Source organism: Lepeophtheirus salmonis, chromosome 14 (assembly GCF_016086655.4).
Source record: "Lepeophtheirus salmonis chromosome 14, UVic_Lsal_1.4, whole genome shotgun sequence".
Taxonomy (NCBI): Eukaryota; Metazoa; Arthropoda; class Copepoda; order Siphonostomatoida; family Caligidae; genus Lepeophtheirus; species Lepeophtheirus salmonis.
Window position 1 is genome coordinate 6,367,723 of NC_052144.2, and position 72,089 is coordinate 6,439,811.

Sequence of the window (72,089 nt, forward strand, 5' to 3'; positions counted from 1 at the left end):
TTATCAATTTTAAAATTCATAAGGATGTATTTATCAAATATTTAAAAAGGATCATTATAACTTTGTATATATTAAATTTTTATTATATTTAGAACTTTGTTTTTATTTCATCCAGATATATATATATATTTGTTTAGACCGGGGCTGGGGAGTGAGGGTAGCTTTTATCAATGGGAAGGAGGGGGTAAAATGATCAACATTACAATGTATATAATTTTATAAATAGGTTTATTTTTAGAATGAATATTTATATATATATGTGTCCCACCTAATCGTGAATGAAACTTTGGAATGATTTAATTTGCTTAATAAATAATTTATTAACTTTTTTACGTAATATCAACTGGTAAAACAATACAAAAAAACATTTCTTGTGAAACAAATTTCTTCATCAGACCAGTGACAACTGAGATTAAGGCAAAAAAAAAAATAGTTAGCGCTTCTTGACGATGGAATGAGTTATAAAGAGATCTTCCTGCTCCAAGGGTCTCAATTACCAAGATTTAAAAGCTAAAGGACGACAGCAAGTGCCTTGAGAGAAAGACTGGAAGCCACAATACAAAAAACAACAATTTCAAAGTGGTGTAAAACAACATTTCCGAATTTGCCCAATGTGCCGTCCTTCTTCACCAGACTGCAACCCTCTTCACTTTACTATCTGGGGCGTCATCTAGAAATAAATATTATAAGTAAATTTATTATATATTTTTTTCATTTTAAAGCTTTGAAAACAACGCTTAAATACACGATTTAAATCCGAATAATGATAATACGTAGTTTTTGTTGAACTAATACTAAAACGATTTGGTATGATTAAAAAACTAACGATAAAGAATACGCGCAATATAAGGTACAAATATTATATTGTGTACTTAAAATACCAATGGTTTTATCGGTTCTAATATATTATTCCTGTGTCATAAATTGAAATATTTGAACGACTTTCAGAGGTGGTGGCCCCGATTGGCTCTTAAACATGTGCTGATGTTTGTATTTTACAACACATTTGAAACGCAGAATACAGGGTGTTCAGGCTATATATGCCGCAAAAAGGATTCTTTTCAACACAATTTTCTCTCCAACCAGTTATCACATTAAAAAAATAGAATCTAAACCTTTATAGATTTTGAGTTTTTTTATTTAAAAAATCCATCCATCCTCAATTACAGTCTCTATACTAGACCAAAAGTGCAAGCAAGCCTTCGCTACTTGGTTCCTTCGCAAATCCTGAAATTCCTTCTTGATCCGACGGATAAGTTTGTCTATGGTGTTGCAGAGGTTTCAGTTGGTTTGTTGCTCGATCGCATCCTACAGAATAAAAAATTGTTTCAGATCCGGTGAGTTTGGAGGCCAAAAGTCCGTGAGATGAAATCGTCAAAACTGTTTTGGAGGCATGTGATCGAAACCTGCATTATTATTGTCTCAAAATCACCTTTAGAGGACCAGCAATACCTCCTAACCTTACGAACGAACGTCTCACAGAGTCTCAGAGTTTAAGCAATTGTTATATTGTTGCTCCCAGTGCAGATTCCAAGGAAGGCTTCTTGCCTTTTCCAAATATATTTTTTTTTAAATTCGTCAATTGATTCTACCTTTTTTTTTCAAATGGTATTGTTTGAAAAATCAGCTGTCTAAGTGCCCGTGTTTGCCCGAGAGAGTGATAAACTGAACCAAAAAGTGCATTTTAAATTTAGGACATTCATAAACCAGATGAAGAGGTTCTTCATCTTTTAAACCACTTTTACGACATAGTGGGCTAACTTCATGATGCATGAGGTGATAGTGTCGGCGTAGAGACAATGCCTTTTGATAAATGTAATCAAAAAGTTCAGTTCTCCTTTCAAAAAATCCAAGAGATGCTTCCACCTCCCAAGTCTAACTCTTGGGAGCATTGCACGGCTTTGACGGCAATAGTCAAGGTTCGACCAAAGTGTCTGCCATTTGTCAATGTAATGGGAAGAGACCTTCTCCCTATTGTAAGTAGTTATTTCTTTATCTATGAGCATGTATAGGCTATAAAAACATGATTTTTTGTCGAAATTGTTCTCAAGGCTATAAAAAAAAAATCTTAATATAATTACATTTAGATTATTTTCGAATAAAGTTCCTTTGGATGTCCTTGTTTTTAATGTTTGTCATAAAATTTTATAAATCAGAAGAGTAATTAATTAAATCATCCACACCTACAAGGAGGGAGTATAATTATCATGTTTGTATTATTATGCGAAGACTAACCCTGTCCAACCTTATTCGAATATAATTCAAATGCAATGGTATAAAGCCTTCAAAAGCCTTGAGAACGATTGGGGCAAAAATCATGATATAAAATGTAGGTAAGTTGTATAATGTTGGACCATCATATTTTCAAAAAAAGGGTTTCTTGACCATCCTCCTTGGGCATAAGCAATGAAGAACTTAATTAAAAATAAACAGGTGCCGCTATCCCCGTTCAAAAATATAAATATAATTTACTTCCCTATCACCAAAATGAATTTTGAAACGTAAAGGAAAAAGGACTGTCGAGGAATTAATGGTATCAAACCTTTTAACTTAGCCAGACATGGCTATACTAAAGTTGCAAATAAACTCGAGATATAAAAATAAAGCCACAAATGGTTCTATTCAATCAATGAGGGGTAACATTTTGGAGGGAAAAGGAAGTAAACGAATTTTTTGCCTCTTTAAAAAAGGACTGGAATTAAAACTGGCAAGCTGATAAAAAGAATAAAAAAAGATCTTAAAAAAAAACGGTATATCTTACCAGCAGAATTTTTAAAGATAATAATATGTTAGGACATATTTTTTTTTTTTGCTATATTCGAATAGATAAAATGCATCCATCATATAGGAACTGTTGTGAATAAAAAACATGTTTTACGGTAAAACTTTGAGCAAAAATAAATCAAGAAGTCCTACAAAATCCAGCGATTTTTCATTTTGAACAAATTTCAATTTCAAATTTCACAGATATTTTACTTTGATATTGTTTGGATTTATAAAAATAAGACTTTTATTTATTTGAAACTCTTTAAATATACAAAGTGGGACCCCGAAACTTGCTGTAGCATTTAATTACGATTTAATCTCTATTTTTTTATTGATTATGAGGTTGCATTATTCAGCCAAACGATAAGTGAAAAAGAAAAAATCAGTTATATATTTTTTTGACATGTCTCCAAGTGTGAAAATGTAAGAGCTTTAAAAAAAGGTAACGCGGAGGATATCTCCCCAGCGTCGTTGTCAGTCCTGAAGGTTGCAAATATAATTGACGGCTACATCTCAGCTACGTACAATATCAAGAAGTGCATTACATCCCCAGAAATCTAAGAAGAACCAAAACTTCTACAGAAACAAAATGGGTCACTTCTGGTCTTTCTGCAAGTAGCCCTTCTCACGCCCTAATTTATTTCCCTTCATTCCATAAACATAACATTTGTTAGTGATACTGCTGCAAGTTTGGTGTACCCATTCAGTAGACATCAAATAATATTGAACAGCTTTAAAAGTATTGGGACTGATTTCGAGAAAAAAAAAATATATTTTTACATGTCTCTACGGACAGGACTTTTTTTCAACTATTTTCGAATTTCGATTATGGCTAATAAAGTGAGGAAAATTGGATGCTGCGCATGTTTTTTTATTTTTTTACATATTCAGAAAGGAAAGATCAGAATTTTCTTATGTTATTTTCTCTTTTTATGCCATTGAGTAGCTTTAGAAAAAAAAAACTTTATATGTGTTTTTTATTGGTTAGAATAATCTCCTACCTATAGATGACATTGTAGGCGAACAAAATTTTGCATACATAATTTTCTTAACATATCATTTTTCAAGGAAGTCGTAATCGAAATTTTAAAAAAGTTGAAAAAAAAACAACCATCCTAGTTTACACACTCGTGATACACTTTATACTTAGATGTTTTCTCTTCAAAAATGATGGAATAATGTCAATAGTTTTACAAAATAAAAATAAAACACTGTTCAGATGTCCAACTAATTATAATATCGCACGCAAAAAAGTATTAGGATTTACAACCTCACTGATTATATAAAAACATTAAAAGGTAGCAAAATATTTGCAAGAAAATTATCAAAAGTGATAAATGAAGTAACATGTACATTAGGGCGGTTTGTTTTTCAACTTCTTCCAAATTTTGATTCTGAAGTTTTCGGAAATGTTGGCATGTGAAGATAACTTATGCAAAATTTCATTTTTCCTACGATGTCATCTTTAGGTATCCTATCCAGTTCAAAGTTTGAAAAACGACAAAACTTATTTATTTTGACAATCAGGGTTACTATAAAATACAGTATTAATCATTATTTTGCATTTAAAAATTATGATAGACATTATTCTAACCTATAAAAGATATTACCAAAGTTTCTTTATCTATAGCTGTCTTATGGAGCAAAAAAAAGAGAATATCATAAATATATTTTGATCCTTCCTTTCAAAAAATGTTTTTTAAAAAAAGTGCGCTCTATATGCGGATCATCAAATATTTCTAACTTTTTAATCTTTTTTTGTTTCAAAGACAATTTTAAGATAAACCCTGTGGAAAAATTTTCATAAGTTAAAATAATGTAAATCAAAATTATTTGAAGCAAAGTAACTAAAAATTTATTTTTAGAATCTATTAAGTTTTTTCATAATTCGAGCAAGATGTGCTACCTAAAGATGACCTTTAAGGACAACGCAATTTTGCATACGTAATTTTTATACCATATTCTAACTTTTGCACACTAGCCATAATCAAAATTCGAAAAAAGTTGAAAAACAAACCGCTCTAATATTGTACATTCACTATGTAAGTATATCATCATAAAGTACTTAAGTATAAGTACAAACGCATAATTTTATATTCATTAATAAGGGTATGTGTGATGCATACCCCTACAAAATACTTGATAAGTTATTCATATCAACTCTGACGTAAATAATGTTTTTAAAAAAATCTTTTTATGGAGTTTTGAAATAAACATATAAAATAACACTTTTTAACGACTGGGTAAACATTGAAGATACTTTCATGTTAATAATAAAGGGTTTTTAATGAAGAACATCAAAACGAATCGAGATGAATTTCCTCTTTTATTGGGAATGATGAACCACTTAAAAAACACAGCTCAACAAGGTCACATCCTGAGTGTAAAGAAGGGAAAATGCACGCCTCAAAACACATATCCAACGACACCCTCCCTCATACTATAAAATTATCCGTAATTAAAATCGTGTTATTTTTTCTTTATATCTTACTAGCAGCAACGGCATGAGTAGAATTGTAAATTTTAAGCATTTAGGGCATGCAAAAAAAAACAAGCATAATAATATTAATTATTTATCTTATTATATATTGGATATTGATAAAGTCTTTGACCATTTAGATTGTGCTACAAATCAGGGGCATCTGGAGTAAATAAGCTGGAAGGCTGCAGTACCCCCCACAAATCAATGAATTTTTGCTTTTTGATTTAACAAATTTTTATCACTTGTGCAAATTATTGAGCAAATTGAAAAAGTTTACAAAATAAGTTTATTTCCAAAACTTGATTTTTTGTGAATAGCTATGGATTTTTGAAATCTTTTAAAAAAATTTAAACTTTAGTGAATAGGTGTAAATTTTTTGATTTTTTTTTCTCCAGAAACTTAACATTAAATTTTTTTTATTTTAAAACATTATTTTTTGGGAATAGCTATGGATATTGGATTTTTTTAATTTAATATTTAGACTTTTTCCTTCAAAATTTAATTTTTTGGGAAAGATTATTGATTATTTTTTTCCAAAAATTTGATATTAAAATTTTGTTTTCAAAAAATTTAATTTTTGAAATTTTTGTCTTGTTTTTTTTTCTGAATGGCCATAGATTTTTGAAAAAATTTCCCAAAAAACAATTAAAACAAGCCCCTCCCTCCAAAAAAATATAATCCTGTAGACACCCCCTGCAAATAACACTGCACTAACTATGAGAGGCAGAAGTAAAAAAGATTTGAAGAGAAGCCATTTGGAACTCAAAAACATCAGCAATTCTTTATGAAGAGGTAATTTTCTTCTTTTTTGATATCCTAGGGCCGACTCTCTTCATCCTAGCAATAAACAGTCTGTATGAAACAAACGATACCAATAAAGGGTTGCAATTTTCTCTGGTCTCATCCCATCCCCTGCAAACTGGTTTTTATAAACACACATTAATGGAGAGTAAGTCCGGTACGAATGTTACTCTACCACGTCAGTTGCTCAATACGCTTCCATATAACAATTTACCCCCATCTACAAAAACGTTATGTACTTTTGTGTATTTTGTGCAATTTAAAAGCTAAAATGGTCAGCAAGTTTTTGGGAAAAACGGTCGGATGCACTACTCGATTCGTTTAAAAAAACTTGTTGAGCAGGAGAGTGATGGCTTACTGATGATGATTTCCTGGACCCTGTGTTATTTGGAAGTGCCCAAAATCGTTCTAAATCTGCTTAGTTAAGGAAAATAAACACAAAAAAAAAAGTGAAGAATCCTGGCCCATCGAGGAATGCGCTCGCTGACAGTATCGACGTAGCGCCCCAATCAACTATCCATCGTGTCATCAATGAAGACCTATGGTACCACAGCTTGTTAGCCCGTTAAACAGGGAGAAAATGGTCACCTAAACCAAGGCTTCGATCAAGTTAAAACGGAAGGCTCTTGTGGAATATTTTTTCTAGTTCTTCTCAGATCAGAAAAATTTATATCAAACCCAGAAGCATAACTCCAGGAGCAAAAGATGTTTGCCAAATAGCCACATTAAGCTATAGTTGTCGGCGTTTTTAGCAGCAGAAGTCATGTTATGCAGCCCTTCACCTTGGAGCAGAGCAAAAATATCATGGATTGTTGAACAAACATGATATAATAATAATTAATCGATGAGTATATTCCAATATGAATCTTGTCGAATGATACTTAAATGAGAAGGGAAAAGGGATTATAACTCGAGTTGCTGTTGTATTTCTTTGTTAGTTAATGTATTTAAAGTACTAAAATGGTAAAGATTCAAAAAACCAACCACTGTTTTGGGTTTATATAATAATCATTAATGAGTATAATTAATAAAAAATATACTTTTCTGCAAAAGAACATGTATTCATTCTCCTTACATGACATCTATAGCATATGAACAAAACCTATTGGTTTAAACTGAATTAAAATATATCATGGTCCTCTTTTATTTCGTAATTGGTATATTGAATTATAGCAACAAAAAGACTTTAAACTTATTTATAATTGAAAACCTAATTTAACTTCTCAGCTAATTGAGAATCAGTACTCTATTATCATATGATTTTTCTATTAGTATTTTGTAAAAATATTGATAAATCCGTCAATATATTTTGTATAACTTGTGGAATGAAAATATCTCAGTCACAATAGTATTATATACGTATGTATATATACTAAATATCTTTTTTCCACTTTTAAAAGTATGAGAAAAAAAGATGAGCAACAATAAAATGGTCGGAAGGAGGGCATCTAAAACAAAAACTACAAAAAAACCAGAAATGTAAAGTGTAAGGAGTATATAAGCAATGAAAAATTATTACTGACCATCACTTGAATTAGAGAAGTCTAATCAATCAATTCAAATAAGGATGAAGTCTTTCGAAGGAATTATATATTTAACATTTATTGGAGCTTGTTTTGGGGATAAGCTCTCGGCATATGGAGGATTTCCCTCTGAACCATTGAATCAATATTCATCTGGTGGCCTTGTGGGAGCTGGCTCTTCTTTCCTTCCTTTAGCTACTAGTCCCGTCATTGTTGATCCTATTGCTGCCCTTGAAGCGGCACTTCCTGGAATCCCCGGAGAAGACTACCCCATCTTAGCTGAAGTACCCGAGACTTCTTTCTCTTGTGAAGGACAAGTTGAAGGAGGTAAAGTAGAGCAAATATTAAACAATAGAAATACAGGACATAAAAATAATACTATTTTCAGGATACTATGCCGACCCCGACACTGAATGTCAAGCATTCCATGTCTGTGCTGCTGACGGAGAAGGTGGATTAGCCAAATACTCTTTCCTTTGCGGAAATGGTACCATTTTCAACCAAGAAGCTTTTATCTGTGATTGGTGGTTCAACTTTGACTGCTCTCAAGCTACTGCCTTGTACTCCAAAAATGAGGAAATTGCTGCTGAAAGATCTGCTGCTTCTGGTGGTGCCGCTGGTGGATTAATTGGATCAGGCTCAGCTCCTAACAGTTATGGTGCTCCAGCTCCATCAGGCACTGGATACCCTGCTCCAGGACCTGGACCTGCTCCATCTGATTATGGTTCCCCTGCTCCTTCTCCAAGACCTGCCCCTAGACCAGGTCCCGCTCCATCCGGTTATGGGTCCCCTGCCCCTGCTCCAAGACCTGCACCTGGACTCGCTCCATCATCTTATGGTTCTCCTGCTCCCAGACCAACACTCAAGCCAGCTCCTAGACCAGTTCCCGCTCCATCTGCTTATGGATCCCCTGCCCCAGGACCAGCATCCAGGCCCGCCCCTAGACCAGCTCCTGCCCCAAGACCAGCACTTGTTCCATCTGCATACAGATCTCCTGCTCCTGCACCAAGACCAGCACCTGCACCATCTGCTTATGGTTCCCCTGCTCCCTCTCCAGTACCATCTGCATATGGATCTCCATCTGGAATTCCTTCTCCCATTCCTGTTCCTCCACAACCGTTTTACCTTTCTTAAAAAGTCGATCCTTTGAAGGAATGTTTTTCATTCTATATATAAATGCGTATATTTATAAATTTACAATATTTTGAAAAATAATAAAAAAGTTATAAAGGAAAATTTTTACTCACATGTATGCCATCAATATTTCATTTGATTCAAGAAAGAAAATAAATGTAAGGGATTGTACATTTTAATTTCTTTTTAATAAGTCCTAACAGTTATACCAAGAGACATTAACAAATCTGACTTTGTAAAACCATTTGAGAAATGCTGTATGATTCCAATTTTTCGATTTCGCTTGGTTTTTTCAACATCTTGAACCCTAGGAACTCTTATTGACCTTATCGAAAGATGAGCTGTATTGGAAGGGGTTGTTTTCCTTTTGGAGCTTATTGCTGTCTGGAGGTCTTCCACTTTTAAGTAATGATTAACATGTTAATTTTAATACCCACTTCAAGAGCAGATATGAATTGATGAAACACTCTGGAGTTACCTCAGAAGGAGAGGATTAGGACCTTTCTAAACATTCATCTGGAAAGTTTAGTAACAGCCAATAAGAGGAGATAGACCATTAGGAAGTAACAAAAAAAGGTTGTTCCCACACAACCACTTTTATATCTCGTTAAAGACCCTTGACACTCAGACTATTGGAATGATTCTTGGCTAGAACCATAAAAAAAAGATGATTGGCTTGTTTCTATGACTCGATCCCACTTAAAAGTAAACTCCATCCATACAAGTATTATATGCAAAATTACTATATATGATTTGTCTAACCTATTAATGATTAAGAGTCCGATTAATAGTCCTTCCCTCGTCTGCGTGTGTTTCTTTTTTTCTTTCTTTTTCTTAATTCCATTTTTCGTCATTGTGGGCGTACCTTCTATTTTATATTAGATTAAGCTTTAAATATTGGAATTTTACCTTGTGTCTATAACATAATTTTATATATGGTGTGAGTAATTTTTCATCTCTGATATAATAAAATTAATTGAGGGAAAAATAAATTTATAAATATCGGAAAATAAAGTTTAACTGAGTTGGGGATCATCCAAAATATGCTCAAAAGTCCTGAAATTTGCAATGGAATAGTTTTTCATAGTGCAATCAAACTTTTACTAAGTGGTGAGACAAAAGTAATCGTAAAAGTGACCAATAAATCTGAGTGAGCTCTTAAACTTGGGTTTTTTATTTTCGAACAATTCAAAAGTTGTAAATAGTACATTAAAACATACAATATAAGATTAAATTTATGTTTTAGCTGTAATATGATAACATTCATTCTTAGATGCAGAAGCCACTGAGGATATATATATATATGAAACCCCTAAAAAGGTTGGTTTATCTTGGAATGGTCTTAAAATTTTGTCTTTCGTGCATTATTTATGATTCAAAATCCTCACAGACAGATGAATAATTGCCACAAAGAGACGAGTTGGTTCCAACATATCATTATAGATGTCCAGAGACCTGGAATAATCCCGTAGTATTTGTATTTCCGCATGAGAGGAATATTATAAGGAGTGATTGCTTGAAAAAAACAGAAAAAAGGAGTCAACCTTATTTTTTCCTCCATTTCATTCAAGATGGCAAATAAAGAAAAACAAGCTAAGCCACATTTGTGATCAGTCAATGTGTCTAGAACTCCATGATATATGAACTAAAAAGATTGCAAGATAGTTAACTCCCTTGGCACACTACCTTGGTACAAATCTAATTAGAACAGCATATTTTTCGTAATTTTGGGGTTATATCCCTATTTTATAGTTATTCATTTTCAATTTTCAGCCAATATTGGAATATTTTAATTTTACTTAGAAAGTTCATACGAAAACCTTAATTAAATTTGTATTTCAAAATATTTTTAAATGAAACTTTAAGATCGTTTAGTAACAATGCAGTACTACATTTTTAATTTTTAAAGACTCATTTAATTTTAAATTGTTGTTGACTTATTATAGGTCAAACTTTTTTTAAGCCAATAAAATAATGGAAAATGGGACATACAATATATATTTCCTCCAAAACGCCCAGCTTATTTTTTATATTGCCAAAAATTATTAATTATATACAAAAATAAATTTTTAACAGCTTTCAATAGTTTTTAAAACTATTTAAAAAAGAAAAATCATGTTGTTTACTCTGAACTATTAAAGTATCCAGTTCTAACCGTGTAAGAAGTAAAAATCCCTTGTCTACCCCATCCCTAATACATACATACGAAGTGGGTCCCATATGTACTCGGTCAGACGAAGCTAGTGGTAGCTGTTTAAAAAAATAATTGTATTAGAAGGTACGTAATCTATAAAGCATATGTCCCAAATTTGAAAGTAGCTTAGTATATGTTTGACAGCCATCAATAGTTAACGTTCATTTTATTTAAAGACCTTAGCCAAATCAATATAAAAGCTTACCTCAATTCTACTCTAGATGAGTTTGCTCCTTCCTTTACAAAAATAAAAATCTTAATAGCTGAGATGAAACGAGGCCGTACGATCTGCCAAAATGAGCATCACAATGGTCAACCAAACGAAATGATGACTCCAGAAATGGTGAAGAAAATCCACAAAGTAATTAATAATGGTGGATCGTCGACTGATAGTATGTTTGCTATAAGGCTCCCAGTAAAGTTCCCTACATTTCCCTACGCTCATAGTTAACATAAAATACGTCATAAATTTGTATGTTTATAAATGACATACATAAAGAAATGCATGAAATATTTTTAAAACAATTAGCTGCACATATAATTTCAGTTTGAATTTTCATTGAGAGAATCGAGTGAAGAGATGGAAAGTTTTGGTATTTTTTCTTCAATATGATCTTTGTCAAGATCTTTGCTCGTCATGACAAAAAAAATGTTTTATTCTAAAACTAAATCAACGAATATCTCAATATCAACCCATTCTTCCTCTCAGGCCTAATAATACAATTTCTGAGCTATTAGTTATTCTTAGACAAGGCCCTTTTCAAACAGAGGTATAAAATAATAAATGAACAATTAGAAGCTGCAAGGTGAAGAAATTTTACAATTAGCAGCGGCAAAATGATTGTATATTGCTGTAGTTTACAAAAGATCATTTATTTTTCAAACTGAATATCTTTATTTTCTTTTTTGTAATTGTTGTCGAAGTCATTCAGTCAATTTCCTATTTTTAAAATTATCAATAGCCGTTCTCTCATTTTAAAATGGTACAATAATTAGTTTTTTGTGGATTTTTTATATTTTAGCGCCTTATCGAAGTGTACTTTATATTGAGTTCAAAAGAATAATTTATACAGAGCATGCTGTTTACTGAGCTACGTTGCTCCATTTGGCCCCCTTAGAATTGATATTAAACTTAAAGTATAATTAAGTATGAAATCAATACCCATAGTTGGACATTGTTTTGAACATTGCAGAACAAAAACACATGCTTCAATACACCTTCTACAAGCTGAGAAAATATCCGCTCTCCTTAACGTTGAACAAAGAGAAAAACAGACAGCAAAAACGAAATTACTCATTAGTTTAAATAAAAAAAAGATCTTCAAGGGGCAAAAGGAATTAAGGAAGTGGCTCCCATTGGTTAAGGAAATAATAAAAGTAGTAGAAAATTGATGATCCAATTAAACTTTTTATTATATTTACTCATCATTTGGGATTAACTAGGCAAAAAAATATTTAAAGTCCTAAATAGATTTATTGAAAAAAAGGCGTTGACTTAGCTATTAAAAAATGTAAGTGATTAAAGAAGAATTTTATAGCAGTGTTTGTATTGAACATACATTAGGGTGAATCAGTTTGATAGCGTTGGATCATTTTTTTCGAATTTTGAACAATAGGTATCGGAAAAAATTGTGTTTTAGCATAGATTTTTTTTTTTTTTTTTTTTTTTTTGAAAATATGAACCCGAGGGAATTGGTTTCGAAGTTCCTTAATACTTATACGAGCTGGACAGTTCCGTATTAAAAGTGTACCTCAGTATTGATACAGAATCTAAATAAAATAGGAATGCGGAACCAGAGAAAAAAAATGACACAGATATTAGTACGGACTAAAGTGAACTTAACACATTTAAAATATTGCATTTCTCCATCAATTTGTATTATTATATTATATAGTTATTAGTTTAATCTCTCAAAACCTCTGATAATAAAAAGCTGTTATGGGTCATTAATTTCTTTACAGCTTCATAATATGGTTTTTACTCCACTTACTCCCACTCGCCGAGTTAACTGGCGACATATCACTGATATAAAGAAGGTGAATATAAATGACGTCACTAAAGACCAATAGCTTGTAACAAGCTTACATGCTCTAACAGAGGAGTTGTGAAAACAGGTAAGCCGCTTAAGGTATGCTGTCGTTAATTTTGGGTAAAAACATTCACAGCTTATGAAGTTCATTGAAATAAAACCTTACTAATCCTAACACTTTGGAATAAGAATTGAATTAATATGCATTCATTTTGCATTGGGAACTCTATCAAGGCATGAACTAAATGCACTTTTTTACACTCCTTAAAGAGAAAAATATTTTTTTTTAAATCACAAACTAGGAAGAAAAGTAACCAATACTAAGTTCAAACTATCACTTCAAATAGTTGTACAACAGATCAGATTAAAATGATACAGAAGTACAGATATACACGATAAGGAACCACTGTCCAAAAAATGATACAGAATTGGAACCACACAAACTCTAGGTACAAAAAACGGATATGGAATTTTAAAAAATGTTACGATGTCCGACTCTAAGGCTTATACACTGACAATAACGCAATATTTGACAGAAAATAAAAAGTTTGATATGCTATAAATTTTTTAAGTAAGAACAAAAATTGAAGCATTTGATGATTACAAATGAGATATGGCGCTCAAACTTATTCAAGAATCAAACTTTCCTCCATAGTTGATAATAATAAAAAAAAAAAATTAAAAAGTAGACAAAATATGTATAAATAAACATTCGACTGAATTTGTGAGCCTCCAAAATATGTTCAATCATCCTGAAATTTGCCATGGAGTAGTCTTTCATTGTATAACAAATTTATCAACACCCCAAATATCATCGATTTCTCAAATTCTGATTTTTGATCCACTCTAATATACATACTGAAAGAATTAAAAGAACTTTATTGACAAATTGTTATTCTGAAAACATTCAATAAATTGATCAACCCAAAAGTATATTTTAATTCTTAAATATATTTATTACAAGATTGTTTTAATTCAATCTTTTCTTTCATATCGTAACTATTTTACTCTAAAAAAAAAAAGACCTTATTTTATAAAAAAATAAAAAATAGTGTGTATCCTATCTATAGATTATTTCTTGATCTAGTCCATGCTACTATTCATATATAAATACTATATAGGGGTAACTGGGATAATATGAGACGGGTTAATTTTTCCAAATAACCCATATATTCTAATCTATTATAGTCGTGTAGTTAGAACTTTCACAGTAGAAGTGCCGTCTTTTGCACTTATCTCTAGAGCACATACAAATTGGAAGTTAAAGTCCATTTTTTGTAAGCCTGCAATTGACCCATATTACCCCATGCTCTGGGTAATATGGGCCAACAAAGTTGTATGAAAATATATGCAAATAAATTGTTTTATTTACCTACTAATTAGCTAATATTACATAAACAGAATAATATGACGGATAAAATAACAGTTCGAATAAGGTGCACAAAAGATATTTGTTAGTCTTAATATTCTGAATGTACCAATACCAAATTTTCAATCGATTGAAGTTCCAATTCCGATTCTTTTTTATGTATAAAGGAATTTCATGAACAAATAATAAAAAATTTCTACGTTTTTAAAGTTTAAGCCTTTATTATTTACGGATATTATAAAAATACATAAATCTATCAATCATAATTTGTTATTAATAAAATTTCTTTTTAATTTTAAACGTTTTTTACTCTCTGTGCTCAAGGGGTCTATTAATTTCTGGTACTGTCATGTGACCTCTAATCTAGTTTTAACTGCCTCACTGCTAAAAAAATATATACTTGCGACACTAAGAAAAGGTTATTTTCTATTATTTTACTGGTTACGGCCCACATGAGATCAAATGGTCTTGAACTGTCTCTGGTTCCAAACAAAGTTTTATAAGCTTACCCTAGGAATTGAAATATGTATAAACCATTGTTCCAGATTGGACTTTTGTCCATTTAATGGATCTGTGACAAATACTGATGACTCGAACTTGACTCAGAAAATATGGACTCGACTTCAGTTCTACTATAAACAATATTATTCAAGAAACATACAAAAGAGAAATATTTATTGAAAAAATTACTTAATTGTTTCAAAGTAATCCACTTTGCCCAACTCCTACCGCTACAGACTTTTTGAACGACGCATGATACAGTTCAAATTTATAGTGCAGTAAAAATGTGGCTATTTCTAAATCGTTACTTTTCAATTAAATTTCCTGTACAAACTTACAAATTTGTATAATTTTTGTATGTACTTTCCCAATTTTTTTTACAAATTTGTCGGAACGACTTCGTCTAGTATAGCTATTTTACTGATTTGTAACCGTAATTGTGTCTCCAAAAGTGAGATCAAATAATTAATAATTATTGAGCATAATGAGCTCCAGAGGGTAGTGAAAGTTAAATTTAAAACAAAAAATATGAGTTGCTTAAAGTATATCAATTATGTATTAAGGTAAACATAATGTTATTTATTTATTTATAAATTATAATCTACACTCTTTTTTTTAATTTGTCAACCTCTAATGAATAATATGAATTACTGTTGTTGTTGTTTTTTTGTTTTGTTTTTTGAGGGTTTCATTTTATATGCACAAATTACATAAGAAATAAATCAAAGAAGAAGGATCACGTAAACAGATCACATAAATAAACATTTTAGTTTATAATTATCGCTTTGCAAAAAAAACAAAAACCTACCTAAACACTATACACATATAAATTATCAAAAACAACAAAATAAAATCGTTCATCATACAGAATTTAGAACGCACATACAAGCATATAACTAAAACCAAAATAGGAGCAAATAAGAATAATATAAGAAACAATCTACAAGTAAAAGTTCAAACAGTCACCATAGTAAGACTATTTCTTTTTAAAAGCTTTGTAAGATATTATAATCCACTTTAAAGAGTCTAAATATTTTGTGGACATCGAGGGGTAATACCTAATAGCATCAATATTTCCATCCAGATCCGGAGTTGTCAGGAACCATCAAAGATAAGGCAGCATACCTTGCAATAGCTAAGATGATAACAGCTCTAATCTCTTCAGCAGCTAAGGGTTCATAATTTGTAATATGGCTGGCAATAAGAGATTTGTAATTTATTCACACTAATTCCAAAGCCTTCGTCTTTCCCGCAGATTCTTTTTGTTTTGAAAGCCCAAACAAAACCAGTGAGTTTGTGGATTTGGATTCTTGATCATGTAGTCCCTTTACATTTAAGGAAATAAATACTTTTAGAATTCAAACACTCGGACAATCTACGAAAGCGTGAATGGAGGAATTAAAAGTTTTTCCACAGTCTTTACATGGAGCATTATAAAAAAAATGAACAGCTGAGATTTGAAACTACGTAATAAATTTTTTGTCTTCATAAATATATAGTAAGGATCTCTCTATTTTTTATTCCAAGATTTCGGGAGATTTAAAATTTTTATAAAATTTTCACATACCACAGTAACATTACTCTTAAAATCTTTCGAATATAACATTTTGAAAGGCCATGGTGTTGAAGGAATGTGATTTTTAGCAGTCCTAAAAAAGCGGAAAACAAAATTCAATTTTCTTTTGTCAGTCTATTTAAATCATAAAATAAGTTTAAGTTTAATGATAAAAAAAGCCAATATATATTTTTAGCACAAGGATACCCTACATATGTCGAACACTTTCCCAAAGCTTTATTTCCATAACTGTTGGGCAATTTTTTTTATTTTTGATCAAATACTTACTAGAGCCTACCCCCGACTTCTTTTAATCAGAAACAAAAACGTTATGTACTTTTATATATTTTGTGTAATTTAAATGGTAAAATAGCAAACCTGTTTAGGCTAAAGCGACTGAGTACACTACTCGAGTCATCCAAAAATTTAGAAAACGTCTTGAGCAAGATGGTGAGGACCTACTGATGATGATTTCCTGGAAGCCTGATGATGACTTGAAAGTGGCCAAAATCGTCCAAAGTCATGCTTTGTTGAGGAAAATAAGCAAAAAAGTTGTGAAGAATCCCACCCAATCGATGAATATGATCGCTGACAGCATCAACATAATGTCCTAATCAACTATCCATCGTGGCATCAATGAAAACCTACAGTACCAATGCTTCTTATCCCGTCAAATAGGGAGAAAATGGTCACCCAAATCAAGGCTTTGATCAAGCTAAAACAGAAGCTCTAGTGAAAGATCTTGTCGGGTTCTCCTCAGATGAGAAAAATTTCTGTCAACCCCAGAAGCATAATTAGAGGAGCAATATATGGTTGGCAAAAACCCAAGTAGTCATAGTAAGTTATTGTTTTAGGCGGTGTTAGCAGTGAGAGTACCGTCATGCCGCCATCATCTTGGAGCAGAGCAAAAAAAATCATGGATTGTAGAGCAAGCATGATATTATAAAAAGTAATCAATGAGTATTTTCCATTATAAAGCTGGTCGAAGGATCATTAATTGATAAGGGAGAAGTGATTATCACTTCTTCCATTCGAGTTGCAGTTGTGTTTCTTTATTTGTTAATGTATTTAAGGTACTACAACAGTAAAGATTTGAACTTCATTCGAACAATCTACTACTGTTTTGTGTTTATATAATGTTCATTAATGCATGTAATTAATAATATATTTGCAGAAAATATTTTTCTGCAATACGAATGACATATATAGTATTTCAACAATCATTATTTATTATTCTATCATTTAAAATTGAATCAAGATATAGAATGGCATATACTGGGACATCAGAAAGTCTTGGAACATAATGAACATTGAACAGTTAATTACACCTAGCGGCGTTAAATGATTTTTTTTCATTAGAACTTGTTTATTACTAATTAGAGAGCATTATTTATGAATTTGAGCACTTTTAGCCTCAATCACACGCTCCTCACGACTCCAGAACCATTTTTGCCACTTTTTATCTGCCTATTGCTTTAGAAAATCAATACTGCTGTGACGTTGTCTACAGGGGTTGCTTTAAAATTTGTCCCAGATGCTGTAATCAAGTGGATTCAGGCCGAGAAGTCATTCCGCAAGGACTTTATTTTTTTGGCCAACCCTGCACGATTTTTGCCGTATGTGCAGGAGCCCCGTACTTTGAACGTAGTAATCAGCTTCCTTTGATTGCATTGTGATTTTGCAAGCCTAAGGAAGCATTTTTTTTTATTATTATTTTTTTTTTGAAAATCATAAAGTAATCCTTGCAAGTCAATTCTGTATCTTATTGGGAACCAAATTGGCTTTATTTTTTGACCTTCAGATGAAAAAATGCCGAGCATCATTACTGAAGGTGGATGTTTGGTGTTAAACACTTCAAGGAGGTTGCAGTCAACTTCTCTGAAACACACGCCCCGATCATTTTGCTTATTGTACACGGGATCCAGTGTAAACGTCTTTCGTCCTAGAAGAACAAAATTCAATTTCTATGATACCTCAGGTCATTGTAAAGCTTTTTGCACCGATCAATTCGTAATTATTATTGTTGTTGAGTGAGAAAGGGTCGTTCAATATATCGGAGAGACTTGCCACCAGCTTTTCTTATGGCATTGGACACCGTGGAACGGCTCACCAACTGCTTCTTCACCATGTCTTTTATCGTCTTCTTCGGAATTTTCAAAAAAAAAGGTTTTTTTGCCATTTTAGGCTCTAATTTGATCGGCCTTCCACTTCTATGGCGATCACTGATGTCTTCGCCATTGTTGACCTTAACCCTGACCCCCAACGATGGATCTTACAACATTATTGCTCTTATAAATATATCCGAATGGCTAAATCTGGTGGAAACTAAAAGACCACTTTTTGCTTTCTTTTGCTCCATTTTTGTTGATATTTATCCTGGAGACTTGGTAAATAAGGTATTTAAAAGGTAAACAATCAGATGATTTTTTTTTTTGTAACGCAACTTTTAAATAAGATTAACCAAAATCTCTCAAAACACAATTGGAGTAATGTTAAAGAACTTTTTGACGTTTCGGTATGAAATGTCTGTTTTCGGCCAAATAAAATTTGGTCAAAATATCCGTTTCGCAAATTGTTCTTTAGAAAAAATGTTTTCGCCCAATAGCCCGCACATTAGCAATAAATGGTAAGTATGAAAAGAAAAATACCAATAACTCAATCCAAGGATACATACGTAGATTAAAAATTGGCCATAAAATGCTGATGATGTAACGATGTTCTTATCAAGCCACCACCTTGTTCTTATTTCTAGATATTCCAGAACCTCTCTAGAGCTATTTTTTAAATAATCGTAGCATTCGAATTTTTGTAGGATGTTATCTAGTTTCTTTTGAATAATTGTCATGTTCCTAATTCATATAGTTGCTGAATTGCACAAACAAAAAGACTTTAAACTTATTTATCATTCAGCTAATTAAGAATTTTTCTATTATTATTTTGTAAAAAAAAAATTTAATACGAACAAATTTATTCAACATTTCTTTTTTAAATGAATGATTATTACAGCAATCTATATATTTTCTTTAAATTTTATTATAAAAAATATCTAAATAAAACACAAGTAATATTTATATATATGAATATAAATTATGTCTCGTTTTTTTTTTTTTAAAGTATGAGAAAAAAAGATGAGCCACAATAAAATGGTCGGAAGGAGGGCATCTAAAACAAGAACTACAAAAAAACCAGAAATGTAAAGTGTAAGGAGTATATAAGCAATGAAGAATTATTACTGACCATCACTTGAATTAGAGAAGTCTAATAAATCTATTCAAATAAGGATGAAGTCTTTCCAAGGAATTATATATTTAACATTTATGGGAGCTTGTTTTGGTGATAAGCTCTCAGCATATGGAGGATTTCCCTCTGAACCATTGAATCAATATTCATCTGGTGGCCTTGTGGGAGCTGGCTCTTCTTTCCTTCCTTTAGCTACTAGTCCCGTCATTGTTGATCCTATTGCTGCCCTTGAAGCGGCACTTCCTGGAATCCCCGGAGAAGACTACCCCATCTTAGCTGAAGTACCCGAGACTTCTTTCTCTTGTGAAGGACAAGTTGAAGGAGGTAAAGCAGAGCAAATATTAAAAAATAGAAATACAGGACATAAAATAATACTATTTTCAGGATACTATGCCGACCCTGACACCGAATGTCAAGCATTCCACGTCTGTGCTGCTGATGGAGAAGGTGGACTAGCCAAATACTCTTTCCTTTGCGGAAATGGTACCATTTTCAACCAAGAAGCTTTTATCTGTGATTGGTGGTTCAACTTTGACTGCTCTCAAGCTACTGCCTTGTACTCCAAAAATGAGGAAATTGCTGCTGAAAGATCTGCTGCTTCTGGTGCAGCTGGTGGATTAATTGGATCAGGCTCAGCTCCTAACAGTTATGGTGCTCCAGCTCCATCAGGCACTGGATACCCTGCTCCAGGACCTGGACCTGCTCCATCTGCTTATGGTTCCCCTGCTCCTTCTCCTAGACCTGCCCCTAGACCAGGTCCCGCTCCATCCGGTTATGGGTCCCCTGCTCCTGCTCCAAGACCTGCACCTGGACTTGCTCCATCATCTTATGGTTCCCCTGCTCCAAGACCAGCGCCAAGACCCGCCCCTAGACCAGCTTCTGCTCCAAGACCATCACCTGTTCCATCTGTTTATGGATCTCCTGCGGCAAGACCAGCACCTGCACCATTTGCTTATGGATCTCCAGCTAGAATTCCTTCTCCCATTCCTGTTCCTCAACAACCATTTTACCTTTCTTAAAAAGTCGATCTTTTGAAGGAATGTTTTTCATTCAATATCTAAATGTGTATATTTATAAATTTGTAATCTTTTGAAAAGGTTCTGTGAATAAAAAAAATAATAAACATAAAATTCTAATAATATATATGTCATTAATGTTTCATCTGATTTTAAAAAAAAAGAAAATACGTGTGAGGGATCGTACGTTTTAATTTCTTTATATTAAGTCAAATACTTAACAGTTATATAAAAAGAAATTATCAAATCTGAATTTTCAGAAATGCTGTATGATTCAAATTATACAATTTTGTTTGGCTTTTTTAAGATCTTTCCATTTATAAATACTGTTTTAACACTGCAATATGGTGGCTGTGGCTTAACTTTTATTTTTAAGGAGACTAAATATCAGTGAAGATTATCACAGGGTTTCAATTTATGGAATTATCTTTCTTACAGTTGTTAGGATCCCAAATTATCACTGGCATATGACTAATTGCCACGAATAAACTAAGTGCTTCGAATTTATAATTATCAAAGTCCAGAGACCTGGAATCATCACACAGTATTTATATTCTCACATGAGGGGAATATTATAAGTAATAATTGTTTGAAAAAAAGAGTTAACCACATTTTTTTCTTCATTTCATTCAAGAGGAAAACAAGCTTAGCGACATTTGTGATCAGTCAATGTGTCTAGAGTTCCATGAGATATAAGCACAAAAGATTACTAGATAGTAACTCCCTAGGCACAAGGAACTACTGGTCCAGGGCCTATAACAAAACTACGTTGTGACCAATCTAGCTACAACGTCAGTTGAAGAAATGCTTTGCCCTTTTTTTTCGAAATTTTCTTGCGGCTATATCCCTATTCTTTTTATCAATTGCCCGTTTTCATTGGGGAAGTATGAATATCTAATATTAAAATATTATTGAAAGAGAACCCAGGAATGAATCTTTCATAAGTACAGTGTGCTAGTTAAAGAGTGGACTTTTTGATAACAAACAAACAGAGTAAACTTTTGCAATAACGAAAGGATTACAACATTGAGGCTTTATCACAGACTTCTTTATTGGTCAATCTTTATATTTTTCAAATGATTTCCTTTGGCTCGTAGCATTACCTCCAAGCTAGGCCTAAGGGCGCTTCAGAATTTCTTGATGAAGGCATTTACCATGGCAGCAAACTGCTCTTCGTTAGAGGGTTGATGGCATCCAAATTTCGTTATGGGGTAGGACAGACTCAATTCTCGCCTACGCCTCAAATAGCATAGTACATATCGATTTTAGTAAAATTTTGTAAGAAGGTTATTTATGTCCACAGTACATTCCTAGGACTGGTACGGTATGGGGTTATATTTCAAATTTTGGTTTGGTACGTTTTTGCCCTCGGTGCAGTACGTATATATAATAACATATTAAATAACTTGATATGATTAAAAAAAACTTTGATCCTTTACTAAGCTTTATATATTATTAATAACATATACCGGGCCGTGCAGAATTATTTACCTATTTTTGTTCAGAACATATTGCGGACAATAATGACATTTCGAATGACTTGAGAAACAATTTATTCATACATTTTTAGAATAATAAAATAGTTTGTGATCAAATTTAATCAATGTAGCCACCATTTGACTCAATGACACTGGTCAGGCGACGTCTGAAGCTGCCACAGACTTGCTGGATGTAATCGGCGGCCATGGAGGCCTAGGCCTTGTTGACAGCAGCCTTTAAGGCATTTATGTTCTTGTGTCATTTTTTGGAGGCCTTGGTCTCCACGTGCGCCTAGATAGAGAAGTCTAGTGGGTTCAGATCTGGGCTCTGAGGGGGTCAGTAGTCCTTGGCCAAAAGTTCATGTTGTCCTTGAGCTACTCCTGAGCTTTCTTGAAAGCGTGGGCGGGTGCTCCTTCTTGTTGAAAACCCCAAGGAGAGTTTCCGACTATGGATTTGATCCACGGAAGGACCTTGGACGCCAGAATCTTCACATAATCCTCCGCTGTTAATCTGAGCCAGTGGGGAACTATACCGGCTTCATAGCCTTCCCGTTGGATCTCCAAACATCTCCAAAGCTCACAACACGGTCATTTTACCTCTTGAAAACAGGATCGACCGTAAAAGTTTTCTCATCTGAAAAAATGATGATACGTCGAGATGAGCTCTTGATATCATTCAAGATTTTCTTGGCACGCTCAAGTCTGACTTGTCGCTGACGTTCAGTTAGCAGAGGGCGATCAGTACAGACTTTCCTCCAGCACTTTTCAATGCCCTTGAAAAAGTTGATCTCAACGTTCCCATCTTTCTGGCCATGTCGGCAATGTACCTGCTGGGAGTCCTCTTGAACACTGCCTTTACTTGCCTTGTTGAGACAGTGGGCTTCCTGCCAGCCCCAGGGCAATGCTTGAGATCACCCCGATCCTCCAAGCGCTTGGAAACGCTGTAAATTGTCTTCAACGAGGCCCCAACCTGTTCTTTTATGTTGTTATGAGGCACTCCCGCTTGGAGGAGGGCTGCAATTTCGATCCTCTTTGTTTGCTGATTGGACATGGTCCCACGTGTAGAAGTTGTTACGCTCTCACAGGAAGGATTTTTGTTTATTTCAACAGTAAAAATACGAAACAATCAGATTGGTTGCCACAAAACCTCTTAAAAAGTATATTTACATCATCGGTAAATAATTTTGCCGGGCACGGTATATAATATTTTTATAAATATAAATATAATAATATGTATTTGTTCAAAAAAATTCATTCAAGCATTATCAACTAACAAATACATAGTTATTGATAGCAAATTTAATATGGAGTAGAATACATCTCCCTCTATTACTTATAACTCTGCAGTTTGGGACCACTTTGAATTTCCTTATAAATATGGCAAAATTGGGAAAAGGAGTAGATAATAGTATAACTATCAATAAGTATTGTTCCACAGGAATCGTTTATGCCAGTGGAAGTAAATTAAACATGTAAACTTTTTTGCAAAGACCAAACTAGCCAATTTTCGATATTTGCAGCATTTACACAATAACAAAACTTGAAAAACTCCATTGATTATTTAAAAAAACAAAACATTTTACTATTATACCGTACCGAACCGCGTACTGTAAAGGGTGTATCAAGATCAAACAACACGTATTTTCTTCTTCTTTTTTTAAACAGGACAACGAACAAAGTTAGAAATTATTTTGTTGAAACTTTGTGAGAACTTTATATGGGTATTATATAAAAATTTGGAGATGAGAAAACAGTTTGCAAGAAAGATACCGGTTTTTCTCACAATCGAGCAAAAACAGTGTGATGAAGAAATTACTGTTTAGTTAAGTTTCATAGCAAAACCTCTGAATTTTTGAAATTTGAGAGAAAATTCAATTATTTTTAAGTTTCTATTTTCTGTATGTTGTCTTTGTTGGGTTGGATACTTCTGGTGACGCCCTTGCATGTAAAAAAAAGATGTAAGTAGGGATGTGCCAGTCTTCATTTATTTGGTCAAGTCTAGTTCAGTATTTATACCGGTCCTATCAGTCCTCAGTCCTAAATAAGGACTGTCATAATAGTAGATGTAATTATGTTGGTATCTAACGAATGGTCCATTGAAATCTGAACAATTCAACCGTATATAATTTATTAATTAACAATAGAATTTCAACATGATTAATACTATAAATAGATGTGTGTCAGAATTCTCTTTATCATTAAAGTACCCGCCCTTAGCGGCAATTATGACTTCCAGGAGGCAGCAGAAGGCATGACACCTACTACAGATGTAGTCTTCTGTCATGGTGTACCAGTGCTGGTTGACAGTGGATTTGAGGGGCTGGGTGTTGGGATGACAGACACTGCAGGCCTTCCCCTCAACATGCTTCCAAAATGTCTAGTCGAGGTGGTTGTTTTCAGTGATGTAGGGCGGCCAAAAATATCAAAAAAAGTGCTAAAAGAACTCAAAGACTCGTTCAGAAGAGTTTTGCAACGGAGAAGATGGTTTTCTTTCATTCCTGGTGTCATAGTTGACCTCTTCCCCTCACAAGGCTTTTTCCAACCACTTTTTTGATAGTTCTCTGGACAGTCTGGTGAGAACCACTGAGATCTCTTGCATGGGCACTCCATGGACTTGAGGAGCTCGGGCACTTTTCTGGGTCCAGTTTGGCCTTTTTGGCAAACCCTTTCTTCCTATACAACGGTTTGGGCTAGTTGATGGCGTAGACGGTGGTCATGGAGACGCCCAACTTTCCGAATGGAAATTCTTCGATCACGCTCAAGTGTCACTTTCTCGACTAGTACGTAAGCTATAGAGTTCATATTTGTTTTCTTTATAACTATTGTATATATTTTAATGTATCAAATGATGAATTAATTTCAATCACTCAACCTTCATAAATTATTGAATTAGTAGGTGCTTAGATTTCAATGGATCACTCGATATAGTAGTATTAAATATTTTCATAAATATGATAAGCTATAGCATAATATAATAACCTAACGTTTCTACAAATAAATAATAAAGTTTAAAAAAACAAAAACTTATCTGGCATTTTGAACCCTAAAAACAAACAATCTCAAACTAAATAAATATTTTATTTGATGTTTGAGTAGTTCATTGTTCGGTTTTACAAAGTAGTAATTGAAATATATGGAACTTTTTTAATATATATTTTTAAATTGAAAATTATGTAACAAAATAACATCTAGGATGATTGCGATGAAGATAAGGGGACCAGATTTCTGAAAGGAAAATCCAGGACAATTTCCATATGGCGGTAAAAACAAGCAAACAAATGGATGACATCATCAACAATCCTACCCCTGAGGAAGACAAAAATATCAAAATAAATTAGGGTGGATTTTTTGGTCAGAAGTTTTTTACTCATAACAGAATACTGAACTTTTCATTTTACGACACAAAATCTGGCAATCAAAAATAAGATTGACCTTACTGTGATATACGTATACATTCCCTTCCACCTCAGGTGTTTGGATAGAATGAGTGTTCAAGATACTCGTAACAGGAGTATCTCCGGCGATGCGTAAAAGGACTAAAATACTAACTGGTGTTTTAGTTTGCACACATTTTCCCCATTCAGTGTCAAAATTAGAGACATTTTTCGTGACAAGTCAGCCAAATAGAGCACTTTTTCCAGATAAAAAGGACTTTTGGTCAACTTTGCTTAAGGGGTCAGGCCAATTGTTATTATTTACTCATCACTATTATGCGTATTTTGAGAGGTTAAAAGTCATTATTTTACAATTTGTCTATGATAAATGTTGTACAACACATAATTAACTGTCGATTGCTAAGAAAAACATTGTCCTAGTCGCCACCATGAGCACACAGTAAGAGAAGAGGATTAAGATAGCAGTGCTCCTCCTCGCGGAATTGTCTCAGAAGGTCATCCGGGACCAGACTCGTCGAAGAAGACGATTTACAATGTCCCACGCATGGAAAGCATGGAAGATAAGTGAATAATATCTGTTGGCCCGGTATATATTGTCAGTGTAGTTCTAACAACTGGCGTAGTTAAGTTTTCAGATCAACGACGTACAATTACTAGTGTTGAATTTTGGTCTGATAATCCTAGACATGTCTGAGATCGTAATGGTTTTATTGGTGATGTCGTGTCTGAGTTGATTAAGAGCCTTTTTTTTTGACCGTAATAAAACCTCATTTTCCTTCACTCTTTCTATATATATATATATACTTCTCTCTGTTTCTCCCCTCTTCTTTTCTACCTCTGTCTTTTCCTTTACATTAATTCCTTGTTTCTATTCCCCTCTATTCAGCCCTGAAACGCAGGCACTCTATGCTAGTATATATAATCCCCCCCCCTCCCACAAATGATTAAATCTACCAACGCCCATGGTATAAGTGGACCAAACTAATTCGTGAAAATGTTACACAAATCACATTTTTGTAGAACTCAAATAGGTTTATACAGTGTATGACAAAACCAATTCGGGACTTTTATCTATCTACTTTAAATTAACATAAAATGGTCATTTTTTTAAGATGCATTCAAAAAACAAAAAAGAGAACCATATACAATCATTGATAACATATCGTACTCAAGTAGCCTCTGTTAGCTTCACGGCCTCGATTCAGGTTCTGAACCGTATACAGGTCCTGGAAACTAGAGCTTAATCTAAATTTTGCCATGGAGTCGATCAGGGACTTCTTGGTAGTGTAAGGACCTCTATAGACCTGTGACTCAAGGTAGCTCCAGACAAAATAATCCATAAGATTCAAGTAGAGGGAGCTAGGAGGTCAAATATCAAGCATCTTCTTATATGTGATCATTCCCCTGGGATCCTTGGTCTCCACCAGGGCCTTCCTCAACTCTGCAACTCTTCTTGTGTCGATCTTTTTCATCTTAGAGACCTCAGCATTGCTGATATTTAGATCGTTGTTCACAAAAACCATCACAACAGTGCACCTTTGTACTGCTTCTAAAATTGTAATAAGCTTGAAATCTTCTGATGTCTTCAGTGTTTTGGCTACTAAGTGAAACGTTTATATGAATATTTCACCACCAAATAAAAAAATTATACAATTTCATTATCATATATGCTGGACAGATTTGGGCATCTAAAACGCTGGATTTCGTTGTTAACCCCGGTATAAAGAGAATGTTGCTCAAAATTGTGAGCATTGGCATAATAACGTTACATAAAGTTAAATTCGTGGCATAAACCAAAAACAAAATTGGTATATAAAAGAGGGGATCAAATTTTTCCCTACTTTAAACCTTGATAACTTGAAGACGACATTATCAAATAAAAAACCGGTTACCAAATAGGAAAGCTATTCTCGTCAGCTGACAATACGTAGTTCAGTTAGCATCATGCCGTCATCATAAGAGGAGATAAAGAGCTATAAGTGGAACGAAGAGCTTTCGAGGTCCGCCGTAGTCATGGCATTGGTTAATAATGGAGGTGAAATCTCCAATTCAACGATTGCTTCAACCTTAGGAGTGAATTTACGGACTGTTCAGCGTAACCGTATGAAGCTAGAGGACACCTGGGATGTTGATGCCACCATAAAGAGGGAACCCAAGGCGGAGGGCGCCGACAGGAAGTTCAGGGACACCGACTATGTCGACAAGGTGAAGAAGATGGTTGAGGATGACCCTACCAGGTCCATGAAGGATATGGCGAGGGATCTGGGCTGCCATGAGATGTGGCAACAGGACTCAGCACCCTGCCATGTGTCTAAAATCTCCATCCAGTGGTTAACCGAGAACTGTTATGACGTCGTAACCAAGGATTTGTGGCCTCCTAACTCTCCCGACCTTAATCCTTTGGACTATTTTGTGTGGGGCTATGTCGAGAGACATACCAACAGACATCCCCATAGCACCAAGGCCAGCCTGATGGACTCCATCAAGGAGGTATTCGGCAACATGGACAATGAGATGGTCAGAAGAGCCTGCGGCCGGTTCAGAGGCCGTATTGAGGCTGTTATTCATGCCAACGGTGATTATATGGAATGAATGGCTACTCTATACCTATATGCTCGTCATAGTTTTGATTTTTAATAAAAAAGTTAAAAAATGTATATTTTGTGTTGTTTTTTGTAGAAAAATATTTTGTCGACAATTTGATCCCCACTCCGTGTCTATATATTGAAAATGTTTAAATTTCGATCCATCGTCTAAGATCGAGGTGGGAACTAAAATATGGGTCTAGATCGATCTATAAATAAACACAGGGGGATCGGTGTAAGACCGATTCTCAACACTTATAATGACCTTCTGCAGACACCCCTGACATCACCATTATATAATTTGCCCCCTCCCTTGCCACCTCCAAACAAAAGTGTATTAGTGTATTCTATAAAAAAGTCATCAAATGACAGGAACATTTGCAGGCGGCGGGGTGTAGGTACTGTAGCCTCCCCCACCCCCTTTAGCCCTCCAGAAAAAATAAAAAATAAGGAATTATTTTTTTTATTTGAAAATTTAATATTTAAATTTTTTATTCAAAAAAATTAATATTTGAAATTTAATTTTTCCAAGTTTTTTCCCGGAAAAAAGTTAATTTTCTGTTACTATCTATGATTTTTTAATTTTTTGTGAAAAGCCGTTGAATTTAGATTTTTTTTTTTTTTTTTTTTGATAATAGCAATGGATTTTTGAAATTTATTTCTTAAAATTTAACTTTTTGCGAATAGCTGTTGTATTTATAAAATTTTATTCGAAAAAATTAGAATTCTGCGTATGCCCCTGAAATACAGATCTAGCTGCTTCGCCCCAACTCAAAAAATAATCTAGCAGATGTCTCTGTAAGTGTATGTAAACTGACCTGAAGGAAATTTTTTTCTTTTTTAGTTGAAAATGTATCGAAAAGCAAGGTAACATCCTTTGCGTACTGGAATTGGTTCGCAAATATTGTTCTCGTGACATCACTAAAATAATACAGTTTGAGAAACCCTGAGTTAATATGATTATTATTCATTATACTGAGAGGAAATAAAGGAAGGGTATCAATCAAAATGGACGATAACATTTTTATTGGTTTTTAAAATAACGAAATGAAATATTGGATAGCGATAAAATATATATAAGCATTAAACATGCATACCTTGAAGCACTAGACAATAACAAAAATACATCGTATGTCCATTGTATATACACACTTACTATTTTCAAAGAATGCTTCCTTTATTATTATGACGCTCAAGGGGATTAAAACTATATATTATTTATTGCATAAAAATAATTGACCATTAGGAAGGTTTGTTTTTCAACTGTTCGATGGCAGCAAGTACGGAAAAGTTGTCAAGAGATATATAAAAACCTATGCGAAATTATATTCTTCTACGATGTTTCCCTTATGTCTCACATCTCGATAAAAGTTTGAAAAAAATCAAATATACTATTTAGTTAATGAATATTAAAATTATGAGCTATTCGATAGACATTTCTCTAGTCGATAAATAGTATTAATAAAGTTAGTTGCTAAAGGCACATTATTGAGCTAAAAAATAGAGAAGCGTAAAACAATTTTGATTATCCACGTATAACACTCATCTTTTTTTAACATTTTCATAAAGTAAAGGTAAAAAAATTATTTCAAAACTTCCTTACGTTATTCCATCTTGTTGTTTTTGAGAGCTCAAAACGTGCAGTAGCACTGAATTACAATTGTATTCCTCTAATTTATAACTACGAGGTTTCATTACGCAACCACATGACAGTTGAAACAAAAATAAGCAAGTTTTATTTTTTTCCTGTGTCTCTAGATTTGAAAATGTTGGAGCAACAGTTAAAAACGCCTGTGTCATTTCGTTAACGCCAGTTTCTGTGGTATTAAGGCTGCAAAAGCAATTTGATTCTCCATCCAGACTTCCTACAAAATCAAGAAGTCCATTACAGTCCTATACAGTCAAGAAGAAACAAAACTTCTGCTGAACTCTGACCTACTTTCAGCCCTAACCTTAACCATCTCTAATTGGCAGTTTGGGGTTTTGGAGAAGCATGTCTGCCGCACCTTCCATCAAAATTTGAATTCGCTGCTAGCTATCATCATGACACCGTGGTAAGACATGAACACGGCCTTCATCGGCATGTGCTGTCAATCTGTTCCACAGCGTTTCGATGATGTTATTGCGTGTGAAGGAGGACATGATGAATCAAAAATTTGACTAAATATATTGTTATTCAAATCAAAAATTGGTTTTTTTATAATTTTTTCTTGATTCCATAAAAATCATTTATGTTATTTTCTTATATGACAACTTTTCTGTATAACCGTAATCAAAATTCGAACAAGGTTGAAAACAAACCACCCTATTTTTAGTGCTAAAATTAAGCCATTTGATATGTCTGCAATGTTGTATCAACACTGCATTAGCAAATTGTACATGCTGCAACCAAAAAATGAGATAAAGTATTTAAAGCGTACTTGTGATGAGTAGAATACAATAATTAAATATTAATAGGATGGTCGATAAATTAATATGTTATTGTAATTTTTTGATTTTTTTAATAAAAATTACTAATTGATAGGGGTTCAGTTTTTAAGGCATATAATGAACTCACCAAACACTAATTTTTTCCTAATTCATCTCTCTTGTACATAATGTCTCATCTTTTGTTTTTTATTGAAGTTCCCTATCTTATATCAATATTTTTTATACTGATAATCAATAGCTTTGTAACATCATTTTTAACAGTCATGTTGTCAAACTAGTAGTAGTATCCGACATTACCCCGAGTAATTCGGCGTCGAATAACAAACAAAATTTGATCTAGTAACACAGAAGATAACTCCCCAAGAATTCTTTAGCGTTACTTTCTGTTTTTCATGAGCCCCACTCACACGTTACTAATCAATACTTAGTTGTTCTCTCCTCTCAAGAATGGAATACTAATAATAACAGTTTAAGATTTTTTAATATGATATCATGAGCCAGATAGTACTTTAGTCTCGGGAGCACTCACTGACTCTGCATGACCAACACGCTCTCGTTGCTACACCACATTAATTATTTTCTATTTTAAATTTGTAGTTCACTCTTCTTTTCTATTTTTAATGAGATCTTTACATATACCATAAGTCCACCTCTGACATACAGATATAAAAACATACAGACTTAGCTTTATTAATATATGTAGATAACTCAAAACTTGCAAAAAAACCAGTACAGCAATGAAAAAAACGGAGTTCACTGTTTAAATATTCTAAGACTAAAAGTTATACAATGTTATTATTCATAATCTGGGCAGATTATCTGTTTCCCTGAGGTGATAAGAAAAAATAACTAGTTAACAACCCCTGGTAGAGCTTTTAATTGATTTTATATATTAGTATCCCAATGGTCTGAATTTGAAGATATAAAAAATAAGGACCCCCAATAATTTTTTTTTAAATTTTCGCGTAACTGACTAATTACCCGCAGTGTACCAATTTTAGTGTGTAATATTTGGGTCCTAGAAATTATGGGTATAAGGCAGAGGGTACGGATTAAAGATAAGACGGTTCTACTTATTCTCCAATCCGGATCGGTTTGGATCTTTATGCATGGACGTAAATATGAGTTTTGAGACAATCAATTCCTTCAAAATGAAGGAAAAGTTGTATTATAGAACCGTTTAAATTGTTTCGATTTTTCCAGATCCGAAACCAAATTTGGAAGGATACTTCTCTCAAATTTTATGATCCTTTTATTTAGAGTTTGTAAATTAATAAAATATGACTTTTAATGGTGCCGAAACCATGAATTACTCAATTTTATTAATATTAGAAAATAATTGTTAGATAAATAATATTATTATAACTAAACATTCCAAAACAATTTTAAAAATGTCATTACCTTTATTGTATATTGTAACCCTTCCTCCGAAAAAAAACAGAAAAGGGCCCAAATCAAATAATAGTTTGTCAATTCTTCCAACTATGGAATTGCAATACCAATAGTTGAAATAATTAATTAAATAGGGCCTTTGTCACAGGGGGAATAATTGTTAAACTAATACTTATTTAAGTGAATACTATTTACTTCTTTACTTTATTATGGTGTTTTTGAAAAAGTTGAAAATGAATATTGGCTAGATAAGAAAACTTGATGTAGTCTTCCTAAATTACTAAAGATACGACCGTAGAAAGAGTTTTCAATAATGACTACTTTATTAAGGGTACATGCATACCCTATCTAAATATATTTCTAAGGGAATAAATGATGAAATAGGTACATACTCATAGAATACTAGAAAGAATTATGCGTAAAAAGTACATGAATCAAAAGATTACCTACGTCAACTTAATAAAAGTAAATAAAATAAGAATGGCACATATAGGACGTCAAAAACCAATTCCATCATCCTCATCAAACCCCCAAAAAAAGACAACTCAAATTGTTTAACTGTATAATTGTGATGGATATTATCGAAGTATGATTAAAAATTTAATAAAAATGATGTCAAATTTCCATAGCAAGTCTTCCATAGTGTAAGATAAAATTTATACACATTTCCATTTCTATAAAATATAACACGTATATTAGAGGTAGTTTAATTTTTTTAAAAGTTTAATTATTCTGAAATGCATTGGACCTACAATTTCAATATAACATACTTTTCGTAAGATTAATTCTAACATATTTTAAAATATAATATTAGGCATATTAATAATAGTATAAGTGTTGTCAAAGGATTACGAAAAAACTTGTAGGAAATGATAATCTTCTTGTCTTGGACGAAACTAAAATCAATGAATACAGTATTGATTAGTCCTCTGTATGGTCATTGTTAGGTTGTCCTTATATAATATTTGAAATATGCTAAGAAGGCTGACAATATAAGAATTGAAGTCAAAAGTCTTCAGAGCTTTTTTAGCTCAGATTTTTGTGGCAGTAAACTAAAGGTATTCATTGTCAATGGCACAGCTTATTTCATAAAATGAGTCAAAAACCGTACCCGATTCAAAATTAATGTGCATTGTTATAGTAAAAAATATTATAAAATAATATTGTCTATGTAAAACATCATCCTGATAAATTATGATTATTTTAATGACTACTTCGAGGCCGGTCTTATTCTTTTTCTACACCCGGTGTCATAAAAACTTATGACACATATTATTATTATCTGAATGTATGTTATGTCAGTGAAGATGATTAATAAGCTCTTCTTTTACAATGATGCTACAAAAAGTAATTGACATGCTATAAACCAGTTTTATTTGATACAATTTCTTTTTAAATTTACTTCCTTGTTAACTACTAAGAAGGACATATATTTTTACGTAAATTTTGTATGCCTATATTTTCAAATATAATACGTATATAGTTAGTTAATAACTATTTCATAAATATAACTAAAAGAAAAAGACGGCTCTAGGTATTATCGCCTTAAAGCCATTTTGCCACAAGGATATTTTGAAATATTAATAAAGCAAAGTTTGTCTTTCTGTCTGTCTGAAATATCTGAATATGCTGGATTCTGATTTATTTTATTAAATAAAATCACTTCCAGCCTCAAATTACAGTCTCAATACGAGGCGAGCAGGCCTTCGCCAATTGGTCCCTTGGCAATCTTTGAATTCCTTCTTCATCTGATTGAATAGTTCGTCTTTGGTGTTGCAGGGGGATTGGTTGGTGTGTCGTTTGATCGTGACCCACACACACACAAATCAGTTGTATTAAGATCCGGCTAGTTTGAAGGCCAAAAGTCCGGTGAGATGAAGTCGTCTAAATTATCTTAGAGCCATTTGATACTTTTTTTCTAGGTGTGGCTGGGAACTGAGTCCTACTGCCACACGTAAGACCTTCCAATGACAACCATATCCATCTAGGAGTTCACCTTGGTCTCTAGTACATCCAAGTTGGCATCATTGTCGACTCTGAGTCCTTTGGGGAACATATGAAAAGGCATGACGTGTCCTTCGGAGCTTACCACCCCAAACATCTTAGCCCACATTGCTATTATCTCAAAATTACCTTTAATAGCCTCAAGTTTCATCTCAATTTTGCAAACGAACGTCTCACTGAGTCCCAGAGTTCGATCAATTGTTATGTTGTCACCCTTGGTGCAGATTTTAATGAGGGCTCTGTGTCTTTTCCAAATAATTAAGAAAAAAATTCGCTAATTGATTCCATTTTATTTTTCAAATACTGCAGGTTTGAACAAGCTATTTAACAAAATAATATCATTGCCCGCGTTTGCCCAAAAGAGCCCGCCAAAGTGGATGCATAGATAGCTTCTACACCGTGTATTTCAAGGATACTGCTTCTACATATTTTTGTTATCATTGATCGCTCACGTATACCACAATTCATGTGTATATTTAGATTATGATAAGATTTGAATTAAATATAAACACTGGTATATGAATATTGTTTGTTTTTATTGGTGAGCGCTCTGAAGATTAAATTACTCATCAGTCATCAAAAAAAAAAAAAAAAAAAAAAATTAAACTCTTATTAATATTCTTGAGGCTAGAATATATATGAATTGATATAAGTATTGAGTAGTTACGTGTGACTGTACTAATGAAAAGGGAGAGTAACACTGAAGATTTCTTGGGGAGTTATCTTCTATATTATTAAACAAAATTTGTCATTTACCCGACGCCTAATTACTCCGAGCAATGCCCTGTACTACAGCTAGTATATAAATAAATGGAATTTATACGTCGTTATTTATATTCTTTGTTGACATTGATATTCTCTTTGAATTTTTAAACCAAAATATGTAATGTTTATTACTTAAAAAAATTGAATGGTTATTATGAGGAAAAAACAGCGATTTTCACTTTGTTATGTTACAGAATATACTAGAAGAAGAGACAGTGGCTGCAGGGTAGTCACTGAACTTTTCAACAAACTGGACGTAGCTTTTTAAAACCCAAGGTTTAGAAAGAAAAAGAAAATGACACTTGAACGTGGTTGTCAAATTTTCATTCGTGTACTGCAAGCAGTTGGGCGTCTCCAGGACCACTGTCGATGCCGTCAGCAAGTCCGAAACGTTGTAGAGGAAGAAGGGCTCTGTCCAAAAGGCAAAACTAGGAGTTAAAAAATACAGCGCAGGCCTATCCCCTCAAGTCCATGACGGTTCATACATGATACCCCAGAGCTTCAGGCGAGACTGTCCGGAGAGCTATCAAAAAAGTTGGTGGAAAGATCCTTGTGAGGGTGGAGAGGCCACGTTTGATTGCAACAATGAAAGACACCCATTTTTTCGGTCTTTTGAGTTATTTTGAACTCTTTTTTGACCATTTGACCTCCTAAAGCAAAGATGCCAACCCCTTCGACTAAACCTTTTTTGTACATGTTGAGGGAAAGGCCTGCAGTGTCTTTCATTCCAACACCGATGACCTCAAAGTTACTGTAAGGCAGCACTGGGACACCATGGCAGAGCACTACATCTGCAGTGGGTGACAAGCCTTCTGCCACCCCCTGGAAGCCAACTTTGCTGCTATGGGCGGCTATATTAATGATTAAGAGAGCTCAGACACACATCTATTTATAGTATTAGTTTTGTTGAAATCCTATTGTTAATTAATAAATTATATTCATTGAAGTTTTTTTTGTTTCTTGATTCTAGTGATTAATAACGATTGATTATTAAGCAGAGCACTTCAATTCAGTCTCAATGGTCTGGAGGAAAACAGTGATGAAATTAGTAAGCCAACAGTATTAACACTATTCATTTACGGCATATTAGACTTTCTTTGATAATTCTCATTAGTTATTTTAGATCTTCATTATTGATCTTCTTAATACTCATTTTTGTGTTAGTAAGGTAATGCCGTATAGAATAACCACGCGATGGAACTGTTTTTGTAGATGTTCCTCCAAGCACTAATCAAGATAAATAAAGATACTACGTTCGATATAGAGAATATGTTGTTGTTTTTCGGGGTTTTTTCACTGACTTTATTCATTTAAAGAAGTTAAATAAAGAAAAATATATATGCATAAACATTCTTAATAAAAGTTAATTCTCTTAAAAAAAGTCAAACATCTTGAAATAACTTGCTTTATATAGGTTATTTATCATTTTATTCTCAGCAAAACGTTCCCTCTAAAAAAATGACAATAAGTTAAAAAACAGAACAAAGCCATCAAATAAAATAAGTAGTATTTATATAACATTTTTAAAAAAGGATATATAAACGACCATAATTATTCTATAGATCCGGAGTAGCTTTGAACTTAAAATTCTTGCACCGATTAACAAACAATTATAATTAAGATTATTCCAAAAAATGGGTAGTTATAAATGTATATTATGTCTCGGCATATTTCCACGAAGAACGTTCTTTGCATCTTACCAGAGAAGGGAGAATATCGGGCTACGGCTGTTATCACAATATCTCTGATTTATTCGACTCCGAAGACTCCACTACTACCAACTTCTCTACAATCGTGCTCTAACAGCTTGATCAGGCAAACTCCATGGCTGATGTTGTTTATGAGTACATTGAATTGCTAAAGATAGACCAAATAAAATGTATGATGTTATAAATTTTTGTGTAAGTCCAGCTATGTTCAAAGTGATACATTTTTTTCAAAATTTGGAATACTGGCCAACTTTTTTTATGAGTAGGATTATGTATTAAGCTGAAACATAAGCTTTTGAAAATCCGGAAAGTCTCTCAGATTTTTTTATGATCCATCCCAAAGCCAGTTTGGATCTTTTTGGATAATACATGTTTACTTATACCCTTCCCCCATACTTCAGATTTGTTTCCAAGATCCGTCCTATCTATAGAAGTGATGGGACCATTCCAAAAAAAAGCCTTGTACCAATTTCGATATGATCCGATAAAAATTAGTGATGCCAATTCGGACTCTTTAATATTTTAAATATTAGTAAAAAAATACCATTTTGCTACCAGGACATGTGAACAAGGGATTCTATTTTAGGGGCTAGGTCTTTGAAAAAGAAAAAATTAAAATTTTAAGTAAAAAGTATCATAAATTATATTTTTTGAAAAAAATTTCAACTATACAGATTGATATTTAATTAATTTATTTTTTAAACCATAATTATTCAGAATAAATTTCAGAAATCTGCAGCTGTTCACAGAAGACAAATTGTTTTGAAGGAAAATTTTAAAAATCTACAGTTATTCACAAAAAAAAAAATATTTTTAAAAAATTTCAAAAGTTAAATTTTTAACATAAAACAAAATTCAAATATTAAATTTTTAGGAGCAAAATTTCAAAAATACATAATTATTCAAAGAAAATTAAATTTTTAGGAATAAAATTTGAAAATTTAAATTTTTTTGAAAAAAAATTCAATTATTAAATTTTCTGAAAAAATAATCCTTCATTGGGGGCGGGGCGGGGGTATTTGTTTCATAACTTAGAAAAGTAATGGATAATTTAATACCAATAATAAATCAAAATCCCGATTCCAGAAATAAAATCCGATTCCCGATTCCGATTAATCGGCCCACCACATATCTCTACTACGGATATTACCTGTATAATTTGCAACTATCCCAGTCTCCACAACGGAAAAATCTTCATTGCAACTATGTACCTAATAAATATTGTATGTAATAGAATAAAATAATAAATAATATAACTGGATTTGCAAAACTTATTTCTAATTGTAAAAGCATAAAAAATAATTATTTTTGGAGTTTATTTTGTAAATACTCAACTTTTTGGATTCATTTTTTTCCTCGTCAATGATATACTAACATAAAAAAAATAATTGTCTCACAAATTCAATGCATTTATGCTTCAATAATTGAAAATATAGGCTTTAATTTGAAAGAATAAAGCAAATTTGTTTATCTTTACAAAATCAAGTCCAAAAGTGGTCAAATAATAAATTATGCATGGTATTTTTTTTCTTTTTGGAAAAAAGGAGTTGTATAGAGTTGTAATGGATAATAGATGTAATCAATCAATTCCTTCATCCTTCATGAAGGAAAAGTTGTATTATAGAACCGTTTATATATTGTCAGTGGGGTTTTAAATGTATATATCGCAAATATCCATTTGCTTGATTTTTTTAAATTACGATATCTCGGGAAATATCTGCATCTTGTATAATGTGATGTTTGGAATTACAAGGGCAAAAATTGTATGTCAATTATACAATTCTTTAAAAAAATTCATATATTTAATTTGTTTGAATAAAAATTTGAACATTATATTTGTAATAAATAAATAGGGTGCGAGCAAATTAATAAAATAAATTATATCTCTAGATGACGAGTCATGCTTGGGCCATATAATTGAATGAAAGAAAAATTACGGTGAAGGGCATTTACATAGGCAGTAATTACTAATGCTACTAAACAGGAAAAATGTCACAAAATCGAAATAGTAGAATTTGATCTCCTAATTCCAAATATGGTCGTAGCTTCTTCAGGGCCTTCAGAAAAAGGCTATAAAGTTTTATTTATAATTTTTGGCTATTTCTAAGGTTTTAAGCTTTTTTTTGTTGAAAATATAGATAAATAATATTAGTATATTTCAAGGCCTTATTCTAAACCATTCCAAAACAATTTTAAAAATGTATCTATTATCTTGAGAACTTGAGTTATCTTTGTTTAAAGTTGAAAACTGGATGTTTTTTTAAAGGCTCATAGCTTCAAAAATGATAAATCCGGAAAAAAAAATATATCATCTGATAGCTGAAAGTCTGGACTATAATTTACAAATCTTCCATCTAGATCCATCATTTTTAAATTATCTCATTAGATCAATTTATTTAATTACTAAAGGGTCATAAGAAGACAAGAATAGATGAAAAGTCTAGGAAATAGAGAGATGAAAAGGCCAGGAAAAAGAGTGAACATTATATCGCATAAGTTGAAATAATTAATTAAATGAGGGCCTTTGTCACAGGGGGAATACACAATTTGTCAGATTAAACAAGATGAATTTTCCCAATTTGCAATCGGAATCAGATCAGGAATTTGAACTACTGATCCTCCAAAATCATTATTAATTCTATCATATGGTTGGGGACGCTCAATAAGTAGTATTTTTCTCCCATAAGTCCTAGCACCTCATTTTACGATGTCTTGGTTGAGTTCCATTATTGTCCAACCAGAATCATTTTGATCCATAACATATCAAATTATGGATAACTTCTGTTTTATTTAATACTTATGCTATTTTAAATGTGGAAAGAACTTTTCTTTATAGTAGTATTGCAATTTCTCATAAAATCATAAAACAGGCACTTGATCTTGACAAAGTGAAGATAAGTCTTGCTTCTACTTTTTTCTCACACCAGCTTACGATTTGTACTTAAATAAAAGGAAAAATCTTAATCGGAAATCTTCATTCTCTTGAATGCCTATAAAGCTGATACCAAAAAGAGGGAAAAAGGTTTCTTCTATCCCAAGTATTTTATGTGTTGAAAAACTGGTACATCAGAGACTATATTCAAATTTTTCTTGTATCCAGAGTTGACTATAAGAAATCCATTATTTTTCCATTAGATGGCTTCTGTAATGTGTAGATTATCTCAGTATTGTTTGAGAGTGCGTGCATGATGGACACCAGCAAAGAGAAAATGCGTCATATTTTAAAATGGGAATAGTGTTGATGGGCCGGATACTTTAACAGCCAATCACACGCAATTTTGGTGTCGTTGATTACGTTTCTGTACTTTAGATGATAATGAGGAAGGCCAATTTTCGAAAATTTGGATAAATAATGTAAATCGAGGATTACGACCCTCATGTATGAACTGTTTTGATTGCCAAGGAGATTAATATAAATTATAAAAATGCATTAAAATGATGGATATCTTTTACTACACCTAATATAAAATAAGAAAAATTCAAAAATTCATAGTTATACACAGAAAATTTAATTTTTTGGAAAACAATTTCAAAAATCCACAGCTATTCACAAAAAAATATCAAAAATCCACAATACACGACAAGTTAAATTTTTTAGAATTTATTTTTTAAATATAACATTTTGTGGATAAAAATTTCAAATATTAAATTTTTGGGGAAAAATTAAAAATTTCATAGCTATTCACAAAAAAAATATCCCTAATTAGGGGAGCTATAACCCCTCCTGCCCACCCTCTGCGTCCTTATTTAGGCAATAGTTGTTTGTTTGAAGCTTTTAGGACAGCTTCTTTTCATCACGGTTATTCACAGCGTCTTCAAAATTTCCTTATTTTAATTGATTTTCGTACATAAATGTAAACATTAATTCAATATTTATTACATGAACTATATTTTTATCAAATTCACGATACCTTATTTCCAAATTATTGTCAAAATATGGAATGTTTTGTTCCAATTATAAATTGATGTTAATATGATCCGTTCGGAGGACCACATTGCTTTGTGTGAGGGGTCAGACTCCTCGGGCATGATAGGAGAGTCAATTTCAAGACTAAACAGGACAAGAAGAGGAGAGCAAATTAAACATTCTTTATCTGAAGACTCCGTACATATGTATTGCATTGTGCTAGTTCCGTCCAGTTCAGTCTTGATCCAGTCCAGTTCAGTCCTAAAAACTCATAAAGTTCGGTCCTACATGAAGTCACACAAGCTTTTTTTTAATCATTCCTAGTACTGACAGTCCGAAGAACCGACAGTCTTAAAGACCGATCCCTAGGACTGATAGGAACGGTCCTAATTCTGGACTGGGCCTAATAAATAACGACTGGAACGACAATAGTCTTGGACATAAAAATATATTTTTCATATTCTCAATCACTAATAGTGAGGATTTTTTTTTTTTTTTAGAGCCAACGGGTTCATCTTTTTGAAAATACGTACAACCGATACTACCTGCAACAAAAAAAAGTAAAATAGTAAGTGACAAACACGCTAATTTTTGATGCATTATACACACTATGATTTTGTAGAAGTTGTAACTTGTACATGTTGCAACCAAAAAATGAGATGAATAATTTTAAATGAAGGATTATCAGTATTTGGAATGAGATTAATGCAATAATTGAATATTCCATACATGATTGATATATTAATGGGGTAATTTTCGACTATTTTATTTACAAATGACTAGATTATAAATAGTCTGAAGCACATTATAATGTTCAAAAGTCCACAATTATATTACTTATAAAGACATAATAGTAGTTGTGTAATTTTAATGGATCAAAATGAAATGATATTGTCAATGTATAGTGGGTAATTAGAATGAGTAATGCTCATTAATTAAATGATGCATTCTAAAACGAAGAAATTGCAACTTGTGCAATGTGATTAAACAAGTTACAGCTCGTAAAGACATCACAACTTGTACACAACATATATAATTAAATAAAACTTTTGTTATAAAATAATTAACCGCGGGAATAAAGGTTTGTCTGAAATTTCACGTTAAGGGAGGTTCATCTATTCTAAACGTTCTCAAGCAGAGAAAGAAAAGTAAAACGCTGCTGTGACTTTATTTCTTAAACGATTTTATTAATATTTTCAAAAAAATCATCATCATAACATAAATTTGACATTTCATCAATAAAATCACCGTTATCTCGGACCACACGTTCACAATGTACCCGGAAACGCCCAATGTTTTCCCTCTTTGACGGGGTTAGAATATGTCCTTTCCCAAGTACATCATACCTGAGGTATCGTAGTTCTTCATTGATGACACGATGGACAGTTGAACCGGACGCTATGTGTCAATGCTATCAGCGATCCCATTCATCGATTGGTCAGATTCTTCTCCTTTTTTGTCCTTAACAAAGCAGGATTGCGTAGTATTTTGGACGCTTTAAGGTGAAAAGGCCTCTGGAAATGATCGTTTGTGGGTCCTAGGCATCATAATTTGACATATTTTCTAAATTTTTGGACGAATTGAGTATAGTGCACCCGACTGCCGAAGCCCAAAACACGTTGTCAATATTACCATTTAAATTGTACAAAAATGCAGAACGTTTTTGTTCCTGATTAAAAGAAGACAGGGATGGGGGTTAGCCAGAGAAAATTGCAAACATTTAAAATAACAACCCTGTAGGTGTAAAAGACCTGGGAAAACGGGGTCCTGAGAGAAACCCTCTTGTAACTCCTAGTATTGGATTCGAATTAATTAATATCTAATTCAAGTTACTGATGTGTTTGTTGCATTTTTCCTTAGAGTATCTTTAGCCTTACTCAAATATTCCCAATTCTCATTTTTATCATTCTCAAAAATAATGTGCAAGGTTGATATTTTAAACCCTGTGAGTCTTAATTTTGTGACCCAATCTAACTCACACCAAAAAAAAACTTAAATACTAAGTGATAAACGAGCTAATTTTTGATAAAGCTGAAAGTGGGATTCTCCTTGCAACTCATTTAATGAATATATGAGACATTTAAAATGTTACATCACATATTGCTTGCAGACAGATAATATATTAGGTTAAGTCATAAACTATTTACGAGTCCCATAACTTATTTCCCATAAAGGGTAGAAGAAGAACTATGAATCATCATATGTCTCACGCCCTCAAGTGTAAAAAAAGATTTTTTGCTTCATGTGGGTATTAAGTGTCAAGGTACATTTGCCACAAATGAATTAGTTAGTCATTTCACCGCTGCACGATGGATATTTTTTTTTCACAACTATGTAACTTCCAATACACAAAATATTACTATAGTTTATTTATCTTCTTTTTTTTTCTTTCATGCATCTAATAAAAATGTATCTATATTTATTGGTTCAGGCATTAAAAAGCAATTTTATGAACAGTAAAATTGTTTTTTACTACTTCATTCGCGAGTATATTAGACATATGAAGATGTACCTGTAGAAGTTCCACTTACCTAGTTAATATGAATGGTTAATGAATATATTTCCTTTTCTTTTTCGTAAAAAGGAATAATCATTTTACTCAGTTAATAAAGATATTTAAATCTGAACATACCTACTATATAATCTAATTGAGTAAAAAGGTTAAAGGCTATTCAGAACTCTGTAGGCAATGTTAAATAAAATCATGTCAATGAATTAGTTAAAAGTAACTATTAAAGATTTAATGGAAGATGGGACAATCATTCTTTGAAATCTACAACAACCTCTACAATATTGAGCCAGAACACTCCCCTACTCGGAAGACTGTTTAAACTGGACTAAAGCTATGGATACCCTTTCACTCTCGAGAAGAAGTGTCGTCCAGGACGTACCCAGAAGACTCGGAGTATCGACAATATAACCCGATTTCGTGACCTGATCGACTCCAACCCTCGGCTGAGCGCTCGACAACTTGCAGCAGACGTTTGACTACTTCCAAAACCAAGTTCATTTGATCCCGACAGACAATCTAGTGTACAAGCAGCTCTTGAGTATCTGGATACCCCACTAACTGTCGGAGAAGAACAAAACAGTCTGACTGAAGTTTTGCATAGAAGAAACAGCAGCTCAGATGAAACCTACAGACCTAAACCTGAAAAACCGTTACATTTTCACATAGATCAAACATTGACTCCCAGAGGACGATTTCGACGGCCTCGAAGAGGTCATGTCTGACGTGCAGCGGGCGATGAAAAAGGTAGATAGAAGATGAGATCTTGAACCACGAGGTAATCGTATCCCATGATGACTATGTAACATGGTTATTAGCATTTTTATAAATATTCGAGTTTTCATGGTACATGCAAGTTATGTATGACTCAACTTAATATTTCAAATACGCAAAGTTTGTATTAATACGGAAGAGTTTACAAATCATTTATATGAACCATAAGTACATTTTTGGTGCATTCCTAGTTTATTTTAATAAATTGTATCATTTAATTAAGTTTATATTATAAAATAATTAAGTGTGGAATTTTCGGGGAAAAAATATACGTGTTAAAATCCAGCCAATCCCCGGTTTCAGGAGATAAATCTTAGTACTTACTTATAACACAAGGGCTGACTTTACACATAGATGGCACTATTTTTTACATTCACCTCATTTTTAGTTAATACCAACTTTCAAAAGACAGCTAGAAACATTTCATTACAATATATTCTTTAGAATTGGAGTTATTTGTGCTAAGTGTGACGCTACTTTTGTTAAAACCAAAACATTGCTTCAATTTTTTTATTTTAAACTACTTTTTGATTGAAAAAATACCGTTGAAGCTAAGCAATAGCTTGAAATGTTTTATAGGGACTCCACTCTATCAAGCGAATAATAATAATAATTTAAAAAAAAAACAATCTTGAACGAAAAAAATAGTTTTTCCTTCGTAAAGCTTGAAAATTTTCATCCCATGTCTTATGTACTTAGATTTCAGAACCAAATCTAAAGATAATATATCAAATGGAAAGTTATGTTTACAAAATTTGCTTAAAACTTTTATATATAAAATATCACAGTTAAATAATACGCCATGCCAAACAAGATTGTATAATTGTTTTCTTAATTATTAGGAACAAATTTAAAATATTTATCGATAATATAATATAAAAAGAAGTACAAAGACTCAACTGGATACATCAATGATTGCGCAAAGATATCACAGCCAAAATGTTATTTATGACCTTATATTTTTTGTCTTTTTCTCTTATTAATTAACAAAAATTCCAAATAGGGAAATGATATTTAGCTCTGATTGACTCTGATGGTGGCTGATCCACTTTTTTCCTTTAGCTGACGTTGACAAATGATAATATACCCTTATACCCAGTGCTGTAATATTATATGTACAGTAATTTCTTGACATAAGGGTTAGATTTGTTCCTCGACCGAGTTCGTAAGCATATAAAATAACTTTAATAAAAGTTAGTTAAACTTGAAGCCGCTCCTGCGACTCGTCATCAATTCTCACACAGATGGGATGTTAGAGCACTTGTTCTCAAGGTGCTACTGTATAAATGCGTATACCGTTTGTCATAGCTGATATTAAATGATGAAAATTCAGGGACGTCTGCAGGATCAGATTGCCCCCCTCCCAATCTGATCCTGCGGCTTGTTTTTTTTTTGTTTTTTTGATTTATTGTAAAAAAAAAGTATCCAAAAAATATTTTTTTTAATAACTTTAAATATATATATTTTTTTTAAATCTTTATTCATATTATATATGGGTAGGGTTGCGAGAATCGTATTTATGTATCTATAATTAACGGTTCAGGCATTAAAAAGAAATTTTATGAATTGTTTTTTACTACTTCATTCGCGAGTATATTAGACATATGAAGATGTACCTGTAGAAGTTCCACTTATCTAGTTAATATGAATGGTTAATGAATATATTTCCTTTTCTTTTTCGTAAAAAGGAATAATCATTTTACTCAGTTAAATAAAGATATTTAAATCTGAACATACCTACTATATAATCTAATTGAGTACAAAGGTTAAAGGCTATTCAGAACTTTGTACGCAATGTTAAATAAAATCATGTCAATGAATTAGTTAAAAGTAACTATTAAAGCTCTAATGGAAGATGGGACAATCATTCTTTGATTTGATTAATCATAAATGATGAAAATTCAGGGGCGTGTGGAGTATCAGATTGCCCCCCTCCCCCAATCTGATCCTGCAGCTTGGTTTTTTGATTCTTTGAAAAAAAATCGAAAATATATTTTTTTTTATTTAATAATTTTCAATATATATATTTTTTTTTTTTTCATCTTTATTCATAACATATATGGCTAGGGTTGTGGGAATCATATTTTTTTTTCTATCCCCTCTAACTTTTAAATATTCATATTCTTGTCATATATGTTATTGTATTATTTATCAAAATAAAATATTTTATTATTTCAAAGAACTAAAATATAAGTTTTGCTAATTGAATAAAATTATGTGAAGCAGATTTTTGATATGGATTTTCCAGAATAGTATCCTGTATGAACCACTGACTCCACTCTTTACTCAATACATCGCTGTAATCCCGAACTCTAAGGGATGTATCTGTTTCAGATATAAATCCATGAAGCTTCTGTGTATCTGATATGGTTTTTGTACTGTTCAACCTCTTCTTTAAATAAAAAAATTGCTCAGTTTTGTAGTCAACATATTTATAAAATTCACACTTAATTGATTTTAAATGGTTAGAAACAAACCCGAACAAATGAATCGGTTTATTGATTTGATTCTCGTATGGGCGGCGAAGGCTCTCTTATGTGGTTTCTCTTTTAATTGTCCCTCCGACTTCATCCGCTGGCCATGACTAGTCGCGAAAAAATGCCACTCAGAAGGGATATCAAAAACCACTTCGTGACATTTCATTGTTTTTTAAATTTTACAATTGTTGTATTGACCTGCACAATTTATATTTTTCTCCTTTGAAATAATAAAATATTTTATTTGGATAAATATGATACAATTACATATATGACAAGAATATGAATATTTAAATGCAAGAGGGGATAAAAAGAAGAATAACACAGAATTACATATATTTTTAAATAAAAAGACGGAATTTACTTTTATGGCAATTATGACCTTTTCCAGTTACAGGCCTGAATGAAGGTGATACCATTAAGATTTCACTCTAACTTTTTCCACGCATATAGAATATGAGTAAGTTAAACTTCTTACAAAAAAATTGGGAAATCAGTTTTGAAGCATGGCTGGGGCCCAGTTTTTTATGTTTTGCAATAATGTTTTCAAAATATTTTTTGTACATATGCAATTTTTTTATAAAATATAAATTGAAGCTCGTACTCTTAAAAATATTTTATTAAAAAAAATTGAAATCGATATATTCTAAATGGAGTAATGGCATACATTAATATGAAAAAGTTAGTCATGATATTAAACAATCAATTTATTCAACATGTCCTCCCTCAGCAGCCACCATCTTCTCCATCCTACCCCTAAAGGTTTTGCATGCCCTGATGACTTCCACGGAATCGACAGCATTCCACTCCCTCGAAATCGAGCCCTTCAGGGCCGCGATGCTCTTGTGGCTGACCTTGCACACCTCCCTCTCCAACTTCCCCTATCAGTAGTAATTCTCACGGATTGAGGTCGGATGAGTTGGAGGGCCAGGTGTTGCGATCCCAGAAAGTGATGTCGTGGGAGTTGAAGAGGTTAGTGGTCCTCATGGCGATGTGTGCGGGCGCTGAGTCTTGTTGGAATATGAACTCCCTCCCAGCGGCCGTATCCTTCATCCAGGGGATGACGAACTCCTCCATGACTTCGCAGTAGCTTATCGCGTTAACCCTTTCCTTGGGATTGAGGAAGAAAGGAGGTATCACCTCACTGGTGCTGCAGATGACACCCAGGGGCATCACGGAGGCCAGGAACTTTGTGGTGAAGACCGCAGGGATCTCTTCTCTCTCCTTGGCAAGCCACCTGTCATTCTGTACGTTATAGCTTCTTTCGACAGTCCAGTTCTTCTCGTGGGAGAAGAAGATGATTCTTCCTCCATGGCTCTTCAGGTCATTCAGGAGACGCTTACCGTTGGTGAGCCTGGTGGTCTTCATGGATGCCGTGAGGATGTGTTGTTTGGCCATTCGGTATGACCTGTACCCGAGGTCCTCATTCACAGTCTTGGAGACCAGCTGCTTGCTCACTCCACGGTTCTTGGCCAACCTGGACAAGGAAGTCCCCGGCGAAGCCTTGATGGACTTCCGGAGACCTTCAAGGAAGCGGGGAGTGCGGATTCGGTCACTTCTCATGTTGTGGCCTTTGCAACAGACCTTCCCCTCAACCTCCCGGGCATTGAAGACCCGGTACACCGTAGTCTTGTGGTAGTTAAGAAGCTTATAGATAGCAGAGGGCTTGGGTCCCGCGCGAGCCAATTCGAGGATGGCGTCTCTCCTTGCTTGTTCCATGATGACTATTGGTTGTTGTCAAAACAATTGTGGTGGAAGTTATAGTGTATTGTTCACGCAACCTTTTATATTAGTATGATTTAACCCCGAATATCCACATTATGGATCTGGATGAAGTTTAAAGTAGTTCAAATTTATCGTGGACACCCTCTGTATTATGGAAAGTTTAATTTTTTTTTTTTTTTTTTGAATATTTTTATAAGCATCTATCCATTAAAAAAATGCAACACAGAGAAAAAGGAAAAGATAGGCCAGATCATGTAAACATTTTTTCCTTCAAAAGAATTGCTAATGTTAAAACCATAATTTGACTGTAAAACCAAAATTACCAACTTATGCAACATTAATATTTTTCTTAATGAAATGAAATAGCTACTCTGTTGGAGCATTGATGCAGAGATTGATACCAATGGATATCATATTGAAAATTAGCAAGCTATGTAAAAAAAATCGTCACAATAAAATTGTTCAGGATCTTGATGAAGTCAAAGCTTGTTCCAATTGTAGTTCACAATCCTTTATATCAATAATAGCATGTATGTAGTAAAAAATGAAGTTAACTCCTCAGGAATTAAATAATAATGGCAACAAATTAGGAAAAGAAAATTCACCCCTCAGTTTGCCAACTCAAAAAAAAATGCAAGATTTTAGGGGCCTTTGCAGGGAGTGGATGGGAGAGGGGGAGGGGGATGTAGCCTTCCAAATTAAAAGATTTTTGCTGTTTGCTCGAAAGTTTAATATTTGAAATTTTGTTCCAGAAAATTTAATATTTAAATTTTTTTTCCCAAAAATTTAATTTTTACGTAAATAGCTGTCGATTTTTGAACTTTTTTTGCTAAAAAAAACACTATTTTTTTTAATAGCTACAAATTTTATAAACTTTTTCCGAAAAAATTAAATATTTAAAATTTAATTTTTGAAATTTCTTCCTAAAAATTATTTATTTTTTTGTGAAAAGGTGTGGATTTTTAAAAAATCAGAAATGTTATATTTTTATTGGCAATAAATTGGTAAGTGGAGAGCCAATTCTCAGAAAAACCCTGAGAGCAATAATGTTGTCCTGTGCAGCAAGATATGGTGATATTGCATTGAAAATACCAAGAATGGGTTGTGATTCCTGGGACCACACTATTGACATTGTCAGATATAAATTGTCAGATTCAACAAGATATGGAACTACTTTTAAAAAATAATTCCGGAGGTAAGAAATCTTTCATCGAGGGAGACCAATGGATTTTTTATTTTTATTTTTTAGTGTGTGATTTTTTTGATTGACTCTTTGATGACTCTTTGATTGTTGGAATCTTTAACTGTTTTTAGGTGTAGATCTTGGCTAGGAGTACTAATTTTAAGCTAAAATCCTTATTTATGTTAATACAACGTAATTTCTCCTAGTTATTCATATTATAACATTTTACACATTTTATGTTTTGTATATATCTGTATATATACCTACATCTGAGTATATGTTGCCGCCAATGTCAGAGTTTATTTTCTTCCCCCACCCCTCCTCGTCACAGCAGCTTCAACTGATCTAATTATACATCATGACAACTAATCGGCTCTCTTCCAAAACATACTTCATACTGTTAAGGTTGTTATGTTGCTTTTTAGTATATGTTTTTCAACAACTTGAAAGTGCTCCTAATTATTATCAGTACTTAGATCCATTTCAGCAGACGCAAGATATTAATTTACCATTCGAACCCCCTTTGTCGTCTCTATGTACTTTTAAGTGTCCGGTATTGTAGCCTTAAACTATTTTTCCTCAGGACTTACAGCCATTTTGTATCAAGGATATTTCGCACTAGTATATAAATAAAGGATATTTAAATAATGTAAAGTGTGTCGTTATTGTTTATTTTTGTTTAAATTAATGTTCCTTTTGAATTTTTAAATCAAAGTATGTAATCTTTATTAATATAAACAAAGTAAATGTTTGTTTTCTTTTGGAATAATTATTGTATTATGCCTTAAAATATCAAACCTTATCTCAAATTAAAATCTTACTATGTAATGAGTTCGAAACAGAGACAAAATAAGTAGTAATATAATATAATAAGAAAATTAAGTAAACTGCGATTCGAATGGAAGAAGTTCTAAACATTTTTAGAGTCTTTCTTATCAATTATATTTTGACTTGATTAATTATTATTGGAAAAAAGTATAATATGAGGCAAAACAGTGATTAACACTTCGTTATGATCCAGGCCGTATCAAAAGAAGATACGGCTGGCTCTTAAATATGACCCAACCTTAGATTGCCTTCCCGAATCCTCGCAGTAGTTTTCCTTACTACAGCAACCCAGTGCTTGGGTTTCCCCATCCAGATTTGGAGTTTTACATATAATTTTGAGGTCTTACATTTGTAGAAAATGTATAAATTTTTGGGTTTTTTGTATATTATAGAGATAATAACGTACACTTTCAGTATGTGTTGTAAAGGATAAACAAGTTTCATATTAACTTTCAGTGAGAGCATTTTAGACTAAGTGAAATCGCTGTTTTTTCCTCATAACAACCATTCAATTTTTTTAAGTAATAAACATTACATATTTGTGTTTAAAAATCCATAGAGAACATCGATGTCAACAAAGAATATAAATAACGACGTATAAATTCCATTTATTTATATATAGCGGTAGTACAGGGCATTGCTCGGTGTAATTAGGCGTCGACTAAATGACAAATTTTGTTTTAATAATATAGAAGATAACTCCCCCATAAATCCTGTGTTACTTTCCGTTATTTCATGAGTACACTCACACGTAGCTACTCAATACTTATATCAATTCATATGTGTCTATCCTCAAGAATAATAAAAGTATGAGAAAAATAATTAATATATTGGTATGACTGATGAGTAATTTAATCTCCAGAGCGCTCACCAATAAAAACAAACAATATTCATATGCCAGTGTTTATATTTAATTCAAATCTTATCATAATCTAAATATACGTGAGCTATCAATAATAACAAGAATAAGTAGAAGCAGTATCCTTGAAATACACGGGGCAGAAGCTATCTATCCATCCACTTTGGTGGGCTCTTTTGGGCAAACGCGGGCAATGCTCAGTGAGACGTTCGTTTGCAAGGTTACAATTAAACTTGAGGCCTCTAAAGGTGATTTTGAGGTAATAGCAATCTGGGCTAAGATGTTTGGGGTGGTAAGCTCCGAAGGACACGTCATGCCTTTTCATGTGTTCCCCAAAGGACTCAGAGTCAACAATGATGCCAACTTGGATGTACTAGAGACCAAGGTGAAGTCCTGGATGGCAGTAGGACTCAGTTCCCAGCCACACCTAGAAAAAAAGTATCAAATGGCTCTAAGATAATTTAAACGACTTCATCTCACCGGACTTTTGGCCTTCAAACTAGCCGGATCTTAATACAACTGATTTGTGTGTGTGTGGGGCACGATCAAATGACACACCAACTGATCCCCTACAACACCAAAGACGAACTATTCAATCAGATGAAGAAGGAATTCAAGGATTGCCAAGGGACCAATTGGTGAAGGCCTGCTCGCCTCGTATTGAGACTGTAATTGGAGGCTGGAAGTGATTTTATTTAATAAAATAAATCGGAATCCAGCATATTCAGACATATACTTTCAGACTGACAGAAAGACAAACTTTGCTTTATTAATATTTCAAAATATCCTTGGGGCAAAATGGTTTTAAGGCGATAGTACCTAAAGCCATCTTTTCTATTAGTTATATTTATGAAATAGTTATTAACTAACCATATACGTATTATATTTGAAAATATAGGCACACAAAATTTACGTAAAAATATATGTCCTTCTTAGTAATTAACAAGGAAGTAAATTTAAAAAGAAATTGTATCAAATAAAACTGGTTTATAGCATGTCAATTACTTTTTGTAGCATCATTGTAAAAGAAGAGTTTATTAATCATCTTCACGGACATAATATACATTCAGATAATAATATGTGTCATAAGTTTTTATGACACCGGGTGTAGAAAAAGACTAAGACCGACCTCTATGTAGTCATTAAAATAATCATAATTTATCAGGATGATGTTTTACATAGACAATATTTTATATTTTACAATTATTTATAATATTTTTTACTATACAATGCACATTAATTTTGAATCTGGGTACAATCCGCCTCAATGACAACTTCCAACCGTCTCCAGATCCCCTTGCACACATTGACAACGTAGTCCTTTACCATGATCCTCCACTGCTGGTTAACAGTGGTCTTAAGGGCATCAATATTCGGGTGCGGACTTTACAGACATTCTTCTTAATTTGCCACCAAATAGAGTAATCCACTGGATTCAAATCTGGGCTCTGACGGGGCAAAGGTTCTTGGACAAGAAGTTCATGTTCCTACCCATCCACTCTTGTACAATATTAGCAGTATGGGCCGCAAAACCATCCTGCTGAAATACGTACGTGGCCTTGTTGGTATAAAATTAGAAGTATCAGGACTTTATTCAATTATATTATTTTTATAAAACTTCAAATTATCATCATTAATACAGTTTTTCTTATGCCATTGAAATGCAAATTTTCTATAAATCTTAAAGCCCAGCCATAAATCTTCACTTTTTCTCCTTCTTTATCGGTGAAAAAGGAATTAAAATTATATATAACAATTATACAATGAAAATTAATGTTTTTTAATGTTCAAAAATAAAATATAATTGTTATACTTATTTTTTCTTGTTAAATGCATAATATTATATTTAAAATATGTTAGAATTAATCATAAGAAAAGTATGTTATATTGAAATTGTAGGTCCAATGCATTTGAGAATAACTACAGTTAAAAAAATTAAACTACCTATAATATACATGTTATATTTTATACAAATAGTAATGTGTATAAATTTTATCTTACACTATGGAAGACATGCTACAAAAATTAACATAAGTTTTTATTTTTAAATTTGACATCATTTTTATTAAATTTTTAATCAGACTTCGATAATAAACATTACAATTATACATTTAAACCATTTGAGTTGTCTTTTTTCGGGTTTTGATGAAGATGATGGAATTGTTCTTTAACGTATTACATAATAGTTAATCCGCTTCTTGGAAATAATAGCTTTTTTAATTATGAAGATAGTTAGAGGACAGGGCAGCAGTTAGTTCAACATTGTCGTATAAAAGATTCATGTCGGGTTCTCTTCTCACACCTTCATTGAGAGTTTTACCATTTTAGAACACAAATTATCCAGGCTTTGATCCTTTTCTTCAAATTTGAACATTTGGTAAGTCATTCAACCTTGATAAAAACTGAGTGAGATAATGGATTAATATTGTGACCATTCTTAACTATACAACATTGGCTAGGAAGTTATATTTATTCATTTTTTAATACAAAATTGTATCAAATAATTATTTATTACATTATATTGATTATAAATTGCAAATTGCATTTTTTTATTTTTTTATTAAGACATTAAATTTATATGTATTGCCATTTTTTTTAAAGTGAATAAGGAATCGGTTTAAAAATACAAAAACAAGTTAAAAGAGGTAATTAACAGAACCTAGAACCAAACAACTTCATTTTCAGGGGCGTATGCAGGGGACGGAGACATGTGACCAGTATAACTCCGACGACAGTCTCCTTCCCTTATAGAAGAGCAATAAAAATAAGTCGTGTAATTTGCCTTTTAGCAGGACAGTGACCTAAAACATACTGCAAAAAGGAGTCACTCAAGAGAAGCACATTACTGTCATAGAGTGGCCTTGCCAGTCTACGGACCTACATCCAATCGAAAATATTTATGAGTGACAAACTTAGAAAATCAGCAACTGATCATCTACATATATATATATTCTACTGTATATACATTACGTATGTAGTTTGAAGCCAGTACACATACATATTAAGATACAAGAATCTAGGACCGCTGAAAATACTGATTGCTGCTCTAATAAAGGACAAAAACAACACAAATTTTATTTTTGAAATTGAAAACATAATTTTTCTTTAAAGCCAATTCCTCCCCCTTAGAAAATATGAAACGTACGCCCCTGTTTGGTGTATGGATCCCTTGTTCTAGATTTCATAGATGAAGCCAGGTCTTTTCATAATATTCAAACTCTACAGGTTTGGCCTTTAAAGCCTTTTTCTAAAAATTAAGTTTTTAGGGTATAACTATGATTCAGTGCCATATTTCGACATGATTGTACAGGTTCAACCTAAATATGAGGTGAATAATTTTAAATGAGGAAATTTCAGTGATTGCAATGATTTTACATGGATGATCAATATATATTAATGGTGTTTGAATATTTTAATAAAAATTAATAAAATATAAGTGTTATTTTGAACATTATAAAGTTCCAATGCCCAGAGCTATATTACTCATAAATACAAAATGGCCATGAAATTTTAATAGATCAAAAGGAGGTGATACTATCAATTAATAGCTGGTAATTGGAATGACCAATGTTGTAATTAAATAATACATTTTAAGAGGAAGAAGTCCCAACTTGTATAATTTCATTATACAAGTTGGGACTTGTACAGACATTGCAAGTTGTACATAGTAAATCTAAGAAAATACAAGCTTGAAAAAGGCTGATTTATAAAACTGGAAGCAATAAAGGCAAATCTATATTGCGTATACACGTCTAAGTGTATATATGCATATAGATTAGGGCTAAAACGGTATGCTAAACCCAAGGTTCGGTAGAACCGCGATACACCCTTCATGGTACTCGGTTCGGTACGTTTAATAGTAAAATTGTGTTGTTGTTTTTTTAAATAGAATTAATGTATTTTTTCAACCACAAGGTATTTCTTTATAAATATTTAGATGCACAAAAGTAAAAAATAAAGACATAAAAGGAAATTTGCGTTTGTATAAAAAAAACATCATTTAACATTTTAGTAAAAAATTAATTTCCTTCTAAAAAACCGAAAACCTCAAATAATCAAACCAACAAATACGACGTGTCATATAATATACATAATCAAATACTGTTACCTAATGTACTTAACAAAAAAACAAAACCGGAAAACAACCCAAGTAAATATAATAGGAACAGAAAAATCCAACTCAATCTGTATTTTCTTACCTATACTTATTATATCGCCGAATAATCATTCTAAGAGTACATTCATACCGAAGTGATATTGATGGAAAATATGTAATTAATTCGGCAGGATAACTCCCCGATGAGTCTTACGATAGGGGAATCCACCGAGAAAAAGCAGTGCATCTTGCTGCAGCAAATATTAAGATAGTCCTTAGATTTCTTGAGTCAATCACCCTATCTTCTGTGAGCTGTTGAGCAAAAAAAATCCTCTGCATATTACTGACAGCCCCACTAATTGTTTTTTCCTCGTGTCTGGCTCCTGCTTCCTGTTAGAAGGAATACTGAATAGCAAAAATGCTTCCCAATATCTTGCCTCAAAATCTAAAATATACTTGGAGTTAATTAATATACAATCCTTTATAATTTTGAAAAGTGGGCAAAAAAACAAAAGCGTGTTTGATATCGTTATATATTCTTCCACAGTATTTACAATATAGAGAAAAACTTATCAACCTATTTGAAATCTGATATTGTTTTATTCTTTTATGATTTATTTTCTGTATAAATAAATTATTTCTAAATATACTTAACTACTCTAATAAACAAAAGTTGATATAAAATGTACCCCCGTTACATAATACTATTTTTGATGCAGATGTACCTGGAGTTGCAAAGTACTATAAAGCTAACTTGGAAACATTGGGTAATTAATTTAAATTATTCCTCCACCCTACTACTGGGTTTTTGTCAATTGGGATATATTTTATCCTTTTGTAAGTCATATTCTCTTTTTTGCATAAACAAATACATAAATTATTTTTTTATAAAAGAATGCTTATGGATTAAAATCTTATCACACCAATCAAATCTATTAATAAAAAATAATCAAAATTTTATAATATCAAAATATTTAATATGTGATTATAATATATATATATATGTATACACGTACTGCACCGAAGGTAAAGACGTAACGAACTGTAATGGTCGTACCAAACCGAACTGAACCGTAGTACAACCCCGTACCGTACAAGCCCTATTATATATACGAGGTGTGTTGAAACAGTAAGGTGACTTTTCAAATTTCGCGTACCACGTATATTTGATATCATAGATTTTTTTATTCTCTTAGGTTAGTCCATTAAAAAAAGAACATATATTTATTATTTAAAGCTATATAATATGTTTAGTTTGTTTGTAAAAGGCATACAAGGTTATAAGTATTTGGTGTGTTGGGCGATTTTTTCCTATTGAAAAACATGGATCAAAAAATTTGCATGAAATTTTGTGTGAGAAATTAAATTAGGTGCTCAAAACAGTTGAAATGTTGACAATGGCATACGGTGAAACTATTTTCCGTAAAAAAAGTGTTAATAAAAGTTCAAACTCTTACAAGTAGATGCCAATAACGAGCCTCTCTCTGGACGCCAAAGCACGTTGATACAATGAAGAAAACTGTTTTTGAAAATAGTCCAATGACTATTAGAGAAGTTGCTGAGGATATTGACATATCGGTTGGCTTTTTCCATCCAATTTGTTGGAATGTTTTTGGGATTAGTCGAGTGTCAGAGAAGTTTGTTCCAAAACTTCTTAATTTTGACAAAAAGTTCGTCGATTGAGCATTGCCAATGGCCTGTTGACAGACGTCAGTGATGACCCTGATTTGCTCAAAAGGCCATAAATGATAACGAATCATGGGCTATAATATTGAAACCAAATCCCAAATGTCCAAATGGACGAGCACTTCTAAACATTAGGACTCTCACAAAAAATTATATAGCTTTAAACAATAAATATATGTTCCTTTTTCGAATTTACTAACATAAATATATATATATATAGCATACCAAATATACATTGCCCGCAAAAAATGAAAGCTAATCTACCTTTTTTGAATATTCAAATGATATTTCAAAAAAATTGTTTTGTTATGTATTCGTCAAGTAAGTTGGCTAATTTATTTATACTCCACAATATCACTATAACTATTTTTTAAATAATCTTAGTACTCAAATTTTGTCTCAGATGAACATATAAATATTATAAGGATGTACATATTCCTCTTCTGCTGATATCTAGAGTTGCAGCAACAGAAATACTTCAAACTCATTTGAGATTCAAAAATTAATTAAACTGATTTCCCTAATGAGACTCAGTACTCTTATTATTTTAAGATTTATCGATTAATATTATGTAAAAAATATGGAAAATACAAAGGCTTAAAAAACATTTAAAATAAAATAGTATAATTTTTGTGAGAATTGAATGAAAATATCTAAAAAAATATTAGTATGGTATCTGTATATAAATGATATATCCTTTTTTCCATTTTTTAAATGGGGAGAAAAAAAAAGATGAGCCACATTAAAATGGAAGGAAGGAGGCATCAAAAACAAGAACAACGAAAAAACCAGAAATGAAAAGTGTAAGGAGTATATAAGCACGTAGGAATTATTACTGGGCATCACTTGAATTAGATAAGTCTAATCAATCAATTCAAATAAGAATGAAGTCTTTCCAAGGAATTATATATTTAACATTTATTGGAGCTTGTTTTGGTGATAAGCTCTCAGCATATGGAGGATTTCCCTCTGAACCATTGAATCAATATTCATCCGGTGGCCTTGTGGGATCTGGCTCTTCTTTCCTTCCCCTAGCCACTAGTCCCGTCATTGTTGATACTATTGCTGCCCTTGAAGCGGCACTTCCTGGAATCCCCGGAGAAGACTACCCCATCTTAGCTGAAGTACCCGAGACTTCTTTCTCTTGTGAAGGACAAGTTGAAGGAGGTAAAGTAGAGCAAATATTAAACAATAGAAATACAGGACATAAAAATAATACTATTTTCAGGATACTATGCCGACCCTGACACTGAATGTCAAGCATTCCATGTCTGTGCTGCTGATGGAGAAGGTGGACTAGCCAAATACTCTTTCCTTTGCGGAAATGGTACCATTTTCAACCAAGAAGCTTTTATCTGTGATTGGTGGTTCAACTTTGACTGCTCTCAAGCTACTGCCTTGTACTCCAAGAATGAGGAAATTGCTGCTGAAAGATCTGCTGCTGGTGCAGCTGGTGGATTAATTGGATCAGGCTCTGCTCCCAAGGGCTATGGTGCTCCAACTCCATCAGGCACTGGATACCCTGCTCCAGGACCAGCTCCATCTACTTATGGTTCCCCTCCTCCTGCTCCAAGACCAGCTCCCGCTCCATCTGCTTATGGATCCCCTGCTCCAAGACCAGCTCCCGTTCCATCTGCTTATGGATCTCCTACCCCAAGGGTAGCTCCCAGAACAGTTCCAGCTCCTGCCCCAAAACCAGCACCAACTCCATCTTCATATGGATCCCCTGCTCCTCCCCTAAGACCAGCACCTGCATCATCTGCTTATGGTTCCCCTGTTCCTATTCGAGCTCCCTTTCCAGCACCATCTGTTTATGGTTCTCCTGCTCCAATTCCTTCTCCCATCCCTGTTCCTCCTCAACCTTTTTACCTTTTTTAAAAAGTTTATTCATTGAAGGAATGTTTTTTATTCAATATCTAAATGCCTCTATTTATAAATTTGTAATCTTTTGAAAAGGTTCAATAAATAAAAAATTATGAACTTACATTAATATTTCATCTTACTCAAAAAAAAAAAAACCCAAAAAAACCGTGTATGGGATTGAAAATTATATTTATTTTATTTAGTCGAACAGATTTACGTAGAGACATTCACCCCTATAGTTATATTTCTCATAATTCCGAGATCCTAAAATGAAACTACTTGATAATCATATTATATTTTTTTTGTTATTCTAGGATTATGCTCTGAGATATTACTATACATTGATACAAGTTTTGTCTGTGTAATTTATGGGGTAAAATAAACCATAAATTCAAGTTTTTTTGGGACCAACTTAGCGGGGTATGTTACTTTCCCGACGAAATTTTTTTGTCAGTCAAACCTTTTGTACCCATCGTTTTAGTTTTTTTTTATATTACAAATATGCAATTTTTCAGAGAAAAATTTCAAAAGTACATAGAAAAATTTTAATTTTTATGAAAAAAAAATTGAAAAATTTAATTAAATTTCAAGTAATTTATTTTCTTGTAAATGCAAAAGTTCCTCAATTTTGGAGCTAACTTTTTTTTTTTTTTTTTTTTTTCATAACTTAGAAAATTAATAATTAGGTTGTTATAAATAAGAATCAAAATTGCAAATTAAATATTACTTTCATTATTCCGATTAATCGTCCCAAAACTACTATCTATACCCCAAAGCATGAAGTGGGTCTAATGGGTGTATTTTTGCGTTTCGAGACTCTTCTCGAGACATAACGTGAACTTAAATTTTTTTCCATGTTTCCATGCTATCATTACCTACCTTAGCTATTAATTTCAATGGGACAGCATTAATTTATTAATGAAAAATAATTTAGAAATTTTCAATTTAATATAAAATAAAACCAAGTAGACTTTTTCTTGCATTTCTAAAAAATTGAAATGATTTGAAAAAAATTTATAACTCATCTCTTATTTAAATATTTTTACCTACCATTTGATACTGAAGCTAATTATAATTAAAATTAGACAAAAAAATGACTTAATTATATTTAAATTCGAAAAAGTTTAGCAGAGTCTTACATTGCATATTTATTAAATATTCTATTAGAAAATCAAAACTTAAACTGAAAAAAATCAAACAAAATTGCATTTTTTTTTTGTTGAGAGTATATCTTTTGTAGCTGTTTTAAATTCTTTATTTTTTGTTCTAATATAATGCAATTTAAAAAATATATATTAGCTTCCAAATAGTAGTTTTTGTATTACCCGACCCATTTTGTGTGAATTTTTTTCAAAATAACTTAATAATTATTTTATTTTTCGAATGTTGGAATGTTTTTTATCAAGTATTATTTCCTTTAATTTGCATCTATAATGAAATATTGATCGGAATCGAAATTTTATTTTACAAACGTGATTTTTAAAAAAGGCTTTGAAGGTCAATATTTTTGCAATTGAATTTTTTTATGTATGAATCCCATGTTTTATGGATTAAATAAAAATATTAAATGTGTGTTTCAGCTGGGGGTCTTTCCATGATCTGGATTTTATTACATAGTGTTATGTTGAAGCTTTGATGTAAAAGTCCACACTATAAAAATGAATTATTGTTAATTTTGTACTATGAAGCACTTCCCATGTCGTTGTCAACGAGAAAGCAAAATCTTAATCTGAAGAAACAAGTTAATCCGGGGAACAGAAAATATGTAAGCAGTGGAGGAAAGAGATTAGCAAGAGAACAATTTTGTAGGCACACGGGCCTCCATATACTGTTAACATAGCCATCGGTTTTTACCCGGAAAAATATGTTATCACTTATTTCACAGTGCCTGGTAATTTTTCATTTAACTATTGTGCCTCAGGACATTCTGTCTTGGATAATTTTGTACAGCAGTACACACTCGAGCAACGCTTGCAAATTATTAAAATTTATTACAAAAGTGGTGAGTCTTTGATCCAAACTTTAAGAGCGTTAACACCAATTTATGGTCAACGCGTAATCGACCTGCAAAATCAACAATTCAACGTTTGGTGAAAAAATTTGAGTCCACATACACGCTACATAATGTTCCTGTGCCAGTGAGACAAAGAAATGCCCGAAGTGTAAAAAATATAAACCGCTTGACCACATCTAACGTGGGGAATTCGTAAATTGGGCTGAAGGAAAATTCGAAAATGATCCTGATTATCAACGTAAAATCATCTTCAGGGATGAGGCACATTTTTGGCTCAATGGCTTTTTTAACAAGCAAAATATGTGCTATTGGGCCGAAAAAACCCACACGTGATTCATGAGGCGCCATTACATCACCAAAAAATTACTGTTTGGTGTGGATTGCATGTTGGCGGTGTCATTGGGCCTTACTTTTTCGTCGACGATGACAATCGCCACGTTACTGTGAATGGAAATTGTTACTGCGCCTTGATAACCGATTTTTTTTTCTTTTGGCTCGAATTGGAAGATATGTGGTTTCAACAAGACGTTTCCACTTCACACACAGCAAATGTTACAATCAATTTACTAAGAGTAAGTTTGGTGAGTCTTATCTCCAGAAATGGACCAGTCAATTGGCCGCCTCGCTCGAGCAATTTAACGCCTCTACACTATTTTCTTTGGGGTCACATGAAAGATCTGGTCTATACCAATAATCCGTCGACGTTAGAAGAGCTCAGAACAAATATTCAACGCGAAATTGCTGCAGTTTCAGCCAATTTATGCGGAAAAGTAGTCGAAAATTGGGTTCAACGATTGGACTTTGTAAAACGTGCACGTGGTGGTCATTCAAACGACATCGAATTTCATTCATATATTAACTTGAATGTATTTTAATAGCAAATAAAGAAATCGTCGATATCTCAAACCGTTTCCTTTTTTATTTTTTTAAATGTGAGCGCTGTTAATGAAAAACCTTTTATAAACACTTAAAGCCAATATAGTCTACTAAATATATATAAACTGGAACTAAACAAATAATATAAATGAATGTAAATTTGTATTGCCAAAATTCTATATTAATTCTCTTGTCTAATATTTTAACCAAGTTTTTTTACATCCCCTTCTTGGTATTACGCTTAGAGAGTTGACCCAAATTTGAATGCACCCCCAAAACTTTCTTGTAATTATTTAATATATGTTGACGACCCTTGCATAATAATTTGAGAAAAATTGTAGTATACCAGGTTTGAAATTTTTGAGGTCAAATATTTGACAAAATTACCTCAAGGTCAAAGAGGTATTTTATTGGGTAAAAATATTCATAGAGAATATAAATGTTTAAATAACTATTTAGTCACGTTTAAAGTAGATCAATATCATTAAAACCACAAGAGAAATAGCTATTTAAAAACATGGCCTCGAGGCTGGAACTTTAGGAGCCTTTTTGAGTTTCTATTCAATATTAAGCTATATGGAAAATTTCAAATAATCAGAGATGGTGCCGTAAAAAATGTCCATTTTTTGATCGATGTGGCGTGGAATTAACTGAATGAGCTGTTATACAAATTTATACCTAATTTTTTTTCTTTGAGTTTCAGGAACTTTATTTTGTGTTATTTTATCCGTTAATACTTTTTAGGAACTATATTAAATCGAAAAACCAACATTCAATTAGTTAAATTTGATGAAACATATACAGTTGGAAGGCTACGTTTAAGAAATTAAAAAATATAATTAATATTTGTAACTGAACAGTTATTAACCAAAAACTATAATAGACCGATTTGATCTGGTGTCCATTAATTTTGCATTAAAATATTTTACCTCAAGACATTTTACCGTAAACAATTTTGCCTTAAAGCTATTTTGCGTCTAGAATACTTAGCCATTTTATATTTATGAGCTTCAATCGACGTTATTGTATATTTTTGGTAGAAGCTAATATTCCTTTATAATTTTTTAATCACATATGTCAGGTTTATTTGTAAAAATACGAATTGAATAGTTGTTTTATGTTGAAAAAATTATGGAATAATACTCTTGCCTCATATTATGTTTGTTCCTCAATTAATCAGTATTTTCCAATATGAATAATCCATCTCATCCTTAATGGTAGTTATTGATAACAGAGAATTGATTAACACTTCTTCTATTCAAATAGCTGTCGCATTTTTTGTTTTTTTGTTATTATACATATTTTATTAACTATTTTGTCTCTCATTCAAATTCACTACATAGTGAAATTTGGATACATTAAAATTTTGCGGCATAATTCCATCATTTATCGAACAGAAAGCAACTATTTAATGCTGTTTATATTATTTAATCATTAATTGATTAAAATAGAATAAAAAGGTAGAACGTAAGAAGGAAAAAAGCGTATTATTTTGGTGAGAAACACTAAAACATTTAACACTAGAACGAAGGATTCAAACGATTCCCCTTAAAATAGGGTGGATATCAAAAATGATACCCATTAACTTTTTAATAATTGAATATGTAATAATATTATGTTTGGCAAATGATGATGACCTAGAACTTCCTTCAAAATGTTTTCTTACATAAAACAGGCTGAACTCTTTAATTTCCTAACCGTTTATCCCAAATTTTGTTATCCTTGCCAAAATACATTTGACTCTCCTAAAAATTTGGTTGATTTATGTTTTTAAGGCAGGAATTTAGTCACTTGATTGGATACCGGCATTTTTTGAAATGATGAATACTTACAACAATTAGTTGTAAATAAATGCATATAGCATTTAGAAAAATTAATAATGCTATTCAACAAAATTACGTACCAACAGGCTAGTCAAAAAACTTTTATGGGGCCTCAAGTCCTCTCCCCCTCAAAAAAAAAAAAAAAAAAAAGAGGCTAGTGACGCCACTGGTGGATACAAACTTGTCCTATATATTACACACACGTTTAAAACCAGTTCAAACCTCTATGTCTTAAAACGTTTTGAACAAGTTAAAAATATCTATGAATTGTTTTTAAACTGTAGTGACGCTATGGCCACAGTGCCACCATACGTTTTAGACTTTTAGTATTTTGTGCTACTGTTATTACTCTAAGCTTATGAAGCACAAAAATCAAATGAACCTGTTGTGCAAATAAAACTCAATTTATAACTTCAAAAAATTCAACCGAAAGCGAACAAACTGTAAAGACTGAACTGCTCTTTGCTGCATATTTTACAGAACACATTATTACATTTGCCAGTATTGATCATCTTCGATCACTTTGAGAAGAAGTATTGACGGATAGTATAATAACTCACTATACGAGTCTGCTCTGAAAAGTTAGCAACCTAACAAATATAATAGACATTTTTTCTGACTTTTTTATTTCCTTTTTCAAAATAGTCTCCTTGTAATTCTACAGTCTTCTCCCAGCAATGATCCCTTCTCTGCAACCGTCCAAATAGAACTCAGCGTTTTTCTATAGAAAGTAATTGTTCACAAAGCCTCTTCATTTGACAAAAAAAAATTTCTAGTGCACTGTTTAGACTGAAAAAAACAAAAACATGAACATCAACTCACTTTAACGCCTACATAATATCCGTACGTCCAAAATGGGTGAAACTTTGGTGTCAACAGATGCTAAATAGAGGTGACAAGCTTTAATTTACGAGTGCTGCAATCTTCAGGCTGTGATCGGAAAGTCTTCAAATAACATGTGTATTAATATTCTTGTAGCATTGGGTATTTGTTTTTTTTAAATCATTCAATGTCTGGATGAAAAGTTCACTGTCAACTCTGGGTCAAAGGAGCATATATAATTCAAAAAACGAGAGACGAGGGTGATAATAAAAAAATGCCCACTAACAGTAATAATTATAAAAAGGAAGAAAATAAGAGTTGAGAATATATGAGTAAGCCTAAAAAGACCCTAAATATTGATTTTTATCATATTATTATATTTAAAAAAGAAATACAAAAATATCACAATATTTATTATTTACTAACTGGATCCCGATATTTACGATATTTGTTTTTCGGAAAATGAAAAACCCTAGAAGATATGAATTATTTGTAACTGTAAAAATTATATTTTATCCTGTCTTTGTAACCTGGTAGTCTGGTACACAATATTTCAAGTAAATAGGTCACTTAATATCAGATAGTCATATTTATTTCGATAAAAAAAAGGAAAATGTTTGTTTAAGACAGACGAAGCATTCAAATAAATTGTTTTTGGTTTTTTTTGTTTTTGCCCCTTAATTTACAAATGTTCTGAATACTCAAGAACTTCAATAAAATCATTTTTTATATAATCATAGTATTTGAATTTCGTATATAATAAATTTTAAACATTTTTTTAAGATGTATTCTAGCTTCTTCTAAAAAAAACTGTTATTTTCCTTATTGCTATTGACAGCTACAATTGTAGAAACTAAAAAACTTTGAACTCATAATACTAATTTGTCTACGGAGAATCAGTGCTCTATTACATTTCTATTAATTTTTGTAAAAAATATTGAATATCTACACAATGTTAGTAACATTTAAAAAAATTAATATAATTATTTTATTTAAATGAACCATTAAATCAGTCTATATTTTATTTTATAATTTGTAAAATGAAAAAGTCTTAAAAACACTGCTATGATATACATTTATAAATTAATTATCTTTTTTCTATTTTAAAAAAGTATGAAAAAAAGATGACCCACAAAAAATGGAAGAAAGGAGGGCATCGAAAACAAGAACAACAAAAAACCAGGAATGAAAAGAGTAAAGAGTATATAAGCAACGTTCGAACTATTACTGACCATCATTTGAATTAGAGAAGTCTAATCAATCTATTCAAATAAGGATGAAGTCTTTCCAAGGAATTATATATTTAACATTTATGGGAGCTTGTTTTGCTGATAAGCTCTCAGCATATGGAGGATTTTCCTCTGAACCATTGAATCAATATTCATCCGGTGGCCTTGTGGGAGCTGGCTCATCTTTCCTTCCCTTAGCCACAAGTCCCGTCATTGTTGATCCTATTACTGCCCTTGAAGCGGCACTTCCTGGAATCCCCGGAGAAGACTACCCCATCTTAGCTGAAGTACCCGAGACTTCTTTCTCTTGTGAAGGGCAAGTTGAAGGAGGTAAAGTAGAGGAAATATTAAAAAATAAAAATACAGGACATAAAAATAATACGATTTTCAGGATACTATGCCGACCCTGACACCGAATGTCAAGCATTCCACGTCTGTGCTGCTGATGGAGAAGGTGGATTAGCCAAATACTCTTTCCTTTGCGGAAATGGTACCATTTTTAACCAAAAAGCTTTTATCTGTGATTGGTGGTTCAACTTTGACTGCTCTCAAGCTATTGCTTTGTACTCCAAAAATAAGGAAATTGCTGCTGAAAGATCTACTGCTTCTGGTGGTGCCGCTGGTGGATTAATAGGATCAGGCTCAGCTCCTAACAGTTATGGTGCTCCAGCTCCATCAGGCACTGGATACCCTGCTCCAGGACCAGCACCTGGACCAGCTCCATCTGCTTATGGTTCCCCTGTTCTTGCTCCAAGACCAGCACCTGGGCCCGCTCCATCTGCTTATGGATCCCCTGCTCCAAGACCAGCACCTGAACCCGCTCCATCAGCTTATGGTTCCCCTGCTGCTGCTCCAAGACCAGCTCCGGCCCCATCTGCTTATGGATCTCCTGCTCCAATTCCTTCTCCCATCCCTGTTCCTCCACAACCTTTTTACCTTTCTTAAAAAGTTGATCTATTAAAGTAATGTTTTTTTATTCAATATAAAAATATGTATATTTATAAATTTGCAATCTTTTGAAAAGATTCAATAAATGAAAAAGTTATAAACTTAAAATTTTATAAATGTGTATTTATCAATGTTCAATCTGACTAAAAAAAATACGTGTATATGATTAAACATTATAATTTCTTTATAATTAGTAAAAATACTCTTGCATTACAACCCTTTTGAAAATACTGTATGATTCAATGTATTGATTTGTACTTCTATGTAATACAAACTTCATATTATTGAGACCGATAATAAAATTTGATCGAGTCATTCCTGTAATTTTATTTTTCCTTCATTCGATCATTTTTCCGTTCAATTGTTCATTTTTGAATTTATATTTATTTAAATAATATTTATCTAGTATAAAAAGTCCAACCTGAAAAAATACTCATTAATATATAAAATCATTTTTGTCACGTAATACATAAAAATGAGCCTCATTCATAAAAACAAGCCATCCCATCGATCCAAAAACGATACTCTATATTTTTATTAAATGGTGTCCAATTTCTTCAAATTGCTTTTGTATTTAAAACAAAAACTCAAAATAGAGGCATCACTTTTATTAAAGGCAACCTCCAATTTATTTTCAAGAGCATCCCTCCTTTAAAAAGTAGCTGAACCGACATATTTTTTCTGAGTTAACCTAACCTTATTTACTGGAAAGGTTGACCCGTGGTATAAACAATATAGGCAAATGCTAAGTGTGCCGTTCATTCAGGGGTGCCATAATGGGCGCGGGGGGAAAAAAAATATTGACCCCGAACCTAACTCAATTTTGGGGCCGGGCTTTATTTAACCAACATTATAGTTGGGCCGAGTTGTCCTCATAAGACTGAGATCTGGTTGGTCGCTAATTATCAGGCCCAGCAGGTCATTATTTATTTTCTGGCTGATTTGTTTTTGGAGAGGCCTCTGATTTGTATTTAATTCCTTGCCGTGTGAGAAAATAAAACTATTCCCGAATCACTTCTTCATATTTTCGGCTATAGCCCCACCTGAATGCACTGCTTCAACTAGTTAATAACTGCATTTCTTAGTATGAAAATAATAAGTGCATATCAACGGTATACACTTACCAATGAATTCTTTTGACTATACATATATTCGTGCAGTTGTAATATTTTTATTTTGCAACACTTGTCTAAATTTTTTTCCTTGTACATAGTTCAATTTTATATTTTGCATTGGCTTGGGATGTTACATTTTTTAATTGTTCATTATATTATTAGAGGTATTTATATTTTCTTAGTATATGCTAAATGTTAAAGGCAATTAATAAATTCAGCTTGGTGTAACATTATAATATTGAATATAAATATTATTGGCTAATATTTTGTATAGAGGCTCAAATTGATTCAGATTGGCCCTGTTCGATTGCATGGTTGATCACAATACCATATAAATGAAATTTGAATACAATAAGCAATAGTAAGGAGTGGCGTCAAACGTCATCCATTCGCCTTTTTTTCAACTGGTATTGCCTGAGGCCTACAAATGAGTAACTAAATTTAGCTAACTCAAAGATAAAGCTATAAAATCGACTAGAATTACGCACGCAAAGACTTGCAACTGCAAATTATAGTTTAAGACAAATGACAGAAGTATAGAATTGTTTTGATGATCCCCATAGACATCCTGGGTTTTCATTACTTAAATGTGGGTAATCAAATTCATGTCATTTACAGGGTGGACAAGGTACTTCCGGAATAACTTTAACGCCTAATTATGAGACTTGTATGCGAGATAGAAAGATTATTATTTATACATTTGAAGGCCAAATTAAATGTAAAATGATTATTCATAATGAAAGCCTTTGTTTTCGATCTATACACGGCGTCTGAATGCGAGGTATGCCTTTGCTACCTCGTGCAGATCCAATTCCTTCATTGTATTGACGATGGGCGCCTTCAAGGCTTCAACTGAGGCATGATTATTCTTGCAGGCATTGCTCTCCTCCCTGCCGACAGGTAAAAACCATAAGCATTGAGATCCGGGCTGTTGGCTGGCCAATAAAGCGGAGGTCAAAAATAAGGCACATTTTGTCCTAAGAACTCTTGGACAATCTTGCCCTTATGAGCAGGTGCTGAGTGTTGCTAGAATGTATATGGCTTCTCATCAGTGTCTTCATTCATTCATGGGATGGCAATGTCCTTGAGAACGTCCTTGTAGACCTCCTTGGTCACCTACTGGTCCTTTTGGAAGAAGTGGGGGTCATAACTTGTCCCTCCGTGATGATGACTGGCAGGACCATAACCAAAGCCGGATTCTTTGTTTTCATGACTGGTTGGACCTCATCAGGGTCCAGAACGTTCCATCTATCGTTCTTACGTTTATGCTTGGCGTCAATGGTGAAGATTTTTTCGTCCGAAAAAAACCCGCAAGTAACCATATTTGGTTAATAAGAATCTTGTCTTTGCTCATTCTGTCTGCCTTATTCTGGCCTGTGAGCAGATGCTTTGAGGCTCTGAACCTAGACAAGAAACGCAGGTCAATCCTGATGACATTTTTGATGGTCCATTTGCTCACGTAGCAGTCCTAGGCCAGCCTAGCCATTGATATGTCTAGATGAGGGTCAATTGATCGTTTCAAGCTAGCTATGAGCCTTTTTGTCTGGATTTCAATACATTTCAACTAATTTATATAGTATTTACCTTATAATTGCTTTTATTAAGTTAGGAGTTTAAATGCAATTATTTATTTTAGAATATGATGGATTTAAAATGATGAGGATTTCAACGGTTCTTTGAAATATTTGATTAGAAATCGATAAGATCCAAGATCATTCTTGCATTTGGGAATTTCGATACTACGATAACTCTTCCCCAATTATTTTTGAGACATCATATATATATTCCAGTTGATGTTTGTTCAACTGCTAAAAAAGTATCATTCGTGAGACTTAATGATTTGTATCTGAGTTTAACCCATTCATCAGGTCAACATGATAAATCTTTTAAAAAGTGAAGCTGAGAGAAGTCCATGGTAATTGGTTGTTTCATTCATTTCTCTTGGTAACTTCCAATTTGTGAGGATCGTATATTTACCATATCATCCACCACGTCCAAAATACTTTCAATAAGTCCGCCGTGACAAGCCAATCTTTTTTAACATTTCTTTCTCCATAAAGTATAAGTGCAGTTATGCTAGGTGGTGGTGGGGACTGGCATTGTTGACTAATGAAACAAACTAAGGGCTTCTTTGCGGAGCTCTCTGTATAATGCCGTTGAAAAACTTTTCCATATTTTTGATATCGAAGAAATAATATCGGTCATTTCAAATACATGAATTTTATTCATAATATTTTCTTTTTCTTTTAAGATCCGGGTCGAAGAAAGGGATGCTTTGCTCCTCACTATTTTGGCTGTCTTGGAAAAATAGGAGGGCATGTTTGGAAACTGTTATGGTGTAGCATCCTTGTTTAATATTCTTATAGAGATATCCTTACGCCGCCAATAGTTGTTCGTATCTCCAGATTGAATTTTATAATCTGAAAAAAAAATGCGAATCACATATAGCAGTATACTTTGAAGGCTCCTAATGGCTAATTGTTAAAAAGAGAGAGCTTTGATCCAAAGACTCCGTCATGCCTTATCCTTTGGAAAAATATGGAAACTTCTTTTGGCGGGAGGAGGATCCTTCTTCTCAGACTTAGACAGCCTATAGCCACTAAGGCACCGAGGCTCGAGACACAAAGTTTTCCTATTACTTGAATGAACTTATACTCAAACAGTGTAGTCAAATTTCCTCCGTGAAGTGAAAATGAATCGTAATTGGTAGACTTGTTTGAATTTATCTTTCAATTAAAGAGAAATACGATCTTTTATTTTTATAATGTGTGGGATTTAGTTTAAAATTTGTCTCTCCTTTTACTCAAATGTTTTTGTATGTTATGTTTAAATTTTAAAATACCAACTTATACATAGTATTCATGCTCTGAGAACCCTATGTAAACATATTCTAATTTATTATATTCAGATATGTGGCATTCATTGTAGTCTCTGGAAGAGAGCGTATGACTTGACATTGACAAATACAATTTATCTATTTTATTACAAATAAATAGATGTAACTTTTATCATTATGCAAATATTCTAGAACAACTTTTATACATTAGTAGGATTAAATAAGAGCCTTTAGCCTCCTCGTGGAATTTGTTTTACAAGTGTACTTTGTTTCTTTGTTGTTTCATTCATTTATAAATTGAGTGTTTCACTTTTTCATACTATTAAGTAAATCTGAACTACAGAACTGTTCATTGATCATTGATATTATGCACTTAAATAATTCATTTCGAAATTTAGTTGTTAGTTTGTTTAGAAAAGGCTGCAAGAATGGTAAGGCTATTAGTTAAAAGTAATAGAGGTGGCTTGAAATTGATAGATGATAGTAATTAAGTCTATAGAATAGATAAAAAATATCATTAAGATACTGGAAGTGTGAAAGTACTGGATGTAAAGTAAGAGTTATCACTGTTCTTGAAAATGATGATATATCAGTCTCTAAAGTTATTAGAGAACATAACCATCCTTCGAATCCCTCAAACCCTGAAGTCTTAGAGGCAAAGTCAAACATAAAGTATCTTTCTGAAAATAGTTTGGCTTCCTCAAGAACTATTATTGCTGGAGCATCGTCCTCCTTAGATGAACATGCCATGGCTTCGCCATCAAATTCACACCATTTGTCACGAAATATTAGAAGATTTTGCCAAAAAATAAATTCATTTATACCAATTCCTCCAGGAGAAACTGGATATACTATTCCTGAAGACTTTCAGTTTTTAGAAAATTGCAAAAACTTTTTATTGTCGGATAGCAGAATAAATGATCCTGATAGAATTCTAACGTTTGGAACTCAAAATGGACTCGTGGATCTTCGGAATGTAAAAGATTAGGCACGTTGAAGTGTAGTCCGGAAATGTACTACCAATTATTCCTCGCCTTTTCATTCTAATACCTGGAAATCTCAGGAAATACACTTGAGACTTTTATATGCCTTGAAGAATTTGTACCCTACCTTGAATCCTGATACTAGACTTCAAGAAGGCTATTATTGATAATTTTAGTAAAATTTTTGTTACAATAAACATAAAGGGTTGCTTATGTCATATGGCGAAAAATATTTATCGACATGTAGTCTATCTTGACCTCTGAAAAGATATCTTACAGACACAGAATTTAATAACAAAATAAAATGTTTAAGAACCTTAGCATTTTTACTACAGTATGACCCCAAGAAATCGTCTGGTATTTTAAACTTCACTACATTGGAGGGGAACGGGCCATGGTGATAGACGATGATGGAACATGTGAGGAAGGTCCCAAAGAGGATTGATCAGGGCCAATAACAGTGTGGAGGAATTCCATAATAGGCTTCAAAGTTCAATTACTAATATACATCCAAACTTATGGAAATTGTTTGAATATTTGAAAAAGGAAGGAACCTTGGCCAAGGAAAAGAAGTGTAACATGGACATAGGTGATGGCATATGACCCCCCAAAAAATACATGGATTTGAATTATAGAATTATAAATCAAATATTAGACTACAACCCAACCGAAAAATTACGTTATTTACCAACCATTGCGTAGAACTTTCACACATTTTGAATTACATCAATCATTTTTTTAGTATTAATAAATTTAAGGTAGTGTTTATCATTTAAATAAAATATTGTAAATGTAATAATATGTATTTTATAATTATTATTTCAATACAAAAAAATGATTTAAAAGATTTAATTATTTACACATCATAGGATATTATGAATTATATCATACGATAGCTAAAAGATTTTTCAAAATATTTATTAAAGACACAGTTCCTTTAAAACATTTATATATCTTGCACATTATGAAAGTACTTAGTCTTAATTTTTAACTTCTCTTTTTTTCATTAATTCTCATTTATTATCTGGAGAGCTTGAGAAGATATTCATATATCCAAATATCTTATACTAAAATCTGTGATCTAATAAAATATGATACTTCAATAAAACAACACTATTTTCTTAAGCATCAAGAAAATTGAATCAAATTTTCAGGAATTACAGAATA

At 32.6% G+C, this 72,089-nt stretch overlaps 5 protein-coding genes and 2 long non-coding RNA genes across 7 annotated transcripts in view; 5 read left to right on the forward strand and 2 right to left on the reverse strand.

Moving 5' to 3' along the window:
• LOC121129704 (uncharacterized) overlaps positions 1 to 94 on the forward strand; it is an 861-nt gene extending 767 nt beyond the window's left edge. Inside the window, exon 1 of the mRNA XM_040725423.2 lies at positions 1 to 94. This exon is cut by the window's left edge and continues 767 nt beyond it. Within this exon, the coding sequence (XP_040581357.1) occupies positions 1 to 13 (13 nt within the window). The 3' untranslated portion in view covers positions 14 to 94.
• Positions 95 to 7,576: 7,482 nt separating this feature from the next.
• On the forward strand, positions 7,577 to 8,706 carry LOC121129496 (uncharacterized). The gene is made up of 2 exons (XM_040725218.2): positions 7,577 to 7,899; positions 7,961 to 8,706. The coding sequence occupies exons 1-2, from the start codon at positions 7,617 to 7,619 to the stop codon at positions 8,704 to 8,706; spliced, it is 1,029 nt and encodes a 342-aa protein (XP_040581152.1). The 5' UTR covers positions 7,577 to 7,616.
• A 10,908-nt stretch (positions 8,707 to 19,614) lies between these two features.
• LOC121129684 (uncharacterized) lies at positions 19,615 to 20,717 on the forward strand. The gene is made up of 2 exons (XM_040725408.2): positions 19,615 to 19,919; positions 19,980 to 20,717. The coding sequence occupies exons 1-2, from the start codon at positions 19,637 to 19,639 to the stop codon at positions 20,612 to 20,614; spliced, it is 918 nt and encodes a 305-aa protein (XP_040581342.1). The 5' UTR covers positions 19,615 to 19,636; the 3' UTR covers positions 20,615 to 20,717.
• A 29,944-nt stretch (positions 20,718 to 50,661) lies between these two features.
• LOC139907157 (uncharacterized) lies at positions 50,662 to 55,461 on the reverse strand. The gene is made up of 2 exons (XR_011783573.1): positions 54,831 to 55,461; positions 50,662 to 53,033 (listed from the first exon to the last, which is right to left on the reverse strand). It is a non-coding gene; the product is annotated as an uncharacterized lncRNA (long non-coding RNA).
• Positions 55,462 to 57,248: 1,787 nt separating this feature from the next.
• Positions 57,249 to 58,397, forward strand: LOC121128979 (uncharacterized). The gene is made up of 2 exons (XM_040724607.2): positions 57,249 to 57,580; positions 57,642 to 58,397. The coding sequence occupies exons 1-2, from the start codon at positions 57,298 to 57,300 to the stop codon at positions 58,289 to 58,291; spliced, it is 933 nt and encodes a 310-aa protein (XP_040580541.1). The 5' UTR covers positions 57,249 to 57,297; the 3' UTR covers positions 58,292 to 58,397.
• A 4,979-nt stretch (positions 58,398 to 63,376) lies between these two features.
• LOC139907187 (uncharacterized) lies at positions 63,377 to 64,000 on the reverse strand. The gene is made up of 2 exons (XR_011783630.1): positions 63,837 to 64,000; positions 63,377 to 63,778 (listed from the first exon to the last, which is right to left on the reverse strand). It is a non-coding gene; the product is annotated as an uncharacterized lncRNA (long non-coding RNA).
• Positions 64,001 to 64,976: 976 nt separating this feature from the next.
• LOC121128981 (uncharacterized) lies at positions 64,977 to 66,105 on the forward strand. Its single transcript, XM_040724608.2, has 2 exons — positions 64,977 to 65,370; positions 65,432 to 66,105. Exons 1-2 carry the CDS (start codon positions 65,088 to 65,090, stop codon positions 65,983 to 65,985), a joined length of 837 nt encoding a protein of 278 aa, XP_040580542.2. The 5' UTR covers positions 64,977 to 65,087; the 3' UTR covers positions 65,986 to 66,105.
• The last annotated feature ends 5,984 nt before the right edge of the window (positions 66,106 to 72,089 follow it).

Bases quoted from the DNA above. Each gene is read 5' to 3' on its own strand.
- LOC121129496 (XM_040725218.2), top strand. From the start codon at position 7,617: ATGAAGTCTTTCGAAGGAATTATATATTTAACATTTATTGGAGCTTGT. The intron at 7,900-7,960 runs GTAAAGTAGAGC...TACTATTTTCAG, and splicing joins TGAAGGACAAGTTGAAGGAG to GATACTATGCCGACCCCGAC.
- LOC121129684 (XM_040725408.2), top strand. From the start codon at position 19,637: ATGAAGTCTTTCCAAGGAATTATATATTTAACATTTATGGGAGCTTGT. The intron at 19,920-19,979 runs GTAAAGCAGAGC...TACTATTTTCAG, and splicing joins TGAAGGACAAGTTGAAGGAG to GATACTATGCCGACCCTGAC.
- LOC121128979 (XM_040724607.2), top strand. From the start codon at position 57,298: ATGAAGTCTTTCCAAGGAATTATATATTTAACATTTATTGGAGCTTGT. The intron at 57,581-57,641 runs GTAAAGTAGAGC...TACTATTTTCAG, and splicing joins TGAAGGACAAGTTGAAGGAG to GATACTATGCCGACCCTGAC.
- LOC121128981 (XM_040724608.2), top strand. From the start codon at position 65,088: ATGAAGTCTTTCCAAGGAATTATATATTTAACATTTATGGGAGCTTGT. The intron at 65,371-65,431 runs GTAAAGTAGAGG...TACGATTTTCAG, and splicing joins TGAAGGGCAAGTTGAAGGAG to GATACTATGCCGACCCTGAC.